The following is a 72,089-nucleotide window of genomic DNA, read 5'->3' as shown; positions in this document are numbered from 1 at the left end:
TCATTCAGTATGATGTTGCCTGTGGGTTTTTCATACATGGTTCTTACTATTTTTGAGGTATGGATCTTCAATACCTCATTTGCTGAGGGTTTTTAACATGCAGGGGCATTAAATTTTACCAAAAGCTTTTTTTCCTTCTATTGAGATGATCGCGTGATTTTTGTTTTTAGTTCTGTTTATGTGATGAATCACATTTATTGACTTGTATATATTGAACCAAACTTGCATCCCAGGAATAATGCCTACTTGACCTTGGTCAATTAGCTTTTTGATGTGCTGCTAGATTCAATTCGCTAGTATTTTGTTGAGAATTTTTTAATCCATGTTTATTATGATATTGGTCTAAAGTTTTCTTTTTTTGTTGTGTCTTTGCCAGCTTTTTGTATCAGGTTAATGCCGGCCTCATAGAATGATTTAGGAAGAAGTCCCTCCTCAGTTTTTTGGGAATAGTTTCAGCAAGACTGGAACTAGCTTTCTTACACATGTGGTAGAATTCAGCTGTAAATCTGTCTGGTCCTGGGCTTTTTCTAGTTGGTAGGTTTTTTTATTACTGATTCAATTTTGGAAAACATTATTGGTCTGTTCACAGTTTCAATTTCTACCTGATTTAATATTGGGAGGTTGTGTTTCTAGGGATTTATACATTTCTTCTAGGTTTTCTATTTTATGTGCATAGAAGTGTTCATAATAGTTTCTGAAAGTTTTTTCTGTGTTTCTGTGAGGTCACTGGAAATGTCCCTTTTGCCATTTTTGACTGTGTTCATTTGAATCTGATTGGGTTTATTTCTGTTTATTATGGTAATAGTAGCCCCTGCTCTTTTATGTTTTCCATTTGCTTGGTAGATTTTTCTCCATCTCTTTACTTTGAGTCTATGGGAGTTGATATGGTTTGGTTGTGTCCCCAAATCTCATCTTGAATTGTAGCTCCCATAAACTCCACATGTGGGAGAGATCTAGTGAGAGGTAATCTAATTTTGAGGGAGAGTTTTTTTTTTTCATGCTCTTCTTATGATAGTGAGTAAGTCTCATGAGATCTGATGGTTTTATAAAGGGCAGTTCCCCTGCACACACTCTCTTGCCTGCTGCTATGTAAGATGTGCCTTTGCTCCTCTTTTACCTTCTGCCATAACTGTGATGCCTCTCCAGCCACATGGAACTGTGAGTCCACTAAACCTCTTTTTCTTTATAAATTACCCAGTCTCAGGTATTTCTCCATAACAGTATGAAAATGCACTAACACAGGTGTCATTCTATATTAAGTGCATCTCTTGGACACAACATACAGTTGAGTCTTGCTTCTCTATTCACCTTGCCACTGTGCTTTTAAGTGGATCATTTAGGCCATTTATTTTCAAAATATTCGTACGTGCAGAATTGATTCTGTTATCATGTTGTTAGCTGGTTGTTATGTAGACTTGATTGTGTATTTGCTTTGTCAATGGTCTATGTACTTTAGTGTTTTTTTGTGGTGGCTAGTAATAGTATTTTATTTTATTATATTATATTATGTTCCAGGGTATACTTACAGGATGTGCAGGTTTGTTGCCTTGGTAAATGTGTGCCATGGTGCTACATCTATCAACCCATCACCTAGGTCTTAAGTCCTGCATGCATTAGCTATTTTTTCTGATTCTCTCCCTCCCCCCATCGCCCTGACAAGACCCAGTATTTGTTGTTCCCCTCTCTGTGTCCATGTGTTCTCATTGTTCAGCTCCCTCTTACAAGTGAGAACATGCAGTGTTTGGTTTTCTCTTCCTGTGTTATGTTAGTCTGCTGAGGGTAATGGCTTCTAGCTCCATCTACGTCCCTGCAAATGACATAATCTTGCTCCTTTTTATGGCTTCATAGTATTTCATGGTGTATATGTACCACATTTTCTTCACCCAGTCTATCATTGGTGGACATTTGGATTCATTCCATGTCTTTCCTATTGTGAATAGTGCTGCAATAAACATATGTCTGCATGTATATTTATAATAGAATGATTTATATTCCTTTGGGTATATACCCAGTGATAAGGATTCTGGGTCAAATGGTATTTCTGGTTCTAGTCTTTGAGGAATCACCACATTGTCTTCCATGATGGTTGAACTAATTTACATTCCCACCAACAGTGTAAAATCATATCTATTGCTCTGCACTCTCACCAGCATCTGTTGTTTTTTGACTTTTTAATAATTATCATTCTGACTGGCATGAGATGGTATATCGCAATGGTTTTTATTTGCATTTCTCTAATGATCAGTGATGGGGAGCTTTTGTTCATATGTTTGTTGGCTGCATAAATGGCTTCTTTTGAAAAGTGTCTGTTCATGTCCTTTGCCCATTTTTAATGGGGTTGTTTTTTTTCTTGTGAATTTGTTTAACTTCTTTGTAGACTCTGGATATTAGACCTTTGTCAGATGGATAAATTCAAAAAATTTTCTTCCATTCTGTAGGTTGTCTGTTCACTCTCATGATAGTTTCTTTTGCTGTGCAGAAGCTCTTTAGTTAAATTAGACCCCATTTGGTAAGAAATTCCCTTAGCATTTGCTTATCTGGAAAAAATTTAATATGTCCTTTACTTACCAAGGTTAATTTTGCCAAATATGAAATTCGTGGTTGAAATTTCGTTTTGTTGAGGATGGTGAATGTAGGCCCCCAGTCTCTTCTGTTTTGTAAGGTTTCTGCTGAAACATCTTTTAAACTGATGGGGTTCCCTTTGTAGCTGATCTCTTCCTTTTCTCTAGTTGCCATTATTATTTTTTCTTTTGCCTTGTCCTTATATAATCTGATGACAATGTTTCTTGGGGATAGTTGTCTGGTATAGTATCTTTCAGGGGCTCTCTGAATTTCCTGAAGTTGAATGTCAACCTCTCTCTAGTGAGATCGGGGTTAGAGTGGACAATTTCATGGACTATATCCTCAAATATGTTTTCCAAGTTGCTTTCTCTCTCTCCCTCTCTTTCATGGATGCCATAAGTCATTGATTTGGTATCTTTACATAATCACATATTTCTCAGATTTTTTATTAATTTTTAAATTGATTTTTGTCTAAGTTAATTTGAAGAACTGTTCTTCAAGCTCCAAGATTCTTTCCTCAGCTTGGTCTATTCTGCAGTTAATACTTCCAATTTTGTTATGAAGTTCTTGTAGTGAATTTTTCAGCTCTATCAGCTCAGTTTTGTTTCTTTCTTGAAGTGGTTATTTCATCTTTCATCTCTTGAATTGTTTTACCGAATTTGTTGAAATGGGTTTCAACATTCTCCTAAATCTCAATAACGTTTGTTGGCATCCAGATTATAAATTCTATGTTTGTCATTCTAGCCATCTCATTCTGGTCAAGAACCATTGCTTGGGAGATAGTACAGTCCTTTGCGGGTAGGAGACATTCTGGCTTTTAGAGCTGTCAGAGTTCTTGCACTGTTTTCTTTCTCGTCTGAGTGGGCTGATTTTCCTTTAACTGCGGTGTAATTTGAGTATAGTCAGTTTCATTTCCGGATGTTTTCAGAGGGCTGAGGCTTTGTGCAGCGTCTTTATTTGTGCTGAACCCTTTCCTAATATACATGTTGGTATATTAGGGAAGTATTTTTGTTGTTGAAATTTGGGTTGTGATCTAATAGATGACTTTTAAGCATAATAACTGGTAGGAAGCTCTTGCTCAGCCACTTCACTTCACTGTATTTCCTTGCATGTGCAGCTGTGTTCCCTCTCAGTCCTCTGAGTGTATGGGCACCTTTCCCACTTAAATGTTGGTCACAGATCCCCATCTTGGCACTCCTGGGCTGCATACCACAACCCAGGGGCAAGCTCAGGCTTTTTGTTTCCTTCTCAGCTTGGAGGCAGACCAGGGAAGGGACTTCCTTGGCAGTGACAATGACAGAGGGCCTTTCTGTTGTCTCTTGGGGCTTCACCCCAAAGAGATGCAGAGCTCTTACAAATAGGAGTGGTCAACCAGGGATGGGAAGGCTGTGTTACAGACCCAAGCTAGGGGCATTTCCTGGTGAAGAGCTGGTTGTGCTGGGGCCTTGCAGGGAAGACAGTCTGACCTCTTTCTTCTCTGTAGGGTGCTGTGGTGTGCTGCAGATGTGAGTAAGGCACTCAGGCTCTTTGTTCCTTCCCCAGTGTGGTGGCAGCAAGGGTGGGTACCATTGCAGCAGGTAGATGAACTTGCAGTTACTTTTGGGAACTTCACCCCATAGAGACACAAAGCTGCTGCCAGTGGGAATGTACAGCTGTGGATTGAATGGCTGTGCTGCAGGCCCAAGCTGGGTGCCCTCCTCTGTGAAGAGCAAAGGATCAGGGGCTCACAGGAAAAAAGACTGGCTCCTTTCCTATGGCGGTTGCCTGCCGTGTGCTGGAGGTGTCAGCAACCCTATCAGTCTTTATTATTTCCCTAGCCCAAGGGCAGCAAGGGCAGTACTGATGCAGTGGCTATGGCAGAGAGCCTGTCGGCTGTCTCTGGGATTTCCTCCCCAGAAAAATGCAGAGCAGCCACTGATAGAAGTGATCAGACAGGGCAGGACGGCTGTACTGGGGTCCCAGGTTGGGAGACCCTGACCAGTGAGGAGTAGCAGGGTCAGGGACTCACGTCAAAAACAGTCTGGCTGCTTTTCTGTAAGGCAGCTGCAGTGTGCTGGAGGCCTATAATAGTTTTGGGGCTTTTTGCTCCCTTGCCAGCCTGAGGTCAGTAGGGGTGGAGACTGTGGCTGTGGCCACCATGGCAGGCCTCTTGGTGACCTCTGGGAATGCCATCCCAGAAAAATGCAGAGCTACTACCAGCTTGAGTGCTCAGGTGGGGTGTGGTGGCTGCATTGGTGACCCTGGCCAGTGGTCTTTGCCTGGTAAGCAGAGGCGAAGCCTGCAATTCATCTATGGATGTGGCCCCTGTCCTCAGGGTATGCAAGAGAGCTTGGCCTCCTTTGGCAGGGCTATGACAGCTGGTGTGAGTGTGCTTAGCAGTCAGTGGCCCTTGGGGCTTCATGTGGGCCTGAGTGGTGTCTCTGCCCAGACTCCAAGACCCTCGTTGTCAGCCCGAAGGCTCTAGCAGTTGCAGGTTAGGGAGGATCACCTGTGCCCAGAATTGCGAAGCTTCATGGCAGAAGTGTGGGTCCCTGGGGACTCTTGCTCACTCACCATTGCCCCACGATGGGGAGTTTCCCTTGGCTCCACACAGTCCTGGGTGGGCGGCTGTCCTGTTTCACTCCTCTCTGCTCTCTGTGGGTTGCATTGCTTCCTCGAGGAATCCCAATGTGGCTTTCTGGATGATCCAGTTGAACAGCTAGTGTTTACTCTTCACTCTGTCTCCTTTCTGTGAGAACAGTGCACACTAGGTGCTTCCAGTCAGCCACCTTGGCCTTAACTCTCCCAGTTTTTAAGTTTAAGTTGAGAAGGCCAATCTGCTCTCTTACTCCATCATGGCTAGAACTCAGGTGGCTTATTAAAGAATAATAAAAAGAATTGAAACAAGGCTGTGAATTTAAAGAATGTTGTTATTTCACCAGGTGCAGTGGCACATGCCTGTAGTTCCAGCTACTCTGAAGGCTGCAGTGGGAGGATTGCTTGACTGAGCATTGTTAATATACACAATTTCAGTCCTTTTGATAAAGACCCTCCATTTACCACCATTACACAGTAAATTCTTTCTGTCTTTGAAACATTAACAATTAAAAATTCCTACAGATACATTAACCAATTATTTTGATAATAAGATTGAAACAGAGTCTGCCTTCCATGAGCGTATTCACTGCAGAGAAAAAGAGCTAGTTTTTTTCCCTTGGGAATTTTTTTTCTACTTAGATAAAGAAGAGATTGATTCGAGTGGCTCTCAAGTTATAAGTGTTATATATACTTCTCAGCCTGCTGATCACCACTGTCATTACTACTAGTCATATAAGAGTATTCAATGTTAATGTTGGCTAACAATGAATTTATTAAATTAGAATTTCAGTCAGCCTTTCTCCTACTTGCAACTACATAAAATATTCCAGAGATCTTTAGATTAGCACTTTACAATTTGTTTACAAACACACAGTATTTTTATCTAACCATGTTGATTTCAGTGATTACATTTGCCTTTGAAACTGTATCTTTTTTTTTTTTGAGATGGAGTCTCACACTGTAGCCTGGGCTGGAGTGCAATGGTGTGATCTCAGCTCACTGCAACCTCTACCTCCCGGGTTCAAGCAATTTTCCTGCCTCAGCTCCTGAGTGGCTGGGATTATAGGCTCCCACCACCATGCCCGGCTAATTTTTTTATATTTTTAGTAGAGATGTGGGTTTCACTGTGTTGGCTAGGCTGGTCTCAAACTCCTGACTTCATGATCCGCCCTCCTCAGCCTCCCAAAGTGTTGGGATTACAGGCATGAACCACTGCGCCCGGCCTGAAACTGTATCTTAGTATCAGAGCAACTTCCTAGTCCTGTCTTCCAGCTGGTTGTTTCTTCTAATGTACTTCGTGGTCACTTGGGAGAAGATGAAATGGAAGACCACAGGTAAAAAGAAGAAAGATTGTCCCTGACTGACCATGACATTTGGACGCAGATAATGTTTGCAGATTCATCCAGAATAATAGATTTAGTAAATTGCGTTAGTCCATTCTCGTATTGCTATAAATAAATACCTGAGATTTGGTAAGTTACATAGAAAAAAGGTTTAATTGGCTCATGGTTTTGCACATTGTACAGGAAGCATGGCAGCATCTGCTTGGCATCTGGGGCAGCCTCAGGAAACTTCCATTCCTGGTGGAAAGTGAAGAGGGAGCCAAGGCGTCATGTGGCCAGGGACAGGAGGAAGAGTGGAGGAGACGCTGAGCACTTTTAAACAACCAGATCTCATGGGAGCTCCCTCACTGTCGCAAGAACAGCACCAAGAGGGACGGTGTTAAACCATTCATGAGAAAGTGTCCCTGTGATCCAGTCACCTCCCACCAGGCTCCACCTCCAACACTGGGTCTTACAATTTGACATGAGATTTGGATGGGAACAAAGATTCAAACCATAGCCTACATCATGTCAAATCGTGTGACAGAATTCAAAGACTAAAAATATGAAGGAGTCTAATTTTGCCCAGTCGGGGGGACTAGGGGTCAACTGACTAAATACCTACAATAAGAATGACAAATTAAAAAAAAATTAAAAAGTAAACCTCAGGGAGATAGCGGGGGAATAGCGTCACACAATTAATGTCATCTCAAAAATCCAGGGTCAATGTGCCAGTCAGGGAAATAAAGAAGGTCCTCAATTTAAAAAGTGGTCAGTTGTGGCAAGATTGCTTTAAAAGATTGAAAATGTCACCACTTCCTTTTCTCAAAATGTTTGTTATCAAAATATTAATTTTATATTAAATATACAAAATACTGCCAGCATGTTTTACAAATGTTTGGACCAATACTTACTGCCATCATGAGCATGTGAGAGTTAAAGTTTCCCTTTACCTTGATAATTCTTTTCAATTTTTGTCTTTCTGGTGGTTGTGAAGTGATATTTCATTTGAGTTGTAATTTACATTTCTCTGATGTGCAATAATTTAGAATAAATACCTTTCATGTTCTCACTAGCTATATGAGTATCTTACTAGATGAAGGGTGCGTTCAGTTTTTTAGCTTATTTCTAATTGTATATGTTTTGTTTTTATGGATTTTTGGAAGGTCTTTATCCATTCTAGATATAAATTTGATATTATAAACTGCAAAATATTTTCTCCCAATCAGTGACTTGCCTTTTCACTCTATCAACTACTGTGTCTTTTCATAATTAGAAGTTTTTATTTTTAGGTAAGTCTAATTTATCAATTCAATTTTTCCCTTTTTCATATTTTCTGCCCTTTTAAAATAAGTATAGTATAGAAAGATAGTCTTATATCCTAAAAGCTTGTTTATTTTAGCTTTCTTTCACATTTAGATTTAAAATCTGCCTAATTTTTATTTTTTTTAGCCTTAAATATAGGTTGAGATTCATTTACCAATTATTTATTTGTTTTCCAATGGCAATATATGATCTAACTTTCATCATTTACTTAAAAGTCTATATAGTTTGTCTACCAAAGTTTCCTCTCTTTGCTACAACTGGACCACATTTTTCTTCCCTCACACTACAGGACTATGAAAATACTGCTTAAGCTTTAGCTTTTTGCTTGGCCTTTGCACTACCTGCCCCTGACCTGGTGAGAAAGGATATAGAACAAAAACAAATTACTGGGGGAACCAAGTCCTAAAAGAGAAGAGAGTAGCTGGATTCTACATCATGTGAAAAAGGACTGGTGAAAATGTCAACACTTTTTTAGAAACATGGATTCTTAGTCCTTTAATACCTATTTTTCTCCTTCTTTTATTCGGACCTTGTGTCTTTCGTTTAGCTTAGTTTCTCAATTCATACAAAACCGCATCCGGGCCATCACCAATAACTCTAAACGACAAATATCACCCCTTACCACAAAATCTTCCTTCAGCTTAATCTCTCCCACTCTAGATTCCCACGTCACCCCTAATCCCGCTGGAAGCAGCCCTGAGAAACATAGCCCATTATCTCTCCATACCACCCCCCAAAATTTTCGCCACCCCAACACTTTACCACTATTTTGTTTTATTTTTCTTATTAATAGAAGAAGATAGGAATGTCATGCCTCTGAGCCCAAGCTAAGCCATCATATGCCTTGTGACCTGCATGTATACATCCAGATGGCCTGAAACAACTGAAGATCCACAAAAGAAGTGAAAATAGCCTTAACTAATGACATTCCACCACTGTAATTTGTTTCTGCCTCCACCAACTGATCAATGTACTTTGTAATCTCCCCCACCCTTAAGAAGATTCTTTGTACTTCTCCCCACCCTTGAGAACGTACTTTGTGAGATCCACTCCCTGCCCACAAAACATTGCTCCTAACCCTACCGCCCATCCCAAAACCTGTAAGAACTAATGATAATCCTATCACCCTTTGCTGACTCCTTTTTCGGACTCAGCCCGCCTGCAGCCAGGTGAAATAAACAGCCTTGTTGCTCACAAAAACAAACAAACAAACAAACAAAAAAAACAAAGAAACATGGAGATAATGGATAGGGACCATTATAGAGAGACTTTACTGAGAAAAGGAAGAATTTGTGAGAGTTAACCCTTTATGTTTAGGCCAAGAGGAAATTTGCTCAGAATGAGAGGGTGAAAAGAGCACAGAAAAATTTTCTAATAGCAGAATGAGAATATGAAGGGGATTTAGTCACATAGGAACAATTAACTTACTGCCTCTAATATTTGAGAAACATATATCTTTATCTCCTAACAGAAAACTTTGGACTCAATAATCTCTAAACTCATCTAAAATTTTACAGTCACTTATTTTATCCCCCAAAAATTCAGTGTCTATGTAAATTGCTATTTGGGAATAAACTTTCATTGCCTTGGATGTTGCTTGTAATTAAAGAAATGTAATGCCATTTAGAAGTCTGAGCATGGAAACCAAAAATATAAATGTTTTGACTCAAATGCTGAGATTTTTAGCTTATAATTTAACAAATAATTTAAACATGTATATGTGTGTGTTTCTGTGTTTGTGTACGTGTGTGCATATGTATTTATTGCAAGTTTTGACCATTTCTGTATCGGTGATATCAAGTTGAAACGTTGAAAACAATCTGAAAATGATGTTGCAGATAATCATATTGCTTGTATAATTATATTAAGTTAAAAATGTCTATAGAGATTTTAAAAAGCTACATATTTTAAATTTGCTATTAAGATTCATCCTCTAAACATTCTATCTTATCTGTGTTCCAGAGAGATAGAGCTTGCTGACCTTCATCAAGGTAAATCCTTGCTCTCTTGCTTTTCTTGGCTTCAGCTAAACAGCATGTAGGAAAACTATAGGTGTGTGTGTGTAGCCTTTAGTCTATTTTGGATTGGGTGTTGAGAGTGGTTATATTCACCATCTAAGATCTTGGCTCCTGTCAGTAGCCTTTTTTAGATGCCTTCTTCCACAGCTTTAGATCTTACTAGTTTCAGTAAGCATTTCCTCCTCTTGTGCCTTTCAACCTAGATGTAGGATTTCCATTGTTTTAAGTCTGAGATTCTTCACTGTTGCAAGTCCCTGGGTGTTTCATCCTTATTCATTGGTTGCTCATACTTTTAAATTATTCTTCAATGATTTTTATTGAGTGGACCATCTGTTCCTAATGAGAGTTTAGTTAAGACATGTAGTAAAGTGAGTTTTCCAAATTCATCTTTGTAAAAGACATACTTTGCTATGCAAGAAAAAGAAACGTATTAAATATATACACATATATACACATTTGTATACATAAATATATACATATATACAAATATATATTTATATACATATTGTATGTATATAATTTATATATAATTATACAAATTATATGTATACATAATTATATGCATAGTATATGTATATATGTGTATAAATATGTATTTATATGGTAATGCATTTGAGATGAACAAGGTTATTAGATAACAAGGTTATTAGGCAGCTTTGTGCATCTAAAATCCTTAGAAAACATGAACAAACTAACCTTTACATCTATGTTCCTTAACACACTTTCTGTTTCTTAGATTGTGAAGAAGCATATTTTAAAGAACAATGTACTTTAACTTCTGATGCATGTAATGTTTCCTTTGCCTAAAATCATGTTTTATTTAAGACTTTTATATGTCTGTTTTTACTTACAGCTGATTAAAATTCCATATTTAAATAATTTTTATAAGTTCATGTTTATATTTATATCCTATATTGATGTTTTGAATATGTAGGTTTTTTTCTCTCATACTTTTCTAAAATTCCTGATGGCAGAAGCTTTTAAATTTATATTTAAATTCACAATATTATTTTGAATAAAATGTGTATTGAATAAATAATATAATAAATATTTTCAAATGTCTATCACACACCGTGGTAGTACCTTTTGCAGTTTGAGATGCAACATCAAAACTAGCACCACTTTATTTTTCTTTTTTCAAAATCTCAGTGATAAAACGTTTGTAGATCTTAGTAGCCTCAGTGTATAATTTTTTTTCCTTAGGAAATTGGTAACTTTCACCTTTGCACTTAAAGCAAGCACTTTACCGCTGGCTTCTCTTTGGCATATTCAAATTGCCAGCATCACTACTTTTGCATTTCTGGGGGCCATTATTAAGTAAAATAAGGGTTACTTCAAAACAAGCACTGTGAACCATGACAGTAGATCTGATAACCAAGATGGCTACCAAGTGACTAACGGGTGGGTAATGTAGACAGCATGGACACGCTGGAGAAAGGAATAATTCATGTCCCAAGTGAAGTGGCATAAAATTTCATTACACTACTCATAACAGTACACAAGTTAAAACTGACTTGTTTATTACCAGAATTTTCTATTTAATACTTTGGACTGTGGTTGACTGTAGGTAACTGAAAGAATGGGAAGTGAAACCGAGGATAACAAGGAGATACTTCTATATTTTAAGTGTTGGAGTGAGATGTAGCGAAGAATGACACTGGAGTTGGTCAATGGAATTAGCTCACCTGTGTTATAATAATTAGTGCTTATAGAAGTTAGAGGGTACTCTTATAGAGACTGGGAGACAGGAGTGCCGTGTTTCTTGATGATTACATTTCAAAGGGATGGTTCTCAGGTCTTGAGAAAGACATTCCTGGGTTGTAAAACTGGTGAGAGGCTTAGAAAATATTTGCATGCCTAAGGGAAAGAGAAATAATTTGCATTTGGACATTTTCTAAAGTAAATGCCCTAAGTAAAAGGAGCTCAGCGGCTTGGAGTAAATAAGCAACTTGTCTAAAATTTGGTCAAGCTGAAGGGAATGTTACAAATATCTGGGTCTTGTGTCTTGAGTCTTGTGTACCTTGCCTAATAATACACCTTCTTAATAAATCAGATATTTTTCATTTATTTTTAGATATTTAAGAAATATATAAGATACCAGTCCTCTAAATGATTTTAATAACAAAGTTTTACTTAGCATGTCTGTTTACTCACACATTACATCAGCATAAATAAGCAGTCTTAAAAGTGTTTTAAAAATGAAATTTCTATGAAAAACAAAACAATGACATAGTATACAAAAGGGATTAAAGGGTAAGAATGTAAACTAGCACAACCACAATGGAAAACAGTGTGGAAATTTCTTAAAGAACTAAAAGCAGATCTACCATTTGATCCAACAATCCCACTACTAGGTATCTACCCAGGGGAAAAGAAGTTATATGAAAAAGGTACTTGCACATGCATGTTTATAGCAGCATGGTTTGCAATTGCAAAAATACAGAATTGGTCCAAATGCCCATTAATCAGTGACTGGATAAAGAAAACATATATATATATATATATATATATGTATATATATTTTATATATAATATTTTATGTATATGTTTTATATACATATAATTTATATATATTATATTAAAATACCAAATATTTATAATATTTATATATTATATATAATATATATATAAAATATGATAGAATACTACATAGCCATAAAAAGGAATGAAATAACAGCATTCACGGCAACCTGGGTGGAATTGGAGACTATCATTCTATGCGAGGTAATTCAGGAATGGAAAATCAAACATCCTATGTTCTCACTCATATGTGGGAACTAAGCTATAAGGACACAAAGGCATAAGAATGATACATTGGACTTTGGGGACTTGGGAGAAAGGGTGGGGGTGGGTGGCGAAAGATAAAAGATTACACACTGGGTACAGTGTACACTGCTCAGGTGATGGGTGCACCATAATCTCAGAAATCACCTCTAAAGAACTTATTCATGTAAAGAAGTACCACCTGTTCTCCAAAAATTTAATAAAATAAAAAAGTAAAAATTAAAAAAAAAAAACTACAGAGGCTATGTACAATTTGCTGTGTTGGAAATGATCTGTGTTTCACCAGTTGTGGAACCCATAGAGAGATATGCAAGTTTTCTGGGAATCATTTTCTCATCTTTAATGCCCGGAACCTCATCCAAGAGTTGCAGTGAAGGTTAGTATACTACACTTATGTTACGGGAAAGCGAGAACACACAGATATGGTGTGTTAATGTACTCTGGATGACATAAAAAAATACTACAGACTGGGTGGCTTAAACAACAGAAGTTTATTCTCACAGTTTTGGAAGGTAGAAGTTCAAGATCAAGGTGCATTTAGGGTTGGTTTCTGGTAAGGCCTCTCTTCTTGACTTGTAGGAAATCACCTTCTTGCTGTGTTCTTAGATGATCTTTTCTCTGAGCTCTCAGAGAAAGAAAGAGCTCTTGTGCCCCTTCTCGTAAGGACATATATACATTTTTTTAAAAATCAGCTCCCCATCTTTATGACCTCATTGAACCTTACTTACCTCTCTAGAGTCACTGTCTCCAAATATAGGCACATTGGAGGTTAAGGTTTCCACACATGAGTTAGGAAGAGCGATATCATTCACCATAATAGATTGCTTTCAATCCAGGCACTATTGACAGATAATTCGAGCTGCAAATAGCTACAGTGCCATGTCTTTCTGAGCATTGCTCTACAATTCCAGATAAATCCTATCTTTCCTCACACCTCTATTATTTTCTTCCACAGGACAAATGACATTTGAATTTTCTATTACCCAAATGGACAATATTAAAACAAGGTGACATTAGTACAGTAGTACATTCAACAATATATTAAAACAATATGACACATGACACTAGTACATTTTATATCCACTAGTGGTCAACTGATGGTCATCATATTTAAGAATTGCATTTTTTCAGTTAATATGATTAAAATAAGGCAATTGCATTTGTTATTTTCTACCTTGATACTAAATTATCTTGCTTCTTGTTGAAAATAGAAAGAATAAACTCTTCAATAACAACATAAGCGTCCTCTCCCATATAGTTCCATAAAATTGACAGAAACACCAATTAGTAGCTGATATTTATGAAGTCTTATAAAATGCCAGTAAAAGGTGTTGACAACTTTATAGATGTGATTTCATTAATGTTGAGTATTTGCATTGATATTCAAAAATTTTGGAATATACCATCCTATAGAAACTAGCTTTTGGGACCTGTTCTGTAGCAGGCAGTAAAATGGACCTGTCTCTTCTCACACAATGCTTATTGTTTTCCAGCTATGTTTGTAATTGAGTGGAAAATCCATCTAAGTTCCTAGTGAAGAATGACTAAACCTTCTCTACAAAAAGCCTGCTCACTACTGAATTTTTGGCATAGTAAAAATAATTTGTCCATGTGTTCTCATAATTTAGCTCCCACTTCTAAGAAGTGAGAATATGTGGTATTTGGTTTTCTGTTCCTGTGTTAGTATGCTAAGGATCATGGCCACCTGCTCCATCCATGTCTCTGTAAAGAACATTATCTCATTCTTTTTATGGATGCATGGTATTCCATTTTGTGTATGTACCACATTTTCTTTATCCAGTCTATCACTGATGGGCATTTAGGTTGAGTCTATGTCTTTCCTATTGTGAATAGTGCCTGCAATAAACATACATGTACATGTCTTTGTAATAAAATAATTTATATTGAGGGAAACAATATACATTGGAGCCTCTCAGAGGCTGGAGGGTGGGAGAATGGAGGGGATCAGAAAAAATAACTATTGGGTACTAGGCTTAATACCTGAGTGATGAAACAATCAGTAAAACAAACCCCCATGACACAAGTTTACCTATGTAACAAACCTGGACTTGTGCCCCTGAATTTAAAGTAAAATTAAATAATCATTATAATTATAATTTGGTATTGATTTTTCAAGCTATGACCAGCATGTTTGAATATAGGTAGAGAATGGAAGATTGTCATGCTGTTGGTCTCTTAAAACTCCAACACCTTGGAGCATGACCTAGGAAGCTTGACATACAGAAAATGAATCATGGGTGGGGATGAAATCATGTTTAAAAGAAATGAGACCTCAGCAATACAGTGCATTTCATGTTTTGATGGTGCTCTGGATATTTCGAAGCTTCCCACCCTAGGAATCTACTGAAAATCAATAATTCTGCTATTTGCTCCTACTAATCTTATCTCTGCCTTGCATATAAAAGTGCATGGCTTGAATAACTTCCACTACCTCTTCATCTCGTCTTCTGTTCTATTATTTTCAGGAGTGGTCAGCTGTTTTCCCTACTAGTTTAGTTTAAAATTATAAACTCTCTTTCTTAAAAACACTTTTAATATGATAACTCACAGCTAAACATTGCTTTTATGTTTTTCTTTGCTGTTGAGCCTGGACCTTAGTATTTTTACAAACTCCATATTTTGTTTTGTAATTTCTTCTAGATTGAAAGAGTATCAGTAAGTTCTGCTTTTATAAGGGTATATTTATGCTTGTACCCTCATGAGTGGGTTAAATGCCTTCAAAAGGGGCTTTTGGGAGTGAACTCTCTCTCGGCTCTTCTGTTCTGCCTTGTGTGGCAGTGTTCCCCACCTACCAGAGGATGCAACGTTCAAGATGCCATCTTATGAGGGATGGCTGGGCCCCCACCAGACACCAAACTCTCTGAGGCCTTAATATTGGACTTATCAGCTGATATGGTTTGGCTGCATCCCCACCCATATCTCACTTTAAATTGTAATAATCCCCACATGACAAGGGCAGTGCTAGGTGGGCATAATTGAATCATGGGGGAAATTTCCCCCATACTATTCTCATGGCAGTGAATAAGTCTCATGAGATCTGGTGGTTTTATAAACGGGATTTTCTTGCACAAGCTCTCTCTTGCCTGCTGCCATGTAAGACATGTCTTGCTTCCCCTTCCCTTTCCACCATGATTGTGAGGCCTCTCCAGACATATGGAACTGTGAGTCAATTAAACCTCTTTCCTTTATAAATTACCGATTCTCAGGTAAGTCTTTATTAGCAGTGTGAGACAGACTAATACACCAGCCTCCAGAACTGTGAGCTAATAAAATTCTGTTTATTATATGTCACCCAGTCTGTGGTATTCTGTTTTATAGCAACAGAAAAAACAGATTAAGGCTATATATATATATATATAATTTAGCAATTTCAATTTCAGTGTTTAGAATAGTCTGTCATGTTAGGTAAAAATCTAAAAGATTTCTGGGCTTCTAATTTAGAATATATAACAGATTTGGACTTGAGGTTTTAATTTATAAAAAAGTTACTGCATTTGTAAACAGTATTTGATTGTGCCAACCAACTAATTATTTATAGCATAGGGAATACTTTATTGTATTAAGTTAGTAAACACTTGACAAGTTTTGATTTCTTTTAGAAAATTAAAGCACAGAAATTAAAAACAAATATATTAAAGAAGCTTAATTTTTCATAAAGTTAAGATCATAAAAATGGGGAAAACAGAAGAAACGACAATAAATATAGAATTACCAGTTGATTTTAGGTGCTAACAACAATGTATGTGTTGTTCTATGGATCTGCAGCTGCAGCTCACAGATTTTTCTGTTGCAGACAACATATTATAAGTAGAATCTGTATGATGATTTTCAGCAAACAGAAGTGGGAGACAGATAGATGTATTGGATTCTTCTCATCCATGTATTCATTAGATTAAGACCAAATATCAGGAACAGAAAGATTTAGTGCAGATTCCGTCGTTGCTGGCTCACCTACTCTTGAATTACCATATTTTCAACCAATATCTTAAACTCTGAGATTCATTATTTCAAACAGTCCTCACTCTAGCTAAAAACATACATATTTAGCAGCATATGCTTGGAAGGTTATTTGATTTGTAAAATTTATTAATTTGAAATGTTTTAGTAACAATTCAACAATAAAGATATATAAATCATGATGTGCATTTTGTATTTTATTGACCTTAAGGCATGGCTGAGATTTTGCTCTAGAAATAAAAGGTAATTCACCTTCCATTTCAAGCTAGTCCAAAAGATTGAATTGTGTTAAATGATGTGCTGCACTTTCTCAGATGTTCATTATTGCCTTACATAGATTTTGCTGAGATGAACAAACTCACTTACAGAAACTCTTTACATTAGATTCACTTATTGAGCCAAAACTTGAGGTTATCCTTTCGAAGTGTGGGAAACAACATCTTAAAAATGAAAAATAATATTTCTTCCAAAATATTTGGTGTGTGAAGGTCTAAATATTCTAGACCAGAGCTATCCTTTATTTTCCAAAAGCATGGATGGAAGCAATTTGGGTGTTGAGATTATATATCTTAATAGGCACCATAGAACATAATACCTGATTGTGACACAATTTTTATTTGACACATTAGGTTTATAAGAATATCTGCAGTTTTTGCTTTACTTTCTTTCCATACCATAGTGTGTATAATTTCTGGCTATTGAAATCCTTCAAATAAACTAGATTAATAGAACACACACACATGCACATACGCATATATACATATGCATAGAGGTGTGTGCAATATTGTGCCTAAAATTCCAATGATACTCTTTTTTTTTTTTTGAGACGGAGTCTCTCTCTGCCGCCCAGGCTAGAGTACAGTGGCGCGATCTCGGCTCACTGCAAGCTCCACCTCCCGGGTTCACGCCATTCTCCTGCCTCCGCCTCCCGAGTAGCTGGGACTACAGGCGCCCACCACTACGCCCGGCTATATTTTTGTATTTTTAGTAGAGACAGGGTTTCACTGTGTTAGCCAGGATGGTCTCGATCTCCTGACCTCATGATCCACCCGCCTCAGCCTCCCAAAGTGCTAGGATTACAGGCGTGAGCCACCGCGCCTGGCCTCCATTGATATTCTTTCTTTGCTACTGAAAACCGCCATTAATTTTGGCCAAAGCCACTGTAATATGATAATCTTCATATTTGAGGACAGTTCATTTACATGTCTAAGTATTAAGGAGATTGTAGCATCAGAATACAAAATCATGCCTATATTAATATAAAAATCAGTGACACGGCATGTTTAATTGTTGTAAACTTTGTCAGAGCTAGCGTTTCATTTAAGAGGTGCTGTGGAGAGGCAATTATTGAGCACTCCAAACTTGATAATTGTACAATATATGGTCCAAGAAGAGATATCTGAAATGTTAACGTCGACACATTAATTATGCTTCTGAAATAGAAGCAGAAAAAATCAAATCTCTGAGCAACGTCCCATGTTGAAGAATCTACCTTAAATGGCCTCTTACTTTTTGTTTTAAGGTTAAGAAATTTCAAAAAGAGACTTATTTTGGTTAACTGCTTCAAGCTGTCACAGACTGCCGCAGAATTCATATTTTTCATCAATGAATATTCCTGTTGTTATTGTTATTGTTTGTTATTAGATGGTTAGCATATGGATTTTAAGAATTCAGTAGTTGGGCTGGGTGCAGTGACTCACACCTGTAATCCCAGCACTTTGGGAGGCCGAAGCGGGAGTATCATTTGAGGTCAGGGGTTCAAGACCACCCTGGCCAACGTGGTGAAACCCCACCTCTACTAAAAATATAAAAATTAGCCGAGCGTGGTGGCGCAGGCCTGTAGTCCCAGCTACTTGGGAGGCCAAGGCAGGAGAATTGCTTGAACCTGGGAGGCGGAGGTTGCAGTGATCCGAGATTGTGCCACTGCACTCCAGCCTGGGCAACGGAGGGAGACTCCATCTCAAAAAAAAAAAAAAAAAAAAAAAAAAAAAAAAAAAAAGAAAAAAAAAAAAAAGAAAAAAAAAAAAAAAAAAAGAATTCAGTAGTTGCAAGGCTGGGCGCGGTGGCTCGTGCCTGTATTCCCAGACTTTGGGAGGCTGAGGCAAGTAGATCAATTGAGCCTAGGATTTGGTGACCAGCCTGGGCAACATGGTGAAATACTGTGTCTATAAAAAATAGAAAAATTAGCCAGGCCTGGTGGCATGCACCTGTGGTCACAGCTACTCCGGATGCTGAGGTGGGAGGTGGAGGTTGCAGTGAGCCAAGATTGTGCCACTGCACTCCAGTCTGGGTGGCAGAGTGAGACCCTGTCCCACCCTCCTCCACAAAAAACAATAAAGTAGTTGCCATCTAACTCTTCAAAGTGTGAGTAAATGTTTGGTTTCAAAACAAAATGCATTCAATAGTCATGACTGAATTCATAGCAGAGGATCCACTAAATTAGATAGGAATAAGGGTTGGGGAAAAAAAGATCTGTTTTATGCTGATCTAAATCATCAGAATGTAAAACTATGAGGTATCAAAAAAAAAGAAAGAAAGAAAAACACTACAGCAAAATAATTGTAATTCGTCCTTCCATATTTCTCCAACCTAGCCATGTAATATAGAGCTTTCTATACCAATGTTAAAACTTTTCATTTAAAACACTCATTTAACAGAATTGAAATACCTCATTTTTAAAAAGTGCAATGTAGTGGAATACCATTTGTAATTAAAATTAAAACTTTCTGCAGCAAAGCTCTGTGCTCACGTTAACTTAAAAATCACACAATAAAAACAATGCTGAGTCCAATAACTTCTTATTTTATATCTGGGCTACAGCCATGTACTTAAATAACATTTCCATCTGTTCCAGCCTTTAAGAGTTGCTTGAGTTAAGCATAAGCAATGACAATCCAGCTCATTAGCACACACTTGAAATCTTCCTTAGTTAGGTCCCAAACCTGGCAATGCTCTCCTTATCACTATCATAGATTGATATGTAAACTATCATATCTGTTTTTTGACAGAGTCTTCCTCTGTTGCCCAGGCTGGAATGCAGTGGCGCGATTTCAGTTTTCTACCACCTCCGTCTCCCAGGTTCAAAAGATTCTCCTGCCTCAGCCTACTGAGTAGTTGGGATTACAGGCACGTGCCACCACACCCGGCTAATTTTTGTATTTTTAGTAGAGACAGGGTTTCACCATGTTAGTCAGGCTGGTCTCGAACTCCTGACCTCGTAATCTGGCCACCTCAGCCTCCCAAAGTGCTGGGATTACAGGTGTGAGCCACCATGCGTGGCCCATAATAACTTTAAATTTAGAATATCACCTGTTAATCTGAACAATGTAACAGTCATAAAACCTCTCTTAAATATAAAAAATAAAGAAAAGAAAGTCAGACTGTATTGAAATATGACAGAATAAAATGAAAGTAACTTATTATAGATAAACATTGTGGATTTCCTTGAATGTCAAAGACAGTTTATTTCCTTGTGAGGGGTCAGAGTTTGCCACTTTTCTCCTCTCTCCCCCTCTGCATGTTGCCTGGAACAGAGAAGAAACAGGAGGTGATAGTTACTGTGGCTCAAGAGCAGACAGGCTGCAAACTGTTTTTACCTTATGGCTTCTCTCTGTCAGGCAAAGTGCCTCCTGAGTAATAAACATGTAGATGGACTAATTAGATCATAAACTGATGGCAAAGTTCTTCTTATAGTGTGCAGAGGAGCAGGAACTTATACCTGGTTTCCACTGGGAAACTGTGAATAAAAATAAGACATACATACCAATTATGGCATCTATATTAATGGTAATTTAATTTTTAAAATGCTTTAAGTATTTATTTTAGTTTTGGAGGGATTTACCTAAGTCGGGTTCAAAAATTGGCCGTGCACTTGGTAAGGATCATTGCATGTTTTTTCTCCAGGTTGCTCCTGACATCTCCGACTACAAATGATTGTGGGGAAAAGTCCTGTTACATGGGAAAATTAACACCACGTACATTTAGCAATTGTCAATAAAAAAGCCATTAAATCAAAACTGGTGTTAAAACTATCCTGTGTATTTCTATAATATCTGTAACTGCAAATTTGAATCAACAGTACCAAATATAATAGAATAATATATTTACATGAATATTTTGATGACAGGATAAAATCTTCATTGTCAGTTCCAAGTGATTAGCTGTTCAGATAGTTTAGAAGTAAAATAATTACATCTGGTAATTGAGTTTTTATTTTGTACTTATTACACCATAATTTTAAAGTATAATGTTTAATCAAATGAACAAATATTGAGTAGGTATGTTAAAACGATAAGAAAGAAAGCTTGGATAAACACAAAAATAGGTAAAAAGATTTTGAAAAATTATTGAAATTTAATATAGGTAAAGATTCCAAATTGCACGGTATGATATAGATGTAAGCCTTTGTTTTTTGTTGAACTTGATTTTATTATTGTGCATTCTTGTATAATTTTATTCACAAATTTGTTTTAGTTCACAGAATAAACATTATTGTATTACATTGGCTTATTCTAAAATATGTATTCATTTCAATGGTCTTGACTTATTGATAATGTTAAATAAAATTTTGAGAGGCCATTGTTTTGGAGTCAGCCCCTGTGGTAGGTCACAACAGAAAAAAACAAAAATAGAGTCTGTCATGCTAAGTGCCACATAATTAAACTGAAACTTTAAGCAAGCAAGTAAAGCCTCACAGACTATTTTTTCCTGAAAACCGGAGATTCACAGCAACCAATAAGAAAGGGCCCAGCTAACCTGAACCATTATATTATAATAAGAGTATCCTCTGCTTTAGCTCTTAAAAGGAAAGTAACATAGAGTAAGCTGATGTTATCCAATCCACTATTTTAAAAAATATATTTTCCTTTTTATTACATACAAAAACTGTTCTACCATACACAGTGGAGAATCCATTCTATTTTATAAAATGATACTCTGCCCAGTTCTACAATTGCTAATAAAAGACAATTAGATCTTTACGTTAAGTTTGATGCAATTTTATTCTTTGAAAATACATTAGAAAGTATATAAAAATGACTTGTGTAAACAAATGATCATGAATCCAGAAAATTGCTCGATTAATTTCAGTTCATCTCCTAAGATGGAGAATATGTATCTTTTTGTCTTCTTTTTCCCCTTCTCTACGTTCTCCACCTCCTTCCTCCTCCTCCTCTTCCTCCTCCTTCTTCTCCTCCTCCTTCTTCTTATTATTATTCTCAAGTAAAAATACATTATTATCAGTATAGATTAAGAATCTTCATACTAACACGACCTTGTTCCAAAGAAAATGTTAACTATATATAAAATTAAAATAAGAGAGGTTAAATTGCACAGCAAAGGAAGCAATCAACAGAGTAAAGATATAACCTGTTGAATGGAAGAAAATATTTGCAAACTTTTTACCTGACAAGGGACTAATATCCAGAATATACAAGAAACTCAAATGACTCAACAGAAAAAAAAATTTAAAAGTGGGCAAAAGATATGGGTAAATATTTCTCGAAAAAGACCTACTAATGGCCAACAGGTATATGAAAAAATGTTCAACATCACTAATTATCAAGGAAATGCAAATCAAACTATGGTGAGATGTCATCTTACCTCAGTTAGAATGGCTATGGCTACTATTAAAAAGACAAAAGCTAACAGATGTTAGCCAGAATATTTTAAAAAAGGGAACTATACACTGTTGGTGGGAATGTAAATTAGTACAGCCGCTATGAAAAACAGTATGGAGATTTTTCAAAAAACTAAAAATAAAATTACAATATGATCCAGTAATCCCACTACTGGGAACTTTTCTAAAGGAAAAAAATAGTGTATCAAAAAAAAAAAATACTGTATCTTCATTTTATTGCAGCACTATTTGCAATAGTAAAGATATGGAATCAACCCAAGTGTTCATCAATAGATGAATGAATAAAGAAAATGTGGTATATATGCACAATGGAATTACATTCAGCCATAAAAAATGAAATCTTGTCCTTTGCATCAACAATCATAGAATTGGAGGTCATTATGTTGAGTAAGATAAGCCAGGCACAGAAAGACAAATACTATATGTTCTCACTCGTAAGTGGGAGATAAAAAAGTGTTGATCTCATTAAGGTAGAGGGTAGAATGACAGAGGCTGAGAAGAGTGTGTGGGATAGGTATGAAGAGAAATCGGTCAAGGGCACAAACATACAGTTAAATAGAAGGAATAAGTTATACTAGGTTGATGTAAAAGTTTTTGCGGTTTTTACAATTAAAAGTAATGGCAAAAACCGCAATTACTTTTGCACCAACCAAATATTATTTGATAGAGCAGGATAACTATAGTTAACAACGATGTACTATACACTTCAAAATAGCTGGAAGAGAGGACTTGAAAGGTTTTCAACAGATATATGATAAATGCTCAAGGTGATGGATACTCTGAATACCCTGACTTCATGATTTCACATTCTATGCATGTACCAAAATATCAAAAGTATCCCATGCATATATATAAATATTATGTATCAATAAAATAAATAAGAAATAGGAACAGCTGAAATAAAAATACTCTCCCATGTACATGCATTTACTTACATATAGTTATGTCTCCCAAATTACATTTCAGAATGTTTCAATATAATTTCTATTGACTCATTTCCTATTGGAATAAAACCACTAGCCTCTCCCATGATGAATAAGCAAAGACAGATAGGGCACTTGTTTTGTGATGGGAGATGCTGGAGTGATGATCAGGCTGTCCTGATTTTCTCTGAGGAGGCCTTCCTTGACTATGCAGTTATTTGTTCTTTTTGCATTATTGTTCATATTTTGATCTTCTTTTGATTATTTGATAATAGATATTAATTCATTTGAACAAATTAAGATGTCATCATATCTAATGAATATCTTTGATTGAAAACTGCACATAAATAAAAGCCATACAAAAAAGTTAATCATTCATAGCCTACCTTGGAGTGTAACAGATGTTTTAATTAAAATTGACTGTGAGATATATTATCCCGTGGTGTAATTTAATAAATAGTCATTATTACAATAAATTACAATATACATATTTACTTGACCTTTATTACTTTTTTTGCTTATTGCGATAGAGACTGAATTTGTTTCAATGTCATTGTTTATCATCTTTTGTTAAGAAAATACAGGTTATTCTTTTCTTAACAATGTGCTTTTGCAGTTTTCAGCTTCTCAGAAACTCTGTGATTGCTTTATCTTCCATTTATTTTCACAGTCAGTAAATGTTCAATTATCTTTTTGAGGTTAAAGAAAAACAAAAGAGACCACTAATGCTAATAATTTTTCTGGAAATATGATAGAAGAAGTAATTCTTAACTCTTCATTTCCATTGAAATTTTTATTGCATTGAAACTATAAATGATGCTATTATTTGCAGAATACTTAAGTGTTTTTATTAGAGAGAGAGAGCAAGAGAATAAATCTGTTTGTCAAAGATTTTTTGTTTTTTTAAGAAAATTCGTACCAAGCGATGTATTCATTTGGATGGCATTGATAGAAAAACATAAATTGGAGGCAGAGCAAGATGGTGGAATAGAAGCCTCCACTGATCAATCCCTCCAGCCAAGGACACAAAATTAACAACGATCTACACAAAAAGGAACAGCTTCATAAGCACCGAAAGTCAGATGATCCCTCATAGTACCTGGTTTTGACTTCATATAGCTGAAAGAGACACTGAAGAGATAGAAAAGATGTTCTTGAATCACTGACGTGCTCCCCATCCCCTGGCAGTGGCCGCGTGGTGCAGAGAGCATCTCTGGGTGCAAAAGGAATGAGAACACAATAATGGTGAAGCATTGAACTCAGTGCTGTCCTGTTAGAACAGAAAGGGAAACCAGACCAAACTCATCTAACAACCATCCATGGAGGGAGCATTTTAAACCAACCCTAGCCACTGGGAATTATAAGTTATTGCAGTTTTTACCATTAAAAGTAATGGCAAAAAATCACCCATCCCAGGGGCTCCAATGTGAGTTCCTGCAAACCTCGCCACTAAGGGCTAAAGGACTCTGGGTCTCTAAGGAAACTTGAAAGGCAGTGTAGGCCAAAAGGAATACAACTCTTAGGCAAGTCTTAGTGGTTAACTGGACCTAGAGAAAATGTACTGGACAGGGAGAAGGGGGTGACCTAGTGAGACAAAAGCTGGAGTGACTAAGGGAGTGCTGGCTTCACTCCTGCCCTAACCCATGCTGCACAGTTCATGGCTCCAAGAGAGATCCCTTTCTTCTGCTTGAGAGGGAAGGAAAAGTAAAGAGGGCTTTGTCTTTCATCCAGAATATCAGTTCAGCCACAGGAGGATAGGGCACTTGTCAGAGTCTTGAAGCCCTCATTCTGGGCCCTAGCTCCTGGATAACATTTCTAGACATACACTGGGCCTGAAGGAAACCCACTGCCTTGGAGGGAAAGACCCAATCCTGGAAGCATACGGCACCTGCTAACTGAAGAGCCCTTGGGCCCTGAAAAACCAGTATTGCTATACTCAGGTACTATGTTGAGGGCCTTCGGTCAATCTCTGAGTTTTGCTGGCTTCAGATGAGATTCAGCACATTACCAGCTGTGGTAGCCACAGGGCAAGATTCCTTATGCTTGAGAAAAGCAGATGGAAAAGTAAAGAAGACTTTGTCTTGCACCTTAGGTACCAGCAGGGCCACAGGGGTGTAGAGCACCAGGTGGACTCTTGGGGGTCCCCAATTCAGGGACTTGACTTTTAGATGGCATTTCTGGACCTGCCCTAGGTCAGAGGGGACTCACTGCCCTGAAGGGTAAGTCTCAGGCCAGGCAGTATTCACCGCAGGCGGTTTTAAGAGCCCCTGAGCCTTAAGAGAACATTGGAGGTAGTCTGGCAGTACTTCTCGTGGACTGTGGTGATGGTGGCTACAGGGTGAGGCTCCTCTGTCTTTGGAAAGAGGAGAGAGGATTGGTAAGAACTGCATCTTGGGGTTTGAGTTCCAACTCTACATCTTGGGGTTTGAGTTCCATCTCAGCTGCAGTACAATAGAACACCAGATAGACTTTCAAGGTGTTTTACTCAGGTCACTGATTCCTGGATGGTATCTCTGGACCCACCTGGTGTCTGGGGAAACTTAACGCTCAGAAGGGAAGGATACAGACCTGGCTGCCCTTGCCACCTGCTGATTGCAGAAATCCGGGGCCTTGAGTGAGCCTAGGCTGTAGCCAGGGAGTGTTTACAGCAGGCCTTGGGCAAGACCCAGTGCTGTGCTGACTTCAGGTCTCACTCAGTGTTGTTGTAGTGGTAGTGGCCACAGGGGTGCTTGTTTCATTTAACTCCCAGCTATAGGTAGCTCAGAAAAGAGAGAGGGAGAGAGACTCTGCTAGTTTGGGAGAAAGTAGAGGAAGAGAAGAAGTGTTTCTGCTTGGTAATCCAGAGAATTATCTAGGATCTTCTCCAAGACCATCAAGGCAGTACCTCTACAAGTCTGCAGGAACCACAGCGTTACTGGGCTTGGGGTGCCCCCTGAAACTCTTCAATGTTCAGACACTAGAGAACATCTTCTAACATCAACATCATCCAGGAAAGCATGAGCTCGCCTAATAAAGTAAATAAGGAACCAATCCTGGAGAAACAGAGATACGTGACTTTTTAGAGAGACAATTCATAATAGCTGTGCTGATAAAACTTAAAGAAATTCAAGATAACACAGAGGTGGATTTAAGAATTATATCAGATAAACTTAGTAAAGAGATTAAAATAATTAAAAAGAATCCAACAGAAATTCTGGAGCTGAAAAATGCAATTGGCATACTGAAAAATGCATCAGAGTCTTTTAATAGCAGATATAAAGCAGAAGAAATAATTAGTGAGCTTGAAGACAGGCTAATTGAAAATACACAGTCAGAGGAGAAAAAAGAAAAAACAACAATAATCCTACAGGATCTGAAGAGTAGCCTCCAAAGGGCAAATCTAAGAGTTGCTGGCCTTAAAGAGGAGGTAGAGAAAGTGGTAGACACAAAAAATTTATATAAAGGGATAATAATAGAGAACTTCCCAAACGTAGGGAAAAATGTCAATATCCAAGTTAAAAAAAAAGTTATAGAACACCAAGCAGATTTAACACAAAGAAGACTCTCAGGCATTTAATAATCAAACTCCCAAAGATTAAGGATAAAGAAAGGATCCTGAAAACAGCAAAAGAAAAGAAAGAAATAGCACACAATGGAGCTCCAATATGTCTGGTATCAGGCTTTTCTGTGGAAACCTCACAGGCCAGGAGAGAGTGGTATGACATATTTAAAGTGCCAAAGGAAAAAACTACCCTAGTATAGTATATCTCACAAGAACAGCCTTCAAACATGAAGAAGAAATACTTTACCAGCAAAGGCTGAGGGATTTTCATTAACACCAGACCTGTCCTATGAGAAATGTTAAAGGGACTATTTCAATCAGAAAGAAAAGTACATTAATGAGCAATAAGTAATTACATGAAGGTACAAAACTCCCTGGTAATGGTAAGTACACAGAAAAACACAGAATATTATAATACTGTAACAGTTGTGTGTAAACTCTTGTCCTAAGTAGAAAGACTAAAAGATGAACCAATCAAAAATAATAACTACAATGACCTTTCAAAATTTGGAAAGTGCAATAAGATATACATAGAAACAATAAAAATTATGAAGTGATGGATTAAATTAAGGCATAGAATTTGTATTAGTCTTCTTTTTGCCTTTCTGTTTGTTGCTTATGCAAACAGCGTTAAGTGTTAGCTTAAAATAATGGGTTATAAAATAATGTTTGCAAGTCTCATGGTAACCATAAACCAAAAACATGCAATAGAGACACAGAAAACAAAAAGCAAGAAACTAAAACATCACCAGAGAAAGTATAATATTCTGTGTTTTTCTGTGTACTATTACTATTACTGGCCTTGTAGAATGAGTTTTGAAGTATTCCCTTCTCCTCTATTTTTGAAATAGTTTGATTAGGATTGGTATTTTAAAAATATTTGGTAATATTCAGCAGTTAAGCCATTGGGTCCTAGGCTTTTCTTTGCTAGAAAACTTTTAATTACAGCTTCAATCTTGTTACCCTTTTTTGAAGTTTTCGGGTTTTACATTTCTTTCTCATTCAATTTTGGAAGGTTGTCTAGAAATTTGTCCATTTCTTCTAGATTTTCCAATTTTTTGACATATAGTTTCTCATAGTAGCCACCAATTATCCTTGGAAGTTGAATATCAGTTGCAATGTCTCCTTTTTCATTTCTGATTTTATTTATTTATATCTTCTCTCTTTTGTTCTTAGTCTGGCTACAGGTTTGTAAATTTTGCTTAACTTTTCAAAAAATCTACTTTGTGTTTCATTGATCTTTGTGTTATTTTCTTCATTTCAATTTAATTTATTTCTGATCAAATCTTTATAATTTCTTTTATTATGCTAATTTTGGCTGTGGTTTGCTCTTGCTTTTCTAGTTCTTCAAGATGCATCATTAGGTTGTTTTTTGAAGTTTTTCATCTTTTTTGATGTAGACACTTATAGCTATAAACTTCACTCGTAATACTGCTTTTACTGTATCCCATAAGTTTTGGTATGTTATGTTTTCATTATTATTTGTTTCAAGAAAATTTTCAATTTTCTTCTTAATTTCTTTATTGACCCACTTGTCTTTCTGGAGCATATTGTTTAATATTCAAGTATTTACATTGTTTTCAGAATTCCTCTAATTATCAATTCCTAGGTTTTTTTTTTCCATTTTGATCAGAGAAGATGCTTGTTATTATTTCCAGTTTTTTTAATGTTTTAAGACTTGTTTTGTGACCTAATATGATTTATCCTTAAGAATAATCCATATGCTGAAGAAAAGTATGTGTATTCTGCCACCACTGGATGAAAAGTTCTGTAAATACCTATTAGATTCGTTTGGTCTATAATGCACATTAAGTCTGATGTTTCTCTGTTGATTTTCTTTCTAGAAGATTTGTCCAATACTGAAAATATGGCGCTGAAGTCTCCAGCTGTTATTGTATTGGGGCCTATCTCTCTTTTCAGCTCTAACACAATATTTGCTTTGTATTATCTGGGTGCTCCAATATTGGATGTATGTATATTTAAAATTGTTATATCCTCTTGTAAAAATTACTTTTTATCATTATATAGTGACCTTATTTGTTTCTCCTTGTATTTTTTTTCTGAAATCTATCTTGTCTGATAAGAGTATAGCTACTCCTGCTCCTTTTTGGTTTCCACTGGCATGGCATATCTATTTCCATCCCATTATTTTCAATCTATGTGCGTCTTTATATGTGACGTTTGTTTCTTACAGAAAACAGATCGATGGATCTTGTTTTTTCATACATTCAGATGAAAACTCTCGTATTTTGATAGGAGAATTAAGTCCATTTATGTTCAATGTTATTATTGGTAAGTAACCACTTACTCCTACCATTTCGCTATTTGTTTTCTGGTTGTTTTTCCTTCCTTCCTTCCTTCCTTCCTTCCTTCCTTCCTTCCTTCCTTCCTTCCTACCTTCCTTCCTTCCTTCCTTCCTACCTTCCTTCCTTCCTTGTCTCTCCCTCTTTTCTTCTTTCTGTGAAGGTTATTTTCTTGGTGATATGTTTTAATTTCTTGCTTTTTATTTTATTTTATTTCTGTGTTTCTATTGCATGTTTCTGGTTTGTGGTTACCATGAAACTTGCAAATATTATTTTATAACCCATTATTTTAAGCTAACAATTAACAGTGTTTGCATAAGCAACAAACAGAAGGGCAAAAAGACTAATACAAATTCTATGCCTTAACTTAATATCATCACTTCATAACTTTTTATTGCTTCTATGTATATCTTATTATACTGTCCAAATCTTGAAAAGTCACTGTAGTTATTATTTTTTATTGGTTCATCTTTTAAACTTTCTACTTAGAATAAGAGTTTACACATAACAGTTACAAAATACTAGGAAACCAAATTCAGTAATACATTAGAAAGATCATTCATCATGACCAAGTGGGACTTATCCCTGGGATGCAAGGAGGCTTTAACATATGTTAATCAATCAATGTGAGATATCAATCAACAGAATGAAGGCTAAAAATCCTATGATTGTTTCAATTGATGCTGAAAAGGCATTGATAGAATTTAGCATCTTTTCATGATTAAAAACCCTCAAAAAACTGGGGATAGAAGGAATATACCTCAACATAAAAAGCCATATATGACAGACCCACAGCTAGTATTAAACTGAATGGGGAAAAACTGAAAGCCTTTTCTCTAAGCTTTGGAACATGACAAGGATGCCCAGTTCCACCACTGTCATTCAACATAGTACTGTATATCCTAACTAGAACGATCACACAAAAGCAAAAAATAAAGGGCATCAAAATTGGAAAGGAAGAAGTCAAAATATACTTGTTTTCAGATGATATGATCTTATATTTGGAAACACCTAAAGACTCCAAAAGAAAACTATTAGGACTAATAAATTTAGTAAAGTTGCAGGATAAAAAAAATCAACATAAAAAATCAGTAACATGTCTATATCCCAACAGTGAATATTCTGAAAAATAATATTTTAAAATTCCATTTACTATGTGCACAAATAAAATTAAATACAAAGAATAGACCACAGAAGTGAAAGATGTTTATAATGGAAACTATAAAACATTCGTGAAAGAAATTGAAGACGGCACCAAGATATGAAAAATAAATATTTCATTTTCATGTATTGGAGGAATTAATATTGTTAAAATGTTCATACTACCCAAAGCAATCTACAAATTGGATACAATTCCTATTAAAAAAACCAATGATATTCTTCACTGAAATATAATAAAACAATTCTAAAATTCATACGGAACCACAAAAGCCCAGGAATAGCAAAGCTATCCTAAGCAAAAAGAAAAAGAAAAAGAAAAAGTAAAAACTGGAGGAATCACGTTATCTGACTTCACATTATACTACAGAGCTAGAACAACCAAAACAGCAGAGTACTGGCATAAAAACAGACACACAGACCAATGGAACAAAATATAGAACCCAGAAACAAAGCCACACACCTCTAGAGAACTCTTTTTCAACAAAGGTGCAAAGAACACACACTGGGGAAAAGACAGTCTCTTCAATAAATGGTGCTGAGAAAACTGGATAGTCATATGCAGAAGAATGAAACTAGAATTCTATCTCTTATCATATACAAAAATCAAATCAAAATGATTAAAGACTTAAATCTAAGACTTCGAACTATTGAACTACTACACAAAAAGTTTGGGGAAAATCTCCAGGACATTGGTCCGGGCAAAAATTTATTGAGCAAAACCACACAAGAACAGGCAACCAAAGCAAATATGGGCAAATGGGATCACATCAAGTTACAAAGCTTCCCATACTTACCCCACTTATTATATATACATCACTGATTATTTGGGTTAAACTGGACTCATTTCAGGCAGTTTGCCTTTGTTCGAATATGTGATGAGAAACTTAATACTCTGATTTGATTTGAGCCATAAAACACATTTTAATATTAGCTTGTATTATATTTATTAAGCTTGTTTTTGTGGAAAAAAAACCTTACTAAAACCTAGATAAGTCTAGAGTAAGCCAGTTTAGGTGTATTTTGTATTTAGTGATGGATTGTATCGTAAAAATAGAGATAAGTTGGGAAGATATATTGATTATGCTGTCCTGTTGAGGGAAAGGTCAGTGTATTTGGAAATTTAAATTTTGGTTATTGTGTTCATATCATAGTGTACAAGCATCATTTATAGTTTGACTTTGAGAACTTTTCTGGTATTAAGTTTATGGAAAATGTATAAAAGAAATGGAAGTTTTGATTATATTTTTATATTTGTAAAGTAAAAATTTGGTTAAAGTGGTCACTTTTTAATTTTATTGTCATTTCAATAAAAATATTTGGAAAAGAAAAAAAAGGTTCTGCATAACAAAGGATACAATAAACAAAGTGAAGAGACAGCCCACAGAATGGGAAAAAAATATTTGCAACCTAGCCATCTGACAAAAGATTAATAACCAGAATATACAAGGAGCTCAATGAACTGTGTTGGAAAAAAATTCTAATAATCTGGTCAAAAAGTGGGCAAAATATTTGAACAGACATTTCTCAAAAGAAGACAAACAAATGGCAAACAAGTGCATAAAATGTACTTAACATCATTGATCATCAGACAAATGCAAATTAAAACTACAGACAGACTTCCTCTCACCCCAGGTAAAATGGCTTATATCCAAAAGATAGAGAATAACAAATGCTGTCAAGGATATGGAGAAAAGGGAACCCTCATACACTGTTGGTATGAATGAAAATTAGTACAACCACTATGGAGAACAATTTGGAGGTTCTTCAAAAAACTAGAAATTAAGCTACCATATGATCCAGCAATCCCACTCTTGGGTGTATAACCCACAAAAAGAAAATCAGTATACTGAAGAGATATCTGCACATGCATGTTGCAGCACTGTTCATAATACATAGGCTTTGGAAGCAACCTAAGTATCTATCAACAGATGATGAAGAAAATGTGGTACATATACATAATAGAATGCTATTTAGCCATAAAATAATTAGATTCTGTTATCTTCAACAGCATATGCATTCTATGAATTGTTCACGTCTATGCATTTTGTTAGCAAGTCAGGCAGAATGTAGATAGGCAAATATCATAAACATGTATTTTCACCTTTTTTCTTTAAGAGAATCTTATGCAATTATCTCCTCCATCTGTAAGAGAGTTTGAGGAAATGACTACTATTGAATAGGCCTATGGCTAACACAAATAAGGAAGATGAAGAGAAAGGACATTGACCAGGCAGTTAGGGTAATTTCATTCTTTGTATCAACATTTCTGATGTTTCTTTTGTAAGCAACAATGGTCATTCATAAAGAGTTGAAACTGAGAAAATAATAATAATTTAGTCATTTTTAGGGAATCTTCAAAGGATATATCATAGTTATTTATTTCTTATATGACTCGTATGTTATCTAAATGCATGTATTTTAATAAAATTACACGATTCTCCTATTCATATATCTACTATTACCACTAAATTCTTGGTGAAGTTGAATGTCTTTAATGTCTTTGATACTATCACAGCATGCTGTTTTTATAAATAAAGCCAGATAATTAAGAGAGTTGGGGGATTTCCAAGGTAGCTGGCTTGAATATACAGAAAGCTCACACAGTTTCTCAAAATGATCAAGCATTTGAAACTGTTTCTCAGCCAAGATGCAAACAAAGAGTGATAATTAATGGCCATTTAATTTTTCATATCACATTTTATAGAATATACTTAGTGACAGAATATGGGAACATGTGTTTGGCCTGAAGATATGTGTTCCCATAATGAAATTTATTAATATTTTTTCTTTACCTAAGTTGTAATTTATGGTATATATATAACTTTTATCTTAATTTTGGGGTCACTGTTAAACATTACTGTTCTAATAAATAAAATCTGGTTTAATTAATGACCTCAAGTTTGTGGAGAATTCCACAAAATCAATTTCCTTGGTAGATTTTGGAAACAGATTGAGCACAGAACGTATTGAGAGTTAGGGGCTTTTTTTTTTTTTTTCTTTTGGTGATGTATGTATCAGATCTTTTCATGGGTATAATAATTTCATTTTTACAGCTATGCTGCCTACTTTGTAAATCCCTGATTATTCTTAATAATTCTTTAGTGCTACTTAATGACCTGACACTACCCTGATAAACATGTCTATGAAATTTACAGTAGAAAATGTATAGTAAAGTAAATAGGAATTTTTTTATAAAATATAACTTCCAGTAGTAAAGGCTGAATTCTAGTCACTTTTTCTTGTCTATTTTCAATTAAAACTTAAATTTTAAATGAGTAATATAATTCTGTGGTTGATAAAATTATAAATGGGAATCCCTGGAGCCACATGGCACAAAGTATTACTTAATGATTAAGTTATTTTCTCAGGAAAAGAACATTTTGCAAGCTATCCTTTTTTATTGTTTTCTTTTTCAGAGGAAGGAGTACAGAGTGAAAGTATAGCAGGCTTTCAAATTCATATAATTCTACAAAATTTTAATAAGTCACAATATGAATAACAGTAAATATGTGAATCAGAAGAAGATTTTTATAGTTGTGTTCATTATCTATAGTTATTTAAAACTTTGGCAGAAATGAGCTACTATGTATATTTGAAAGTTTGCAATTAATTTTCTGAAAAGGGATGACTTTTATTGTAGAGTGTTAAACAGGATTGCCCAAAGCTTTCTGTATATACCATTTTATTGTCATCATCTGATGCAAGTTTTGGCCTATTATACTGTATTGCCTACCAGAAGAAGTAAGTGATTATGACTTATGAGAACCAAAAAAGTTAGTTTAAACATCTGTTGATAGTCTAGTTTTAGTAGTCCTATTAAAAAATATTACTCATACTTTTAAAACCTGTGGACACTTAGGGTCTGATTTTGTTTGTTTCACCAGGCACTAAAACTACCAGATCAAGTAAGTTATGTATCATCAAAACCAATTCATCCATATTCTCCAGATTAGATTTAATGAGTAAGTTGGAAGTCCACCAAAAGATATGATGTTTTAGTCACATTTTTAGTGTGAATGTCAGAAAATTGGCTCTAAATTTAAAGATTATTTCTGGATTTTTATATAAGGAAAGAGTATATAAACTCCATCCCAAGAGGAAATCCTCTCAAATTAATTAGCATATCCATATTGGTTTAGTTTGATCTTAACATTTGACTTTTTGTATTTGTGGAATTAGTTTTAAACATGCATAGCATAAAATCCTACAACTTGGGATTTTGAAACATTAGTATTTGTATGTAATATCTGGCAGAGAAAAAATGTCTGTGTTAAAAGATAGAATAAACTTCATAAATTGTAAGAAAATTCCTCCTCACCCCAACATTGAATCCATAATAAAGAAAACCGTATTTACTAATGGAATACTGTGAGTTATTTTTCAAGTATTTTTTATCTGACAATTATTATATCCACTTTTCAGTCATGGGTTAGTTATATAACCGATCCCCTAGGGCAAAATGTCTTCTTTTTTTGCTATTTCCAAATAAACATATTCTTGTTAAGATTTCTAAATGCCCAAAAGCATTTTTATGGTTCCATCACTTGAAAACAGAATATTTTGGGTTGATGGGTGCTGCAAACCACCATGGCATGTGTATACCTATGTAACAAAACTGCATGTTCTGCACATGTATCCCAGAACTTAAAGTTAAAACAAAAACAAACCCAGAATATTTCTGCGGTTGAGTTATTTTGATTTTGGTTTGTTGGCTTATAAAGACTAGAATCTGACATCATCTTTCTTCATTTAGAGATTGATAGGTCATAGCTAGCTAGCTAAGCTAGATATATTAAAATAGATTTTAATTGAATGACATGCAATTTTCTTTGATATCAGAACATAAAGATTATAATCAGTTTCTTAAAAACAGACACTGTTCAATCTTGCATGTTGTTCTGTCTAGATTACATAGTAAAGTGCCTGAAACACCATAGGCAGTAATTACATGTTGCATCGTGTAATAGCATTTTGAATTGGATTATTCTCTCCCTTCAGAAAGAGCCACTACGTATGTCAGGAGAAGCTGATGTAAAAATAAATAAGGCACATATAAACAAAAAATGGTTTTAAAATTCATTCTTCATTTCTTATACTTAATTTGTGAATTTGTACAGATTATTTTCATGTTGATTTGCATTTTGGTCATTTTTGTCAGAATGATGGAAAACATCGTCTATCTCTTACACAAAATGTCTCCCTCCGAGGGAAGAAAGAGAGCCCTTCAAAGGCTATTTGAATTTGTTTTAACTGTTACTCGGTCTCAATAAGAAGTGAGTTGATTTAGTTCAAAAAGCTTGAAAGGTGTTAATTTTCTGTAATTATATTAAGGTCATTTTACCTTTTACCTCATGATAGCTTTACCAAATTACACATTACATAGATATAATGTTGGAGATGCTGAAAGAAAAATATATAAAGTTGATTGATAGAGAAGCAGACTTCCATTAGGATAGCACTGGAATTACGAAATGTAGAAAAAGCAAAGAGCCAAAGAGTGTGAAGCAAAGAACTCATTGTTGATGCACTTATGGTATTGCTGCAAATTACTGATGTCTGAAATATAATGAAACATATAGGTAGGAAGATTGGATATTTCTGAGTCAGAAAGACACCCACTCAAATTGCATTCAATAAAAGTTATGTCAACCAAGACATTTAGTCCATAATGGAGAGACCAGAGATAAAATATCAAACACATGTCTAGTAATGTTTCTGTTCATTTGCAGTTACCAAAGTTATCCAGGAGTATAAGTACATTTTTACAAATTCCTTGTTATTTTGAATTATATCTCTCTGATGGAATCTTTTCATAAAATATACCTTATAGCTACCCATTTTTACCGCACAAATATGATAAATTATCATATTTTTTAAAATCAAGGGTTGAAATAATTTTACTAGTGAAAGAGTAAAATGTATGTTGAAGAAGGATCTAATTTAATAGCCTAAGGAAACTACAAAGAAAATAGGAACTCCTTTGTCTTCACTTCCACCACAAGTTCATTCACTGCTGCATGACCAGTAAATCAGAGGAGTCCCTAATTCCCCATTTAATCAGAGATTCTAGAAAACAAACCTTGAAAAAAACAAAGCCCAATATCATAGAACTCTGATTTACTTTGCCTTGCAAAGAAAAAAAAAATGATTTTACATTTGGTATCATCCAATGGAGCCTTGGTCTGTGCTTATTTACAAGATATGCTCTGTATTTTCAATTTAGCCACTTAAAAGCAAAGAAACCTACAGAAAACAAGTCTTTCCTTTGGACTCACTAGAGGCAGAGTGCAAGTTCTGGGTGACTAATGCAGATAAAAAAGTCAATTCTTCATTTTATCTATGATGCCAATTTCAAAGAATTAGGGCTTGTGGGAATTCACAAATATTATTAAAAGAAGGTGAGTTTGCCCTGGGTTTACTTTATGGACAGAACCCCCAGGTTATATATATAAAGCAGTAGTGTAGGTTGGAAGCAAACTTTATCTTCTTTGTATCAATTGGGCAGCTGAGGAATAAACATCGTAAATTATTTCCCATAGCTCACTTGATACAGGTGAGAATCTCTAATTCTCCTCCACAGGAAAAAAAAATTATTATATTTCTACTTATTTTACCCTCTCCCAACAAGATATATCAAAATTCTTTTATAAAGTTGAAATGTTTTTGCTTTTTGCTCACTCACTGCTAAATAACCTCCTAACTTATGATAGTCCAACTTACAATTTTTTTGACTTTACAATGGTTCAAAAATACTTCAGTATGGTATTTAACAAATTACATGAGGTATTCAACACTTAAAGTTAATACAGGCTTTTTCTTAGATAATTTTTCCCAACTGTAAGCTAATTTAAGTATTCTGCACACATTTAAGGTGGGTTAGACTAAACCATGATGATGTTTGGTCTATTAAAAGGCATTTTCATCTTATCATAATTTTAACTTACAATGGGTTTATTAGGATATAGTCTCTTCATAAAGACAGGAACATCTGTATATACTGAGAACTCGTTTATTTAAGTACACGTTGCTGGTGTTGTTAAGTCCATGTTAAAGATTGGAAGTTGGAAAATGAGAAAATATGCTGACTAGCGGCACAGAAATTATTGTTCACCTTCCTGTCCTAGGAAAACTATTCTTCCATTAAAATTATGTATTTCAGCCAAGTTAGCTCTTAAATATTGGAATATGAAGTGTTATTTGTTTTACAGAAATCTTTTGTTGGTAAATATATTGGATACCTTTCACAGAGTTCCTCAGATTCGTTTAGCTTTACCTGGCTTCACAATCGTCAGCTTTCTGTTCAACTCTGGCAGCTGCTGCAGTCAACCAATTGAGTACCCGAGACTGAACAATCTCCAAAGCGGCCTTCCATCTCTAGCCACTTACAGACTCAGTGAAAGGATGTGTAGCAGGGCATGGTATTTGCTTCTAGTGAACTGCCAAATGGGCTCAGAACCATAGAGCGTTAACTCGCTTATGGGACAAACATTAAATAATTTGGCATTGGGGATAAGAAGAAACGTGCAAATGAACAATCTTTTCTTTCCTCCGTATGTAGAGCTGCTTCAAGGCATGGTTTTCTCATATAGTCTGTCTTGACAAATTCTAATGGCCAAGAAGGTGGAAGAGCCAAGTAAAGCCCGTATCTTTCCAAGGCTCAGCATGAAATAGCCGTTAGCGCAGTAACACATTACCTTGTACTTCTCTTTTCAGCCTAACCTGCCTCATGCCCTTTTCTCTTCTTTCTGCTTTACTGGGATTATACTTCACTAATCTAGTAGTATTTGTGATTCCTAATCCCAGCGTCTATTTTCTAGAGTAGTTCGTATAAAATAACATATAGACCCTGAATCTGAGAAATCATGAAATCTGGGACCTCGTCTACACGATCTGTGGGTATAAAACATTTGTATTATGTCATGGAAGGCTATGCCTGTCCTCAATAAAATGTTTCTTAGTTCTGCCATTTCTCATTACTAGGCTTGACTAATAAAATCAAGAATCGTATATTTATTCACCAAACATTTATTGAGCACCAGTGTGTTCCATTCAGAATGCCAGATATTGCGGCACAAATGTGGAGAAGATATGGCCCCCCAAATCCAATGTTATGCCTCATATATATAATCAAGTACAAAAACAAACAATGGCACCAATTTTTACCAAAATTGTATTTTGTTTTTAATCAAATCGAGTCTTCATTTTAATGACCGAATGCGTATTATGAAATGTATACTTTGCTGAACTCACCTTGAATTTGTTCAAACACATCTAAAATAGGTTAGAATATTTTTGTTTTTGGAAACTGAGGAGCTAGAGACTAAGAAATGTTATTACTTATCACAGGTCACACTGATGAAAAGAAGCAACACATGCAAATCTCCGACCACAAACCCACCTTCTTTCTACAGCAGCTCCTTCTTTTTTACCCTACTTATGATGTTCTCACTTAGAACTTCCGCTAAACTGTCAATTCTTAGAACACTGCACTCCCTATGTTTCAGCTACAGATAAATACACCTCACTGTTCATAATTGAAGCAGAATGCTGTAGTGCATAAGACCATACCTCATCTTGGACATTTCAAATATCTGAGATCAAATTCTGGCTATACAGTTTTGTCAAATCCCTAACTTTTATGGATTCCAGTTCATACAACTTTATAATTATAATGATATCTTTACTCTCTCCCCAAATATTAACTGACTCCCTCCTACCCCCCAGTATGTTTCCTGACACTGGGAATGCAGAATGAACAGAGCATAACACGTTCCTGACCTCACGAAGCTATATCAAAAGGGATAAATAAATAGATAACAGTAAACTAATAAAATGTTAATGTAATTTCAGTAAAGTTATTTGTTGTCAAAGATGTACAAAAAAAGGAATAAAAAATGGTTTTCAAAAGTTTAATTGTGATGAGTAAGAGTGTAGCATTGCCATTCATGAAGGTAGATAATCAAGAGGAGAAAACGGGTTTCAGGAAGGACAACTGATACTTTCTATTTTGTACATGTTAGATATGAAGTACCTTTCTCCCATTCCTTTCAGTGGTTGCTTCTCCCCACTGCCTGTGTCAGCCGAGATTGCACTAATGCTGGGAATAACTTCCTTGATTTGTAAGTACTTTCTTTTTCCCCCCTGTAAAATCTCATAGCACCCTCTAATTTGCCTTTCATAGCATTTCCAAATTTTAGTGTGATTATGTTTTTCATATCTGCATTTCCTAGCAAATTGAGATTCTATTGGAGGTTGGTGGGGGGCTACTCACATCTATATTATTAACATATTTATAACTGTGACAGCACTTAGTAGACATTTAAAAATATTTAATGAAGTCCAAGTGACGTTCGCCATTAGAATTATTATAGTCAATTCGTGATCATCACAAATACCTTGGTCCATTTTTGCAGTGGCCCTCAGCTCAGTTCCAGAGTTGTTTAGTTACATTTAGAGTAAATCTTGATTATCCAATTCTGATCCTTAACATACTTTTGTGAAAATTACTTCTAAGTTGAGTTATGTGATCTACAACAAACAGCTATCACAGTGTTTTAGCACAAGAGATGGATTCAACAAGTATTAATTGAATGAAAAAAGAAGCAAAGCAGTATGTACCTGCCTTAAACTTCCATTGGTAAGATACAGCGTACCTCATATTTTCTTTGTCCCTTCCAAACAAATCAGTATTCCTACCCCTAAGTGATTCATATAATATATCATCTTAACATCAGCTACTGGTTTAACAATTCTTTCCATAGGCTCAAAATTCAGATGATCCACTGAGGTCAAGAGACTTGCATTTTCTAGCTATGAATATACAACTTCTAAAAATTGTGCAGTGTTAATGTCAAACCAAGGACCACAGAACTCTAGAGATTCATGCATACAATCTGGAATTTAAAACTTTTTAGGTGATTTTGAATGTTTATATTTCCATTTTAATAATTTCTAAAATTAGCATTGGATTTTTTTCTGGAATTAAAAAAGAGCACTGGGACAGTGCAGTGGCTCATGCCTGTAATTGCAGCACTTTGGGAGGCCAAGGTGGGAGAATCACTTGAGTTCAGGAGTTTGAGACAAGCCTGGGCAACACAGTGAGACCCTGTCTCTATACAAAAAAAAAAAAAAAGAGACCCTGTCTCTGAAAAAAAATTAAAAATTAGCTAGGCACGGTAATATGTGCCTGTAGTCCTAGCTACTCAGGAGGCTGAGGTGGGAGGATGGTTTCAGCCTGGGAGTTCAAGGCTGCAATGAGCCATGATCGTCAGGCCACCACACTTCAGCCTGAGCCACAGAGGAGACCCTGTCTCCAAAAAAAAAAAAAAAAAAGAAAGAAAAAAAAAGGCGTTGACTCAAAAGTGCCCATTTGTGATTGCATCTTGCATTTGCAATCACTGTATCACCAGTAGCCTATGGTAATTGTAGAAAGACGACACAAAAATAACAGAAGATGGCAGACTTCATATACACCAATTGGCAAGTAAAGACTACTGAAGAAAGAGGTCACTGCTCAGGATCTGGGGTGGTGGACAGTAGCCTAAAATTATTTTTACTAAAAAGAATCTGTGCTTGTAAGCCATTTTTTTGAACAAAATCCTGATCCTTTATAAAGTTTTTGAGACTTGCAGTTCAGAGATAAGTAGTTTTTCAGCGATAGGTCTTAACATTGGTTGACCTTAGCAGAAGAAATACTGTCATATGCCTCATAACAATGTTTTGGTCAACATCGAACTACATATACGGTAGTGGTCCCATAAGATTATGTTATATTTTCACTGTACCTTTTCTATGTTCAGATACACAAATACTCACCATTGTGTTACAACTGTCTACAGTATTCAGTACAGTAACTTGCAGTACTGGTTTGTTGCCTAGGAGCAATATACTATTTCATATAACCTAGGTGTGTAGGAGGCCCTGGCATCCAGGTTTGTTTAAGTACATTTTATGTTCACACAATACCAAAATTGCCTAACGATGCATTTCTCAGAATGTTTCCCCATCCTTAAGTGAGGCATGGCTGTATGTTTATTGGAGTGAGGCTGTTGCCGCTTGGCTGGCTTTCCTGAGTGTCTGTCACTTGTTGGCCAGCTTTCAGAGGTATGTGGGGGAAAGCTGTCAGTGATTGGTTAGAATTAGTTTATTACCAGTGCTAAGGGTTAGTTGTTGCTATGAGAACTGAACAATCAGTCATTTACAATCTTGAATTGGAGCATAAAAGCATTTCTTTTTCTCATCAGCCCTATTTTTCCTCCTAGCATCAGGTATAGGTTGTCATTGTTGTTATCAACTCTCCTTTAAGTTGATGTCCCATTTGCGGTTGATTTTCAGACTAAATGTTGATAAACAAACTTTTATTACATTATTATTATTATTACTATTATTATTAATTAGTTGTTGACTCTTCTGGCAGGGCAATGCCTACAGCCTTGAAGGCTTTGTACAAAAGATGTTTAAAAGCTGCGAGTTACCACAGTGATTCTTCACATTATAAGAAGAAACTGAAAAGTTCTTGGAACCAATGCTTCAAGATTGCCCAGGCTTAACAATGAAGAAACACCCTAGTGCCTGCCTGAGGCTATTTTACGTAGCCAGGTTACTTCTGTTTCAGTTCAGATATGAGTTGATTGTTCCCCTCTTCTAGGGTATTAGTCCAGGAACCATAAGAAGTTCAGCAAGATTATCCTATAATTATTTAAGCTAAGGAATTTTAATCAGTTTTTGTGTCCCTAGAGAAGTAGGTGTAGTAATTACTCTCAAGCAAAGAGAGTAATTTTTGAAGAATACCTGAGTTTCCCAAATCCTGTTAATGAGATATCTTTTTTTCTCAGAGTTTTGTCCCATCAGTTAACATGTATGCCTCCAGGAAGTATTTAACCTTCCAAATTATTTGTAAAGAAACACAATCTTCTCAAGGAGTGTGAGATGCATACATTTTATGTAACTTAACTACTAACTCCATAGAATAAGTTCTCATGGCCTGGAATTGGCAGTAGTGAGACTGTGGTGCACAAAAGAGAAAGGAGCTCAGGATGTACAAAAAGTAAATGGAGCAATCAATGTATTTATTCTGGGTGCTATTGTAAGGACACAGTCACTATTACATTTAAACACACTGGTAGCCCCCTCTTCTAGAGCAAGGACATTGCCATGGTTTGAATGTGTCCTCTCAAAAAATTAGATGTTGACAGAGTAATGATGTTGAGAGAGAGATGGGACCTTTGGGAATTGGTTGGGTCATGAAGGCTCCTCCCACTATGAATGGCATTAAAGCTTTTATGAAGTACGCTTCATGCAATGTTTGGTTGCCTTGCCCTTCTGCCTTCTCCCATGTGAGAACACGTTATTCCCGCTTCTGGAGGATGCAGCCCTCACCAGACAGCTGAACCTGAAGCTGTCTTGATCTTAAACTTCCCAACCACTAGAACTGTGAGAAAGTAAACTCCTATTCTTAGTAAATTGCCCAGTTTGTGGTATTCTATTGTAGCAGCACAAAGTAGACTAAGACTTCATCTTTATATTTATGTTTTCTACAAGAACATTACTTTGATGTTGCCCATCCCCAGGTTGCAAAGATTTTCTCCTTTTTTTCTTTTACTTCTATAAGTTTTAAACACACAAGATTTGAATTTTGGTGTACAATTCAGTTTGAGTTTACTTTTGGGTAAGGTCTGTGGTACAGATCAATATTTATTTTCTTCATAATTTATCAGTTTTTTTCAGCACTATATGTTGAAATGGTTTTTCTTTTGTCATCATTCTCTCTTGGCACTCTTGCCAAAAATCAACTGGCCATATACTTGTGAGTCTATTTCTGAACTCTACTTCCTTCCATTGACCTGGATATCTATTCTTTCACCAATAACACAGTGTCTCAATGTCTGCAATTCTGTGTTAAAATTAAGTACTGTAAATTCTCCAGATTTATTCTTGATTTTTAAGTTTATTTCAGTTATTCTAGCTAATTCTCTGGAAAAAAAATCCTGGAACTTTGATTGAGATTTTATTTAAACAATAAACGTTTTGTTAAGAATCGATATATGAACAATATTTTTCAATTCAACAGCATGTTATATATATCCATTTATTTAAGCTGTCTTTTATTGTGTTCGTTGTGGGCATATGGTTTTATTGTGTTCATTGTGGTCATCTCATAAAGAAATGTTATGTCTTATCAAATTTATTTTTAAATAATTTGTGTTTTTGGCATTTTGTAATGGAAACATCTCTCTATCTGTTTTTATAGATGGAGTCTCACTCTGCTGTCCAGGCTAGAGTGCAGTGGTGCAGTGAACTCACTGCAGCTTCGAACTCCTGTGCTCAAGTGATCCTCTTTCCTCTGCCTCCTGAGTAGCTAGGACTATAGGCACATGTTCTCACAATAATTCTCTGTTTTTTTCTTTGTAGAAACATAGTCTTGCTATGCTGTCCATACTGGTCTTGAACTCCGGACCTCAAGCAATCCTCCCACCTTGGCCTCCCAAAGCATTGAGATTATGGGCATGGACCACAGTGCCTGGCTGTAAATGGAATTTTCAAAATTTCTTTTCCAATTGTTTCTTGCTAGTGTCTAAGTATGTAGTTAATTTTTATACATTAGTCTTTCATTCTATGACTTTGCTTTCTGAACATATTAGTTCAAGTATCTATTTTTTGGTTTCTTTGGAATTTTCAACATTCATGTCATTTGAAAATATTATTTTCTCTTCTTTCTCTCTCTCTCTTTCTTTCTTTCCATTTACATTTTTTATTTCTTTGAGTGAAAACTTCTGAGCGTAAAATTCTGATGGTAGAAAGATTTTGCTAGCAAATAAAATTTTTTAATATATAAAATATTCAGATTTTTAAATATTCTGTTGATAAAATAATTTATATTTTTCAGGTAGCTTCACCATTTATCTCTAAGTTGTCAAAGTTGTTTTTAAAAAGGTAATTATAATATTCTCTTTTCTCCTTTTCAATTTCTGTAGCACCTGTAGTAAAAACCCCTTTAGCATTTCTCATGTTAGTGGTTTTTTTGGTCTCTTTTTCTCTTGATCAGTCTAGCTAAGGTTTATAGCTTTTGCTGATACTTTTGAACAATCAAATTTTGAATTTATTGGTGTTCTTATTGTTTATCTATTTTATCTTTATTGTTTATACTACCATCCAAATATTTATTATATTTTTCTTCTTTGTTTTTAGAGTATTAGGTCATTGACAATAGCTGGTTCTTATTTTTTTATTTTTATTTATTTATTTGACACGGAGTCTCACTCTGTCGCCAGGCTGGAGTGCAGTGGCGTGATCTCAGCTTGCTGCAACTTCTGACTCCCTGGTTCAAGCAATTCTCCTGCCTCAGCCTTGCGAGTAGCTGGGACTACAGGCACGTGTCACCATGCCCAGCTAATTTTTGTATTTTTAGTAGAGATGGGGTTTCACCAGTTGGCCAGTATGGTCTCAATCTCCTGACCTCGTGATCCTCCCACCTTGGCCTCCCAAAGTGCTGGGACTAGAGGCGTAAGCCATCACCCCGGCCTTCTTTTTTATCTTTAATAATAAAGTTAATTTTTTCCTCTAGGAACTACTTTAACTAAATATTTCACATTGTTATATATTTTATTTTCATTTAACTTAGCTTTTGTATAATATCCTTTGTGTTGCCTTCTGTGATTCAGGAACGCCTTAGAAATGTTTGATTTAATTTCCAAAAATTTAGGGATTTCTTACGTATTTTATTGTCTTTAAGATGTAGCAAATATTGCATAACTATTATGTATGCATAAAAACTAAACATAAAAAAGTTAAAAACAAATGTATTTTAAAAATATATAGCATTAGAAACTACTTAAATGGAAGCCAAAGAAAAATAATTTAAAATATGGACAGAGAATTAGTAAACTGTCAGATAACTTTAATGAAGGTAATATATGTGTAATCAGATCCTCTAAAACAAAAGGGGATTATTTGAAGAAATAATGGCTAAAAACCTTCCAAATATATAAACTATAAAAACACAGCTCAAATGATCTTAAGAACTCCATGTAATAAAACACGAAGAAAATGACTAATATAGGCCTATTAAAAGATAATTTAAAAGACTGTTCATACAAAACATTGATGAGCATGTGGAAGGACTGTAACTTTTATATGCTAATGTTGGATACAACCACTTTGGAATACAGTTAGACAGTTTCTTAAAATGTGAAACATAAACCTCTCCTATTACCAGCTATTCATAGTATTTATCCAAAAGTAATAGAAGCACATGTCTGAACAAAACCTTGTACAAAAACAGTGATAGCAGCTCAATTGGTAATAACCCAAAGTATAAACAACCCAAATGTCAATCATTAGATGAATGAATAGGCCGGGCGCGGTGGCTCAAGCCTGTAATCCCAGCACTTTGGGAGGCCGAGGCGGGCAGATCACGAGGTCAGGAGACGGAGACCATCCCGGCTAACACAGTGAAACCCCGTCTCTACTAAAAATACAAAAAGTTAGCAGGGAGTGGTGCGGGCGCCTGTAGTCCCAGCTACTCGGGAGGCTGAGGCAGGAGAATGGTGTGAACCCGGGAGGTGGAGCTTGCAGTGAGCCGAGATCGCGCCACTGCACTCCAGCCTGGGCGACAGAGGGAGACTCCGTCTCAAAAAAAAAAGAAAAAAAGAAAAAAAGAAAAAAAAAGATGAATGAATAAACAAATTCTGTTCTATCCACCTAATGAAATAAAATTAAGTTAAGCAACTTAAAAAATGAACGAACCATTGGTGAACAGAGAAACTTAGAAGATTTCAAAATAAATATGCCAAGCAAAGAGAGAAATAATAAGTAATGAAATTTTAGCAAGAACTTTTATCTCATCTGACTTTTGGAAAAAAAATTTCAAAGCATGTGTGCTTCGTTTTATTCTTCTAGTCTCTTTTCCTCTCAGAATTCATCTAAGTGGCCCTCTAAAGTCCTAGCTTACTTACTATTTAAAATAAACCAAAATATACTCTATGCTACTTTGATTTATTCTAAATACTTCATAACACATTCTCTATAATTATTATAAAATCCCTTCAAGCTATCTATTATAAAATTCATTTAGATGAGTAGAATCAGATGTCCAGATCTGTGTTTGTGTGCATATGCGTGTGTGTGTGTGTTTGTGTGTGTGTGTATGTGGGGGAGAGACTATTCTCTCCTTCCTTGCTTCTCTTTTTTCATCTCTTCTCCTGTCTTTTATTTTCTTCCTTCCTCTCTTTCTCTCTCCTTTCCTTCCTTCCTTCCTTCCTACTTTTTTCTTCATGAATATATGTAGTGCTTGTACCAAAACTGTGCATGGTGCTTCTGGTATAGCAGAGAAGGCATATTCTAGTTGGAAGCTCAAGACGACATCAAGTAATGATTTAAACTGAATAGCTGGAGGGATAGTTTTGTACTATTTTATATACAATAATGGAGAATTTCAAATTCTACTAAGAACAGAATTGAGTTCAGTTAACTAATAATCTCAGGTTAAAAAAAAAAAGTTTCCAAAATCTTTTTTTTTCTTTATTTAGAAGACAGCATTTTGAACAACAATTTTTTTAAAAAATTGGAACAATATGTCTTTTACACAAAGTAATGAAATAAGACGAATAATAGAAAGTGAAAGAAAGTAATAAAGGAAATCTATTTCGGGTACTTTCACTTGTTCTTCTAAAGGTGTCTTTTTTTCATTGTGAAAGTGTGGTGTGAGCTTCATTTTCTTTCAAAAGTGCCTAACTGCAATCAAGAGTAATTTACATAAAAGACAGCAGGTAACAACATTTTGCAGCATATTTCCCTTTCATACAGGAAGAGAAAGAGAGAAGGAGAAGAAAAGAAAATCATCAAAGAGTTTATGAGGTCATTTCTGAAACAAAGTCGAACACTGAAAAACAGCCCTTGGCTTTTGATAGAGAATAACTTAAAGTTATCCAGGTTCCATGGAATGCATTTAAGGCAATATAGCAGATGGGGTATTGAGTAACATCTTGAGTTAATTTATTTTTGAAGTGCACAATGAGTTTTTATGATATAATTGAATTAGAGAGTCAGAAGGAATATCTTTCTCCTGTTATTTTATTGTTATCTTGGAAAAAGTATCAGAATATTTGTGCAATTATTATTATGACATGTAGGATACACACTTAAATCAGCATCAAACATATAATTTTTAAAAATTTTGTAGTTAATTCTGAGAAGAAATCATAAAGACAATGTATACACTGCTACTCTGATGTTTCTGAGCCAACCAGCTTGTCCGGCATTGAATGAGGTTTTAGTTGATTGTATGCTAGATTTTTCATTACATTTGCTACTGTATTTGTAACTGAAATAGAAAAGCAACTTTAATTTAAGTTCAAAAATTAACTACAGGTACCAATAGCCATTTCATTAGTAAAATTAAGAGAGAGCGAGAAAGAGAGTATGTGTGTGTGTGTTTGGAAGGTATACTTACAACGTCGAGTGTCTACTTTCAGTTTCATTCTTGAGATTAAAAAATTTGGAGTAATAATGCAAATAAAGCAATTTATACTGACAATAATTTTACTCTTGATTTATCATAATGTACATCTTTCTACAGTTTTGTTTAAAAAAACTTTCTATTTTGAGAAAATCAAATAATATTAAGCAATTATACCTTAAGAAATGCCTTTTTTTCCAAATTCAACTTTGCATTTAGATTGCATTTAGAAAAAGATAAGATAATGTATTTACTTTGAATAAATGTTATTAAAATCCCGTACACTGTTTGGGAAATCTTGGAAGCCAAAAGAGAATCTGTGAAAGAATATGCATTGCTCTCTTTTGCCAGTTATTTTTGTAAAATTACTTCCTAAGAAGAGACTCTGTAGAAGAAACCACCAAGTTCATAGTCCCTTATCTGGAGTAAGATTTTCCAGTGGATTCTCAAGGACATAAGGTTTTCCTTGTATGCAGAAGTTATGGTGAGAAATCAAGTATGCAGAAGCATCTATCATCACCTGCTCGGTAGATCTGAAGATGACAGGTAACTTGTCAACATACACTTTCCTTTCCTTCCGCTGTAGCAGCCTGGCAGCTTCTGTACACACTTTATTGTGCAGGTGCTTTCTTTTGGCAGACATGTTCAGATAATAGAGCAATCCAATCAAAACATCAGTGAGACTCCCTGACAGAACATTTGCTGCTTTGGAAACATTTGCACTTACCATATGGCAAGGGCATCTTAGGCTATGAAACAGTGATTATTCAGAGTTTCAGTCTCTGAAAAGCATGCAGGATTTATTATGGTGAAAATGCACACATTTTAGAGCAATTTATAAGGCAGTTGCATAGTTAAGTCAATAAAAAACATTTTTTTGTGGGTACACAACTGAGTGCTCCAAGAAATTGGGACTATCCTCCAAACTTTTTTCTGTATCACCAAGGAAATATATTTAAAATGTCTAAATAATATTGTATTCAATCTAATGTACTCCTTTCTTTGTTACAGATTGGCTGTTTTCTCTAGCAACTCGAATGTTCCTGTCATCCAGATAGAGCGTCTTGCTTCCTTTAACAGGTCAACTGGAGGCATTAGGGCATATTGTCACTTTTAGTCCTTTCTTTTGTAGTTTCCATAATGACTGTTGCCCTTCCAGTTGTCCCTGCTGTTTAATTGCCATAAATCCTCATGTCAGCACATTCATAACATGGCACAATTATCGAGTTTAAGGTGTATGTAGTTTTGTAGTCTGAATGCTTTCAGAAGAAAGAAGACGTTGATCTTATCAGTAACTTGAGTCCAAATTACATTTAAGGGTCTCTCTTCTTGAGAGGTTTCCAGTGGACAGCTAATCGAGCTTATGTGGATTCTTGTTATCCTCAAAGTGTGATTTTTTCCTAACCCTTGACTATTTTCAGTTATACCTTCCAGTTGATACTCATCTTGCTGTCTTTAATTTTCATTAGTTCATATAGATGCCAAGCATTTGTTTTTCTGTTCACTGAACAAAGTACACATACTAAAATGGGTTACAAATTAATTCTCTCAAATAAACCTAAAAATCTTCCTACAAATCTTAAGGGTACATTCATATTTTCCAGCATGAATTGACCTGGGACCATCATATATATCTGATATCGCTAGCTTGCAGTCTGGAGGACACATTGGTGATACCATGAATGCTAATCATTCATCCATCTCTTTCTTTCAATATTTTGCAAGATTCTTCATGTTGGCTAGTTAATTAAATGTCTCCTAGCATAAGATGTTTTCTGTAATTAAGTTAGTGCCTACAGAATAACAATAGTTTAGAGAGAGAGCTTTTATCAAGCAGAAAAAAAAATTAAATGAAGTCAGTCTTCGGTTCTGAAATAATTGGGCTATAATTCACAAAAGACATGAGACAGAAATGTAAAACTTTGACAAATATGACATGCATTCAAATTGCCTGTTCAATATGAAGAAACTGTACAGACATATAACAGGAAAAGTAAATTTCTGGAATTTAAACTGTGGTTTGTCCATCATGTCTGCTAATGAAATTATACAGTGTTTCAATGAAAAGATTACACTTCTGGCAAGCATTTATCTTCTCTTTATGTAACTCTTTATGTATTATATTATTTGTCAAAAAATATTGGTCAATGCAATATTTGTGATTATTGAATTGGATTAGTTGTTGGATTAGTTTGACAACTGACACATAAAGTGTTTTTAAAAATGATCGTAAGAACCAAAAAATCAAAGAAAAACAAACCTGTAAATAAAATTTGAACAATGACATGCTTAACTCACATATAGAAGGCCTTTGATAGATCATTTTGAGGAAAAACTAATCACTCTTGCACACACACAATGAGAAACACAAAAATAAAACATATAGCATATGCCTTTACTAAACATTTCATTCAATAGGCTTAAGGACCCTTGTGTATTTTGTAAAGATTTACATCATAATTATGAGAAAATTGCATTTAGAAAATGCAGTCAAGTATCATGATAGTTGATTAATGGATAACTATAAACTATTCTGTTTTAGTACTTAAGTTCACTAGCTTAGGCAGAAGCAGTTAAAGAAGGAGTGTGATGGAAATTCATTAGGAACCAGAAAAGACACAATGTGTATGCTAGAGATTTTCAGCACCCCAAAATTAGGAACAAGTAGTGATGGTTTAGCCTTTTTCTTTAAGCATATAAAAGGTAGTGTTAGAAACTTAAAATTTCACATTGCAGATGATAGCTCAGTTATTGGAATAACATGTCATAGGAAAGCACATGCAATGAAAACAATTGGTAAGCCCCAAAATATATTAACTATACGAATAATGGTCTGTTTAATGCTTCAAAAAAAAATCAGGAGTATGTTTTAAGTTAATCTATTCACTGGTCTACAAAGTAGGCAATTCTGACCCTCCAATAGATGGGCTACAGTATTTCCTGTGGATCTGACCAAATCCTCTCAGGAAACACTTAAAAATTGAAACACATCTGCAGAATCAAAATACAGAATCCTGATCATGAAGACAAAATGCTGATTGGTGGTTTCCAGGGCATATAGGGGAGGAGGGACTGGGAAGAAACTGCTTAATGAGTATGGGATTTGACTTTTGAGTGATGGAAATACTTTGGAACTAAATACAGGCTGTGGTTGTATAACATTGGGAATGTATTAAATTCTATTGAATTACTTACTTTAATATTGTTAATTTTATGTCAAGTAAATTTTACCTATTTTTTTTAACAAATGCAAACTTCCCATCAGATTCCTACAGTAAACCCAGAATCGATTGTCCCTTCTGAGCACTGGTTTATGTTGTGCTCTTTCATGTGGTGGATACTCATTAAGTCCAATTGCAGTCTTTCCTATTGCTTTCTACAGGGTGGAGAATTCTCCTTTTTCATTTAAGAATTTCTAACACTTAGCACAGCCTCTGCCATTAAAAAGGCGTGTTCAATAAAGGATAAATACATAAATGAATACCATTGCATAATTTTGATTTTACTAGTTTAGAACCCTATGAATTTGTTCTTTCAAATATCTGTGGTACTTCTAATTATATCCAAATTTCTCACAATGAAGCAAGCAATAATAGAAAATAGATGACATTTTCTTTTCATGTATACTGATAGTGTTTCATTTGATGCAAACATGATTTGTAATAGCATTCATTTTCAGAAGCAGATCCATAAAGTCGAAGTTCTTATCACAGTGTTCTATAGGCAATATTTCCCTGTGCTATGGTCTTGTATAAGGTTTTCAATTTTCAATTTAGTTATCAATAAAACATCGTTAGCCATACCCAACTCTGGATTTTCATAAGAAAGAAAAAATGTGTGCATACATGTACATATACCTATGTGTATATATTTATAAATGTATGTTCTTCTTAACATTTTTATTGATTTTTAATGTTAGGATAAAAAGTTGTGTTTTACTTGTTAAAAATATTTTCCTATATTTAGCTATTCCAATATTGATACTGACTGTAATGCAGAATTAAAAGTACAGGCACTGGAGCCAGATGCACTCAGTTTTAAATGCAACTCTTCAATTTCTTAGATTTGTGACTTTGTCCAAGTTTCTTAAGCTTTCTGTGCTTCAGTTTTCTCATCATCAAAATAGTTATACCATTTATCTCATCAGGATATCTTAGTGATTAAAGTAGGTAAGATAAAATGCCTAAAATGTTGAAAATGACACGCAACAAAAATAACTGTTTTATTATAAATATTATAGTTTTAACACACTATTTTTGGACGTTGTTTAAGTATTCAATTTTTACTATTATAAATGTAGCATCCTCCCTGCAGAAATTAGCATGGCTGAGGCAATATTCTCTAAAGATTGTGGCTTGCCTTGTTTTACCAGCTCTGCTTACCAGGATCGTGAATGCATTATAATAGTTGGGATTCATTCAGTCCAGAACATCAACCTAAAACAATTTATAAAGTGTATGGAGGATCTCTTTAACTAATTTCCTTATAAGCACAGTAAAGTAAAGTGTTCATGTTACAAAGCCACACAATGAAATGGAGGCTTTATAATAAAATCCACCTAAACATAACAATTAATTACAAAAGACGCATGGTATCATCTCAGAAGACTTTAGCTATTTCCCAGTTGCATCTTATTAAGGAGCTAGCGAAAATAGACCTACAATATTTTCAAGGATAGTCTTTCTTGGATTCTGGTTCAGATTTCTTCTTTTTGATGAAATACAATTTTGTCTGATACCTGTCTGCTCAGAGATTTCTCTTTTATAGGCTATTTTCTGCATCTTAATCTCTGTTTATGAACTTATTTTATTCACAAGCTATGTTTATAAAAAAAGTTTTTCAATTTGTTTCAATAGTCATGTGTTCCTGGTGAAAATCCCTACTGCTGTATTTTTCTTCATGTTGGATTATTACTCATTCTTACTTCTGTTTCTCTAAGGCCCTCCAGCATTTTCATGCAATCTGCTCATTCTTTGTTCATTCCTTTTTTCTGTACAGCTCTCATGTTTTGGGCTATACTGTGTTAATAGTCTTGTTCTCCCTCTGCTCTCTCTCTCTTTTTTTTTTTTTGTAAGTGAAAATATATTCCCAAAGTAACATCTGAGCAGGGAATAAAAATGTCTCCCATTAAATGGAAATGTAAACATCATGATACCATTTCTGTGTGCAATTGAACTGCTTCCTTTCTCTTTGCAGCCGTGTTTTCCCCCTCTTTCTCACTATTCCAATTTACAGGATTATGTATCTAGCCATCTCACACCCAATATTGGGTAGAGAAGAGAGTAGCATATTTATTTTTTATTTTTTGCCATTTGGAAGTTACATAAATACCAGCCTCAACAGTCCTCTCAGATCCATCCTTTTATCCTGATATTTTATAAATAGAAAAGGAGAAAACATTCTTTTCTAAATATTAACTAAAAAAATCTCACATGCAACAAAAAGTGACATTTATCTTGTTCATAGACATATTATTACTTTCAGTTCTGTATATGACAGAGCTTATTAACTTTATTTCATAGTAGTAATGATACTCTATTGTGATAACAGTACTAGTCAAATGGAAGCAATCTACTGCCTTATCTCATATTAGTATCTGTCCTTCCCATTATTTATAAACTGTTGGCTTGCTTTTCCGAATTATGTTAATAATATATATTATATCATTTTTCTCAGTACTTTCATCATGAATATAGAGAGCATATACTGTAGAACATAAATAAATAAATACATAGATAAATAAATACTGCAAAACTAGTTCACAGTGGAGTTTATTGCATTGCCCAAAGGTGAAAAAAGTATATATTTATTTTTAGAGAAAATTGTGGGAGAATTTCATTAAGAACTAATGGCCTAAATAATTTTTTGAAATCCTGTTTCCCAGTTTACATCTTCCGTGGGGTATCTGCAGTTCTCTGTTGCTAAGGGATCTTGAGCTGTGTCTCTGATATTTTAGAAGGACCATTTGCAATGACAGAGTCAGCTTGTTACAGTGTATTAGCTAGCATCACATAGCAGCTAATTTAAAAGAACTAAGAGGCTTAGTGATATGTAATCAGCCAAGAATGTGTGGACTCTTGCTCAGAGAAGTTAGTTATTTCATTATTTTTTCATCAGCTGTGATAACAAAGTAGTTGACTAGAGGAAGTATACTGGCCAATAAATAAAGAGCTGTAGACTTGGAACACCATTTTGTTTTTGTTTTTGTTTTTTTGAGACAGAGTTTTGCTCTTGTCGTCCAGGCTGGAGTGGAATGGCATGATCTTAGCTCACTGTAAACCTCCACTTCCCAGGTTCAAGCAATTCTCCTGCCTCAGCCTCCCAAGTAGCTGAAATTATAGGCACCTGCCACCACGCTGGACTAACTTTTTTTTTTTTTTCCCTGTACTTTTAGTAGAGACGGGTTTCTTCGTGTTGGCCAGGGTGGTCTTGAACTCCTGACCTCAGATGATCCTCCCACCTTGGCCTCCCAAAGTGCTGGAATTGCAGGCATGAGCCACCGCGCCCAGCCGGAACACCATTTTGAAATGACTAATTAATTAAATAAATTTAAATAGTGCACGTAGCTGGCTGCTAACATCAAAGAGAGACACCTCGATGTTATATGCCTCCTGAAGGAAGCACAAAGTATTTTAAAGTATTTTTGCCAAAATTCCACAGCCAGAAAATGAACCCATGGAGCTATTCAGCTGCAAACATACATTATCATTCAAGAAGAAAGTATGGCCCTGGGGGTGGCTCAGAGATTGGCAGGTGGCCACTACATCCACAGGCCGCCTACAGGGTGGGGTTGCCTCAGGGGCTCAGATGGCAGAACCTCAAGTTACAGAGGTTTATTTTCAGGTCTCTGAACCTGTTGGGTTTTGAACTTGTTTTGAGCCATCCAGAATGGATGGATCTATTCCGGGTCTATCCCATCCTTGTATTTGGGAAGTGGATAACTTGTTTTCTAGTTTCCAGGTAGAAAAAAAAAAACTGGGGGACATTTGTCTTTGGATGGATCATACTCAGATTCTTATCCATATTCGATTTAGATGATTAAATTTAGAACTCTTTGAGCTAATGTTACTTAGATGAAATTTTGGACTTAGAGCAAAGACAAGATTGAATTAAGACTTTTGAAGATTTGGGGATGGTGCAAATATATTTTGCATGTGGAATGGACATAAACTTGGTAGACTCTTAGGGATTGAATAATGTTCCCCCAAATTCATCTATCCAAAATGTGAAAATGCGACTTCATTTAGAAATATATTTCCCGATGTAATTAGTATTAGGGTAGAGGACACAGAGAGGGACACAGAGAAGAATGGCATATGAAGAAAGAAGTGGAATTATGTTGCCACAAGCCAAGAAATATCAGGAGCTACCAGAAGCTAGAAGAGGCAAGGAAGGATTTTCCCTTCTAGTCTTGGGAAGGGAGTATGGCCCTGCCGTCACTTTGATTTTGGACTTCTGGCTTTTAGAATTGTGAAAGAATAAATTTCCTTTCTTTTTTTTTTTTTTTTGCAATTTTGTTTTTGAAATTAATTTTTATTATCTTCACATTGTGTTGGATGATCAGAGGATTATAATTATTCCCTGCCCCAGGGGAGAATATTGCAAAGGTACATAGGGCATGAACGTGGGGAGGGCAAGAAGCGTGCCCAAAGTGTGCTATAGCACAGTGTGTGTTCCACTCCTCATACAGCAATGAACTGGTGAAGGAGTTAAAATCTTAATGATTTCTGAATGATCAACAGTTTTTAAAAACATAAATATGCAGCATGAGAGCCTACATTTGTATTTTCTGGTACTTTGCTACAGCAGCTCTAGGAAACTGATGTAACATATGATAATCAACACAACATGTAAATTTTTAAAAATTGTCACCAACACTATAAATATTATGAATGCAGGTGAAAGTGAATTGTGATCCATATTTTCAATTTTGGAAATAGAAAAGTAATAACAATCGTTTTAACACTACACCAAAACTAACAACGGCAATAAGTGCTTTATTAATATCAAATCACTTCATTTTTACAATAATTGCATTTGCAAAGTTCCTGTTGTTATCACCACATTTATAGATCAGGAAAACCTGTTTCAAAAGTAAAATTAATTCACTGAGTTCAATAGCTTTTAACTCGCAGAGAGGAATGTGAAATCTTATACATCTGATGGAAAACTTACGCTCTTAAACTAAAAACTTGTGTTCATAATTGACTATGATATAAGTCCAGTCATATATTCAAAGGATTTTGCCAACTAAATTTGAGACAATGTAATGTTATTGATTCCATAATTAGTAGCTATTTGTATTTGCAAATGCTACCTCATATTATACATTTAGACTTTTATTATGAACTCTAGAATATATAACCTATCTGTTACAAGTTTGAATTGTGTCCTCAAAAATTCATATGTTGAAGTCCTAATTCTCAGCACCTCAAAATATGACTTTATTTGGAAATAGTCTTATTTTTAGATGAAATTAGTTAATATGTGATCATTAGGGTGAGGGGAAATCTACTATGGTGTGTTTCTTTATAAAAGAGGGAATTCGGCCACGGAGGGAAGATGATATGAAAAAGTGCAGGGAGAAAGCAAGCATCTAAAAACCTAAGTGAGAGCCTAGAACACATTCTTCCCTCACAGCCCTCAGAGAGAGCCAGCCCTGCTAACACCTTGATTTAGGACTTCTAGCATCCATAACCCTGAGACAGTACATTTTTCTTGTATATACCAGATAATACATTTTTCTTGTGTACACTACAAAGTTTGCATTGCTTTTTACAGTCACAAATTAATACAACACCCATCATAGTTTGCTGTTTGTCTTTAAATATTTATCATATAAGAAGAGGAAGAAAATATGACATTATGTGCTTTGCCTAATCATTGACCTACACTCAGGTCAGTATCTGTTTTGGCACTGTAGCAAGCTAAAGTTTCAGAGAAAATTGCATTTCCTAATTCCTTTCTCAATATGAATTTGGTAATTTTAATTTTTTTTTCAGTTACATGTGTCACCGTCATTGTCTTAACAATGTTTTTCTTGAAATGAAGTTTTCTCATTTATTTTATTTTATCTTTTGTTTTGTTTTGTTTTTACTGAGTTTCATTTTTGTTGCCCAGGCTGGAGTGCAATGGCGCAATCTCAGCTCGCTGCAACCTCCACCTCCCAGGTTCAAGCGATTCTTCTGCCTCAGCCTCCCAAGTAGCTGGGATTACAGGTGCCCACCACCATGCCTGGCTAATTTTTTTTATTTTTTTATTTTTAGTAGAGACGGGGTTTCACCATGTTGGTCAAGGTAGTCTCGAACTCCTGGCCTCAGATGATCTGCCCGCCTCAGCTCCCTAAAGTGTTGGGATTACAGGTGTGAGCCACCATGCCCAGCCAAGTTTTCTCATTTATGCTGTTATCTCTTAAGAATTTTTTTTATCTCTATTATGCTCCATTCAATTTTCTTTGCACTTTCTTTTAAATGTTTCTTTCCTCAATCTAGCCCACGGTACCATATTGCTTCAATAAAGTTTTGCAATCATTTTCAGCTATGGTACTTATTTGTCTTCCAGTAACTAATCAAGTGATTGCACACTCTAGATACTTAGAAATGTTTTGGTTTATGATAATCGTTATAACTGCAGATGTTTAAGTCAAATTCATGAAGTATAATCAGCAAGATATTTTATTTTATTTTTCTCTCCTATCCATTCAAATAAGTTCTCAGGGTTGAATGCATTCTTTCTCTGTAACTGGATAAAACATCAGGCCAGCCCCACTTAATTACCATTTAAGAAAATATCCTCCAGGTACTTTTAGAAAACAATTATTGTAATTGCATACATCTATTTAGCAAATTTTTGTGGAATACTAATATTTAGTAGATACGGCTCTGGACACTTGAACACATCCATGGTTAAACAGATGTACATCCCTCTCCTTGGGAAGCTTGAATATTTATGGAGTGGATTTTGAAGGTTTTTCCAAAATAAGGCTATACTTGACTACTTGTGTAAGGTTCCTGGAGGAATAAATGACTCATGACTTACGCATGTCCTTTGAGCAGTTTTCTCTCCAATGGGAGTCATTAAATTAGATAAAAGTATGAATATGGTTCTCAATTTTAAGTACAGTGATCAGTGACACAAGCTTGGCTTCAGGAGACTTTCCGGTCAGCCTGAACTCATTGTCCATGTTTGTTATGGGTGATGGGATTGCCCTACAGGTGCTTATTGCAGGTAAATGAAGGGAGTCTATGCAATCATTAATATCTCCTGCTTTATCTGGATTAATACCTTGAACCAAGTAAAATGGTCAATACAGATACATGAGAATAAAGTCACTTGACATTCTAAGGTAGAGCCTAATGGTTTATAGGATTAGCTGAGCTGGTTGGGGGTAGTAAACATAAACTGGATAGTTGAGGTAAGTACTGTAGATTTATCATATCTTGCTGTTTGAAGTCCAGTTGGTAGTAACTTTATTTACGCATGTTATGAGACAGCTTGTATGAGTTTGGTTTGAGCCCCCATCAGTCTAATTAATAAGTCAGTCATCAATTGACCGGTACATTCACACACACACACAAAGTCCAGAAATCAAGATGGTATAGAAATAAAGGATGGTTCTGTATTTTTATTGCTGAAATCATTGATTTCATTCGATCCAGCCATATTTTCTTTTGACTAGGCTATGGGAATTGTGGCTCTTTTGCCCTAACAACATTCCTTTTCCCCATTAGAGGAGAGTAAGTAACAGCCAAGTCACTAGGAGGGGAACGTGTTTCAATCCTACTTCTAGCCACTCAGCCTCAAAGCATTCAGTAACTGTCAGAATAGTAGGGGACTGTTACACCTTTCCCTCTCCTACCACTAGGTGAGAACGTTTCCTACCAGATTCCAGGAAATCTTCTTCATATATCATGATATCATATTTTACACCTTTTTTGGACACAAGGTCATCCAACCTGAAGCGCAGTGGCACAATCATGGCTCACTGCAGTCTTGACCCCCTGGACTCAAGCCATCCTCCCACCTCAGCCTCTCAAGTAGGTGGGACTGCAGATACTCACCACCATGCCTGGCTAATGTTTTCTATTTTGTGTAGAGACAGGGTCTCATTTTATTGCCCAGGCTGGTCTCCAATTCCTGGGTTTAAGCCATCCTCCTGCCTCAGTCTCCTAAAGTGCTGGGATTACAGGCATGAGCCACTATGCCCAGCCCATACTTCAAACATTGATCCACAAGGTTCTTATCCTTCCTCTTCCAGAGACTTGTCTCTGACAACATTCCATCTTCCACCAAAACTTTCAAGACCCTGTGAAAGGTCTGAAATTGTATCTTACTTTGCAAGGCGAACACTAAAAAATGCTAGGCTACCAGACTTGCATGGATTCTGGAAGATGACATGAGACTCCAGGGTCCTATATACAGGATGCTGATACTCATGACAGAGAAGGCAGCCCATGTGCCCTAGGGATAACACATAAAAACATAGATGGGCCGGGCGCGGTGGCTCACGCCTGTAATCCCAGCACTTTGGGAGGCCGAGGCGGGCAGATCACGAGGTCAGGAGATCGAGACCATCCTAGCTAACACGGTGAAACCCCGTCTCTACTAAAAATACAAAAAATTAGCCGGGCGTGGTAGCGGGCGCCTGTAGTCCCAGCTACCCGGGAGGCTGAGGCAGGAGAATGGCGTGAACCCGGGAGGCGGAGCTTGCAGTGAGCCGAGATCGCGCCACTGCACTCCAGCCTGGGCGACAGAGCGAGACTCCGTCTCAAAAAAAAAAAAAAAAAAAAAAAAAAAAAAAAAAACAAAACATAGATGGATTCTGTGCAGGCAGTGAGTTTGTACCACATCGGAGGAAACTTTGAGCTTAAGCACTCAAAACTTTTACAGTAGTGCTGTCCTTTGTTCTCGATGGGGGCATTATTTTTCTTATACTGAGCAGTAAACAAGCCCGCCCTTTTCTGTTGAAGGGAAACACTCTTTCTGTATTCCAAGGCTATTTTGTATACAAACAGTATTGAAAAGCTAGTCTGTAATAAAGGCTGTCAGAGTCTCTGGATGCAAGAAGTACAAAAACATGACTGATCCTTGAAAAAAATGTCTTACCACAGATATACTAGCAAGCACTTGTTCACTTCATCCTTAGAAATATCACTGAAGAAATAATTCTCTGAATTTTTAGAGGGTTTATCTCTCACCCTCTGAAGTCCAGTGTCTTGTGAAGTTCTCCAATGTAGGAGCAACCTTTTATTCATTCTGTCCAATAGTGTGATGTCATCGATATAATAAAACAAGGTGATGTTCTGGGAGATGTTCAAACCACCCAGCTAGCTTTGGATTATGTTATGACAGATGGCAAGACATATTACATAGCTCTAAAACAAAACTGTAAATGAAGATTTTTCTGCAGCTCATGTAAATGTAAACTGTCTCTGATTCACTTTTCTCATGAGAATAGAAAATAATATATTCATGACATCAATGCTTGCATGTTACGTACCCAAGGATTTATGAATATGCTTCAGCAATAATAGCACTCTGCACAGCAACTGCAACCAGTTCTGCTTGTGAAGTCTGCTGTAAGCTGCAGTTCTTCTCTGAGATCCATTCAGTGTGTGTGCAGGCCAATCTTGTGAATTAGATGGATAGATGATAGGAATGATCCCCAGTGACCACTGTAGGCCTTCAGTGTTACTAATCTTTGTGGTTTCCCTTGGATACAATATTGGTTTTTAATATAGCACCTGGACTAGAGTAGGGGACAGTTTTAGAATTTTGCATATAGGCTTCTTCACTGTGAGAACCCTTCCCTTAAAGGGCAAGGACCAGACGTGTTTTTGTTTTTTTTGAACTGCCAGGAAGACAAATTCAAGTGTGCATTCAGAGACCTGAGAAATGACCTCTGTGTTATTCTCACCCCATGTGTGGTTCCTCTGTGATCTGGAAGTTGGCCAGGAGTTTATTACCTGACTCATGAAAATCCCCTCTCTATAAAGGGCTCAGAGTGATTCTCTGGGGCTCCTGGTGTCATGGCCAACTTAGGGACTCTGTACAGTGCAAAATCACTTGAGTAAATGGTTTATAGATCTCCATGGGGAAAGACTAGGATAATGATGACAGTATATATTTGCCACAATGTTATAGGAACCCATCTTAGAAAGGGCTCCTTAGGCAAATCTTTCTGGATTGTGAAATTGGCTCACGTCTGGGAAATAAGCCAGGGAACATAACTCTTTATGGGAACAACCACCTTCTGCTTCTTGCTCATCTGTTTTTGTCTTTTGGGGGTATATATGTCAAACAACATCCTGTTGGTTGCATGTTTTGTACTTGGAGCATCATGCTCTGTTAACTATCACCAAACTCAGTGAGGATCAAAGCTCCTCAGCTCCCTTTCAATCCTGCTAGTCATTATGCTAATTAAAGCTTCCTGGTTTCTTCTGGTTAAGCACTGCCATCTGGCCTCTAGTACTCTGGGGCTCATCATTCCCATGGATATTAATGAGCCCTGATCTGCGATTGTGTGATTGTTTTTCCCACCATCAGCCCTGCTCTTCAGAGAACCATGACTGAACTTCTTCATGAAGCAGGTGTCCCTCTCATCAATACATTCCTAACAGTGTGTCTGTGGGCTGTCCTAGGTGGGTAGAATTCTCTGGTGGGTCTTCTGGCCTTACATAATAGCAATCCTGAATACTTCTCCTAGGCCTCTGTATCCCTTTCTTAACCAGAGCAAATGCTGGAATTTCCACTGTATTAATTATCGACCATCATTTTCCAGGCTTTCAAGGGCCAATCCAGCAGTGACTTTTCCGTTTGCCTGTGGTCCTGGCCAGGGTATTTAATCCAATGTGCTGAGAAAATTATTTTTCTAGTGTTACATTCCAATAGGCTGCTTGATAAAACATCCTCAAAATCCAGTTTTAGAGAGAATTGTCTGGCTCTTACTAGTATCTACAAGCTAATTCTTGCAACTGCATCAGTGTATGGCCTATTTCCAAACTTTTCAGTGCCAGCACGTCAACAGATAGTGTATGCTGTGATGTGATATTAACCATTGTCCTGGCAGACAGAAGAAGCGAGAGCAGTTTCTGAGGGTGCTATTCTTGCCTTGTGTGGGAAAGGTCTCTACAGCATCTTTCAGAACAGCAGAAATTCTATTTGGTAATAAGGAAGCATGGACCAACTCTTCAAGCTCTCACATTTCATGGGTGCCTGCACATATAATATACCCAAGGGAGTCCCTTGAGATATCCCAATCTATGTTTCCAGGTGTGGGACTTTCCCAGCCAGAACCCTGACCTTGCGAAACTGATCTGCCTGGTTGAGCACTTCAGCATCTCTGGAATTGTGTGCCTATAAAGATCAATTATTTTTGATTAGCTTAAAAATCAGCTGTGGCTACTCTTTCACTACAGGAAAAGAGGGCCTTTTTGTAAACTACATAAGTGGCCTGGCTCTCACACCTCGTTATTGGCAGTTTCTTAGCCACTTTACCCTAGGGGTGTTAATTCCCTACACTTCTGGGTTGGTCATATGTGGCTACCCAGTGCGTTTCTTGTTGCTTAACAGCAACAGGGCGATACTAGTATAGTGGAAGTCTGAAACATGGGGTTGTTGATTGATGCTAGCGTGAAACTGGCCACTATTAAGGATGCTGGGCAGTGCCACATACAAATTTGACCACTCTAAAGCTGGGATGGGTGTAGCTGAGCATGTCCAAAGTGATTCAATAATGTTCCTATTACAGAGTTCCGTTAAAATCAAACATTAAATTGCATAAAATAGTTAATTCCATTGACCATTGTTTAATACACTTCATTTTCTCCCATCCGGTAACCAAAAGCACAGTTATTGTGATATATCACAATCAAATTGAGAACATTCCTCAGTGGATTTAAGCTGAGACTAATTATATCACATGGTTTGTTTTTGATAAACAAGCTCAAATATTAAAAAAAAAATCTTAAATCCATGAGAATTAATTTAGGTTGGATTTTTTAAATCACCCCCTCAGGCTTACTTTGAAATATTTCTAATTCTTCCAACTCAGTTGTGAATGAAGAATGACCTACATCACTTTTTTTTTTTTTCTAATAAGAGGTAGTAGAAATAGAACAGCATGTTCAGTCTGAAAATAAGCAGCCTGGCTTGTCTGAGTATATTTATAGCTGGTATATTATCTTTTGCTCTTTATGCTCAAAAGACTAGGGGTCAATGTATTTGAAGGAGAAAAAAGTGGAGCTACCCTGGGAAGTAAAACTGTTAAGAGCAATGGACTTTCACACCATGAAGCTGCACAAAAGACATACATATTGAGACCTATCAAATGTGCCTTTAACTTCTGCATAGCGGGTAGTGGGGTTACAGAGAAACAATAAGGCAGTTCAGAAAGTAGCCTGAGAACAAGGCCAGGCAATCAAGTATGCAATGATAGAGCTCATACCAGTCCCAGACAATTTCACGCTGCAGGTGGAATGAGGTCTAAGAGATGAAAGCACTTAAGAAGAAAAGATGAGAAAAGGAAAGATGAGGAAAGCAAGCATTCTTAAATTCTGCAAGATACCATACACTTTATTTGATTTTAAAACATCATGTACATTTTTACACCCATGATCACACATTTATATTTACCATACTGTATAGGTGTCTGTCTCTTCCTCAATGCCATGCCTCCTTTCTACTTAAAAAGCCCTGGTCTCCAAATTGCGTGTCATCAGTCTATGCTGCTTCATACCCCTCTATGCTGCAAGCATCTGCTGGTTGCTAGTCACATCCCTCAGTTTTCATACATTTTAGCCACTGTTTCACTATCACTCTCTTCAACATAACTGCTTTCTTGGTTCTTGTTAATTTTATTATCTAGAAAAATCAGCTTTCTGCATCCTTTCTGCTATGAAGGGTTTCTGAGTTCATTAAATCTCTCTCCTCCAGTGCTCTTTTCCAGTTTTCACTGAATTGTCTCCCTATATCTTCACTGTATCCTCTGCTGCTTCTTCCTCATATTTAGGGCTTTATAATAGAGAAATGCCTCAGGTTCCATCTGGGGGACATATTTCTCTATATTTTCTTTTTTAGTGATTTCAACTAACTTCATGGTATTAAATATCTTTATTTGCTGAAATTAACAAATTTACTTCTTCATCTTACCTTCGGTCCACTCTTTTGGGGAAGGGGGAGAGCTACTTCATTTACTCTTTCTCATCTCATTTAATGGCTGATCCTTCAATCTAGATGCCCAGGTCACTACTTAGAACCATGTTTTCTCTTTGTCCGCTTTCACTTTGCATTTCCTATCCATGAGAAAATTCTGATGGTTCCACTTTCAAAGTGTATCCAGAATCTGTCCTCTTCTCATTGTCTGTATCACAAATTTTCTGGTCAAGCTACTAACAGACCTTCTCTGAATACATACAGGAGTTCCCTCTTCTCCTCCTCCTTCCATCTTTTTCAAGCTTGAAGTCTATTGCCAACAAAGTATGAGATCAATCAATTCATAAAAGAAGTCAGTTCTTACCACTACTCGACTAGACAATGTTTAGTCCCAACACTTCGCTTTCAGTTCTCTACCTGATTTATGCTCCTGTTTGAATTGTTTTCTGCTATGTGTCTATTTATTGGCTCTCCTCTGGTTACACTAGCTTTTTTATTCTTCCAAATCTCAGGGTGTTAGGGCTAAAAACATCCAACACCTAGAATGTTCCTTCTTCTGATAGCTACAATACTTATTTCTTTCTCTCATTCAAATTCTTTGTTCAGCAGAGTGACTGGTTCATATAGGCTCTACATAAATATTTGTTTATAAAATACATTTTATAAATCTAAATATCTTAAAGTGTGAGTTAAAGCCAGATACCTCAAAATCCAAATGACTGAAAATCAAATGCAATACCGTGAATGAAGAAATAAATTTAGCAGCATATGCTTTATCTCTATCATTTTTGACTTGTGTAAAATAAAAATACAAGTGAATAAAAAGGTATAAAGAGAAAATCAAAGTAGGAAGCAAATAAACCCAAAATAAACCTGATCCAAACTTAATTGAACATTTTTGTTTGCCTTTGCTTGGAAATGAGATGAAAAACCTATGTTAACACAGTTATTGTTTAACTTTTTAAAATAAATAATGGTCTCTTATCTATGTCACAGAATGTTAGCTATGCAAAACTCAGTATTCTCCTAGATTTTATGTTGCTTCCATAAGAATTGATAGAGTAAGAAAATATTAAGAAAGACTTGCATTGAATGTTGTAACTCATGCAGTGGTTAATGTCATAAGCCATCATAGAAGGGGCATTGTTTTAAAAAAAAGAGAGAAACACAGAGAGATAACCAAAGTAACCAGAGAGCCAAGGAGAAATATGCACAAACAAAAGTGAGAAAAAAATTTAACAATGTTTTTAAAAAATTAATAACATAAACAATTAAGTTGTGATGTATATCTGTTGGTTAATGATTCTTGAATTGGATAAAGTAGAAAATGTCCCCTAGAGCATTCCTACTAATAGAAATTTATACACTGAATGGAGATATTCTGTGCTGTCTATGATGGTATCCACAGGTTACAAGTGGCTATTGAACACTTAAAATAGTTATAATGTTACTGAGGAATATAATTTTTAATTTTACTTAATTATAAAATTATAAATGCACATTTACATAGCCAGATAGGATTAGTGGCCACCATATTAGACAACACAACACTAGAACACCTGCTTTTGAGAAAAAAAGAATTGATTGTAAAGTAAAGCTTTAAAAAGCTCTATGTAAAAGCAAGAGATTTATAAAATCCAAGAGTATGTCAGTTTAATGTAAATTAAGATTTAAAGCAATAATCAAAGCATATAAGCTTGTTCTTTGTGGATAATCATTCTTCTATTGTTCAAATTTGTCTTGAATTTTAAATGTTTTCTTTAGCAAATGGTCACAACCTAAACTAGCAAAAGACACAAAACTGTGATTCAAATTACCAAAGCATCACCAATAAGTAAGCAAAATAAGCAAATATGAGACAAAAATGCATTAAACAAAAATAATTGCTTAAATTATTATTTGTGGGTTGAACATATAATTAAAATTAGAAAAATTCTTTAAGATATCAGGGGTAACTCTGTCTTGAGGAACAGATACAGCAATGTTGAGATTGGATTGGGTATAAGAATATTGAAAATTGAATAATCTACTGTGTTACTTTATATTCTACCTTGCTATGGTTTGAAATTGTCCTAAGGTTCATGACAATAAATATCCTCAAACTATGCTTTATTTGATGCCACTTCCCTGTTTAAATAATGAAGGTTTGGGAATTTAGCTTGGCATTTACCAATTTATTGAATTACATCAGCAAATGAATTAGAATTAACTCTTATTTATCAAAGGATAACCAGAGATTATTCAATTAATCCATATAAATGCTAAATTTTGAATCTTTCCATGTGTTATGGTATTTCTAGAATATTGCATCTCTCCAAAATTGTTGAAATCGAATCCTTAATGTGATGCTATTTGGAAGTGGGGGCTTTGAAGGTTGATTAGGCTTATGAATGGGATTAGTGCCCTTATTAAGAAGACCCCAGGGATCTCTCTTGTGCTGTTTCTGTCATGTGAGGATACAAGGAGAAGATGGCTGTCTATAACCTGAAATAGGGCTTTCAGTAGGAACTGATCATGCTGACACACTGATCTTGGATTTCCAGCCACCTGAACTGTGAGAAATAAATGTCTGTTTTTTAACCCACCCAGTCGATGGTAATTTTCTATAGCAGCTTGTATTAGTCTGTTCTCACACTGCTAATTAAGATATACCTGAGACTGGGTAATTTATAAATGAAAGAGGTTTAATGGGCTCACAGTTCCACATGGCTGGGGAGGCCTCACAGTCATGGAGGAAGGCAAAAAAGAAGCAAAGACGAGAGCTTGTGAAGGGGAAATCCCATTTATAAAACCATCAGATCTCCTGAGACTTATTAACTACCACGAGAACAGTATGGGGGAAACTGCCCCCATGATTCAATTACCTCCACCTGGCCTCACCCATGACATGTGGGGATTATTACAATTCTAGTTGAGATTTGGGTAGGGACAAAGCCAAACCATATCATTCTGCCCCTTGCCAATCCCAAATCTCACATTTCAAAACAAATCGTGCCCTCTCAATGGTTGCCCAAAGTCTTAACTCATTTCCACATTAACTCAAAAGTCCACAGTCCAAAGTCTCATCTGAGACAAGGCAAGTCCCTTCTGCCTATGAGCCTATAAAAGCAAAAGCAAGTTAGTTATTTCTTAGATACAATGGGGTTACAGGCATTGGCTGAATACGCATGTTTCAAATGGGAGAAACTGGCTAAAACAAAGGAGCTGCAGGCCCCATGCAAGTCCAAAGTCCAGAACAGCAGTCAAATATTAAAACTCCAAAATGATCTATTTTGACTCCATGTCTCACATCCAAGTCATGCTGATGCAAGAGATGGGTTTCCATGGTCTTGGGCAGCTCATCCCTGTGGCTTTGCAGCCCCCTTCCTGGCTGTTTTCATGGGCAGGCATTGAGTGTCTGCAGCTTTTCCAGGCACACGGTGCAAGCTTTCGGTGGATCTACCATTCTGGGGTCTGGAGGGTGGTGGCCATCTTCTCACAGCTCCACTAGGCAGTGCCCCAATGAAAACTCTGTGTGGGGACTCCAACCCCACATTCCTTTCTGCACTGCCCTAGCAGAGGTTGTCCATGAGGGCTCTGCCCCTGAAGCAGACTTCTGCCTGGCTATCCAGGTGTTTTCATACATCCTCTAAAATCTAGACGGATGTTCCTAAACTTCAGTTCTTGACTTCTGTGCACCCACGGGCCCGACACCATGGGGAAGCTGCCAAGGTTTGGGGTTTGAACCCTCTGAAGCAATGGCCTGAGCTCTATGTTGGCCCCTTTTAGCCATGGCTTGGATGCAGGGCACCAAGTCCTGAGACTGCACAAAGCAGCAAGGCCCTAGGCCTGGCCCACCAAACCATGCTTTTCCTCCTAGGCCTCTGGGCCTATGATGGAAGGGGCTACTGGAAAGGTCTCTGACATGCCCTAGAGGTGTTTTCCCCATTGCCTTAGTGATTAACATTTGGCTTCTCATTACTTATGAAAATTTCTGCAGCCAGCTTGAATTTCTCCTCAGAAAATGGGATTTTCTTTTCTATTGCATTGTCAGGCTACAAATTTTCTGAACTTCTATGCTCTCCTTCCCTTTTAAACATAAGTTTTAATTTCAAACCATAACTTTGTGAATACATAATACTGAACGCTTTTAACTACACCAAAGTCACCTCTTGAACACTTCGCTGCTTACAAATTTCTTCTGCCGATGCCCTAAATTATCTCCTGGAAGTTCAAAATCTCTAGAGCAGGGGCAAAATGCCACCAGTCTTTTGGATAAATCATACCAACAGTCACCTTTATTCCAATTCCCAAGTTTTTCATCTCTATCTTAGATGAGCAGCATTTGGTCAAAGCCATTCAATAAATCTCAAGGAAGTTCCAAACTTTTCCACATCTTCCTGTCTTCTGAGCCCACCAAGTCTTTAGGAAGTTCCAATCTTTCCCACATCTTTCTATGTTCTTCTGAGCCCTCCAAACTGTTCCAAGCTCTGACTGTTACCCAGTTCCAAAGTCACTTCCACATTTTCAGGTATCTCTACAGCAGAGACCCACTCCCAGTACCAATTTACTGTATTAGTCTGTTCTCACACTGCTAATAGACATACCCAAGACTGGGTAATTTATAAGGGAAAGGGGTTTAATGGACCACACCACAGTTCCACATGGCTGGGGAGGCCTCACAGTCATGGCAGGAGGCAAAGGGGAAGCAAAGGCACATCTTACATTGTGGCAGACAGGAGAGCTTGTGCAGGGGAATTCCCACTTATAAAAATCATCAGGTCTCCTGAGACTTATTCACCACCATGAGAAAAGTATGGGGGAAATTGCCCCATGATTCAATTATCTCCACCTGGCCCTGCCCTTGACATGATTCAAGGTCAGATTTAGGTGGGGACATAGCCAACCCATATTACAGCCCAAACTGACCAAGACACCAGGCAAGATAGTATGTCACTCTGAAATGAGATGAATGATTCTGTCTAAATATGCAATGTGAGTGAATATGTTAGGTAGGAAGGAGAAAAAGTCCTCTGATTAACATAGAATCTGAATGTCTTTTTAGTTTATAGCAGAAGATTGAGAATTCTCCCAGGGGATTGGTCATTATTGCATTATGATACCATGTATGCGGGTAGCAAGACAGGTGAAGTTCTCTACACATTCTAGAGTGAGTTTTTAAAGTTCAAGCCACCCTGGGCCATGGGGATTCTCTAGTTAACAGAACTCAGGCACATTTGCACAGTTAAAGCAAAGGTTTCTTTTACCATATTTCAACTCTTTAAGTTGTTTCTCATAAAAAAAAGTCTAATTCTTGATTTTAGTCCTTTATTAGCACCCTTAAATATTGCAAACTACACCATCCTATACTAGAAATGATCCAGCACTCAAATAAAGATCATCTGCCATTTGATTTTTGAATTAGAAGAAATCGTATGCTTTGGGGAAGAAAAGTCAGCTATTAAATTAATTTGGTTGAATGTTGAGAAACTGCTCTCAGCTGCCTTGTGCAGAATTAGATAAGAAACAAGGAAAACGACTCCACTCTTTCCAGTGCCCTTATCAACTTCTTATCTGATCTACCCCATTAACTCTTCTTATAGCTCACTGTTAAATCCTATTGTCTATTTAGCACTGTGGCATGGATGCAATGTTTTGATGGATATCATTTCTGGGGACTAGGGTATTTAAAAACTGTATTATTTTAAATTACTTTTCTGTAAATATCGACCTCAATTGAATACCTGCGCTGCCACTTTTTGAATTTCCCTTTAATCAAAACTGCAGCTACCACAGCTACTGAAGGAAGTACCTCAGTGCCAGTACAGAGTTAGCTCTAAATTTATGCTCCCAGTGGAAAGAACCCAAAATTAAGTTTCAGTGGACTGTTTCCAGAAGGGTTGTGGGAGGGCTCAGAAATGACTGTAAGGGTAATGAACTTGCATCTATTAGGAGTGGTAGCTTGAACCTGTGGAACAAAAGGGGTGCCTTGGGGACATATGAATGTTCTCGTTAGGAGTATACATTTTAAGAGTACAAGTTCTGTTCTAACACATTTTTGGGAAAAACACAAATCTTTGTCGTGCTTTTTTTTTTTTCTGTAACTATTTTACTTATGCCTGCCAAAATCTCAGCCAAAAATTTCTAATGTGCTAAATGAGCTAATCTCTGAGGTTTCTTCCACCTTTAAAATTCTACAACTCTGTGGCAACCATTACTGCAAATGTGCTCATGGTTATAGTTTGTGCCCTAAAATAAAAATGGAAAAAGCAGATGAAGATCCAGGTGCCACATGAAAAAGCAAAATGACTAACTGTATCAACATGAGGTACATTGTGTCCTTGCTCAACTACAAGGCAAATTTTCTGGAGTAATTTGCTGTCTACTTATCTTTGTGTATAGAAATCCATGTACTCTGTGTGTAAAAAAACTAATTTCACACCAGGAAATTAAAAGCATATTAGTCAAGACAGCTATGAAGTATGATGACTAAAATTATTTCATTTTATTTTCTCAAGTATGTGTCAATAAATACTAACTCTATTAATTGAAGATTTACTGAAAGTTATAGCTACTTGATATTAAGGAAGGTAAGATCGAAATAAGCCATAGCACCTTTTTTTAAATTAATGCACTTGAAAATTTGATGTGCCTAATGGGAGTGTTTTTAATGAATTATATATTTATATGTATAAAACTCAGGAACTAAAATCAAACATAAGAATTTTTAAATGATCTTTATACATGTTACTAGTGTAATTCTTAGACTTTCTACTCAGTGAGAGAACAAATGAATTTAATAAAGAAGTAAATTAAGAAGTTAGATGTGCATTGCCAATATGACAAGATGTTCAAACAAATACTTAAAATATAGATATAATTGTTTTCATGTTTGTTTGTTTTTGATTATAAAAAGAAATATAGAAGCAAAATGTTGACAGTAGCTCTATACACCTAAGTGAAATAGCCTTAACACAAATGAAATGATGTTTTGGCTATACACATATCTTATGTATGTGGCTCGGTTTATGAAGTCGGTTGATGCTAAATCTTACTTTTCCCCATTGAGTCAAATTTATCTTTCCCAAGTAACCACCCATTTTAGTCATTTAAACATTATTTAGAGGGCTGAATATACAAATGTAATCAACCTCTAGAGGAAAACTGCTATCGGGGTGATGAGAAGCTGTAAGCAGAGACTGTATAGAGATTGCCTGAACTCTAAGTGTTGAAAAAGCAGAGGACCTTTAAAAAAGGTGATTGAAAGCTGAGGATCATGTATTAGAAGTGAATTTACTCAACCGACTTTAGTTCAAGGACCTGTAAATCTCACTGTTTAAAATTTTGTTCTTGTTCAGAAACACAAAGATTATCAATATAAGTACTTTTGCAGTGGGAAATGGAAGCTCATGGACAGAAGAACAGTGAGTTATCAAAGAATGTGTCTTCTCACTCAAATTGGCAGGACAAGAAGCCCATGGACTAATACCTGGGGCTGCATGTCCAGTAGGAAACCCACAGTAAATGGAGAAGCATAGGTGAGCATCCTCTGCCTTTCCTATAAGTATCTGTATCCTCACCTTACATACTGGATTTTCTGTACCACTGCCCAAATAAACAGCACTGGTGGCAGTGTGGGAGAGGGGTGGGGTGTGGGGTACTTCACATCACTGCAAATACCACCTACAATGCTGCTTCCTCACTTTCCACCAATTAGATCCAAACTTGTTCAGAATCATTTTCCCTGCACAATGATACTGGTTACAGGAATATTTATGTCAGGATAAAATTTTTAATCTTCTCTTTAAATAAATTGTTTGGCCAATCTGAGAAGAAATGAGATTCCTGGTCTGCTGAAAACAAAGAAATGAGAGCAGAGGGGGAGGAAATTCTAAATGTCCATACTGGATACACAGTTCCAAAATAGAAAAGGAAAATATAAATATTTCTGGCGAGCAAATGCTCCACATAAAATGTCAATGCCTTCATACCAACATCTGGTTTAAGTTCAACTGCTTGCCTTATCCCGCCCCCTCTAACAAAAAAACAAATCCTGCTAGTCCAAATGTTCTGACAACTTAACCAGGACATACTGCAAGGACATACATTCTGGAGAGGGAGTTTCTGGATTTGAAGAATTCTAAAACCAAGAAAAGCCTCACTGACTACGTAAGTTAACCATCTCATTTATTCTTTTATATGTAAATAGAAACACTTGAGTATCATTAATTGCACAAAAAGAAAACGTCAGAATGAACAACAGGCTAATTTATCTATAGAAAACAAGTAATAATAGGCAAAAATAATTTTTGGAGGGAAATGGAAACTCTTCATTATTATTCAGGCATCGTTGATATAAAATTGACTTCA

This window comes from Pan troglodytes, chromosome 4 (assembly GCF_028858775.2).
Source record: "Pan troglodytes isolate AG18354 chromosome 4, NHGRI_mPanTro3-v2.0_pri, whole genome shotgun sequence".
Classification (NCBI taxonomy): Eukaryota; Metazoa; Chordata; class Mammalia; order Primates; family Hominidae; genus Pan; species Pan troglodytes.
The sequence above is the reverse complement of the archived record's forward strand: the minus strand, read 5'-3'. Positions refer to the sequence as shown.